This window comes from Eulemur rufifrons, chromosome 7 (genome assembly GCF_041146395.1).
Source record: "Eulemur rufifrons isolate Redbay chromosome 7, OSU_ERuf_1, whole genome shotgun sequence".
NCBI classification, from domain to species: Eukaryota; Metazoa; Chordata; class Mammalia; order Primates; family Lemuridae; genus Eulemur; species Eulemur rufifrons.
In genome coordinates this window covers 79305987-79361401 of record NC_090989.1, presented here as the reverse complement: position 1 = coordinate 79361401, position 55415 = coordinate 79305987, and the positions used below count along the sequence as shown (strand labels likewise).

General features: G+C 41.5%; 2 protein-coding genes and 1 non-coding gene across 7 annotated transcripts; all 3 read right to left on the bottom strand.

The window, feature by feature from the left end:
- Window positions 1-773: 773 nt before the first annotated feature.
- MAP6D1 (MAP6 domain containing 1) lies at window positions 774-6944 on the bottom strand. The gene is made up of 3 exons (XM_069472864.1): window positions 6565-6944; window positions 1449-1566; window positions 774-907 (listed from the first exon to the last, which is right to left on the bottom strand). Exons 1-3 carry the CDS (start codon window positions 6942-6944, stop codon window positions 827-829), a joined length of 579 nt encoding a protein of 192 aa, XP_069328965.1. The 3' UTR covers window positions 774-826.
- A 4153-nt stretch (window positions 6945-11097) lies between these two features.
- LOC138388930 (U7 small nuclear RNA) lies at window positions 11098-11159 on the bottom strand. Its single transcript, XR_011234385.1, has one exon. It is a non-coding gene; the product is annotated as a U7 small nuclear RNA (small nuclear RNA).
- Window positions 11160-11266: 107 nt separating this feature from the next.
- PARL (presenilin associated rhomboid like) lies at window positions 11267-54703 on the bottom strand. 5 transcript variants are annotated; one of them, XM_069472858.1, is made up of 10 exons: window positions 54546-54703; window positions 44960-45155; window positions 44332-44472; window positions 41907-41955; window positions 26113-26208; window positions 24912-25061; window positions 23389-23459; window positions 15702-15803; window positions 15467-15564; window positions 11267-11714 (listed from the first exon to the last, which is right to left on the bottom strand). In XM_069472858.1, the coding sequence occupies exons 1-10, from the start codon at window positions 54668-54670 to the stop codon at window positions 11603-11605; spliced, it is 1140 nt and encodes a 379-aa protein (XP_069328959.1). In that variant the 5' UTR covers window positions 54671-54703; the 3' UTR covers window positions 11267-11602. The 5 variants fall into 5 exon arrangements, with proteins under 5 accessions (XP_069328959.1, XP_069328960.1, XP_069328961.1 ...); XM_069472859.1 differs by lacking the exon at window positions 15702-15803; XM_069472860.1 differs by lacking the exon at window positions 24912-25061.
- Between the last annotated feature and the right edge of the window lie 712 nt (window positions 54704-55415).

Sequence of the window (55415 nt, the reverse complement as noted above, 5' to 3'; positions counted from 1 at the left end):
GGGCCATTTGTAGGAAGATCCAAGGATATCATCTTGGATTACCATAGGTTATAAAATTAACAAAATTATGGCCGGGCGCGGTGGCTCACGCCTGTAATCCTAGCACTCTGGGAGGCCGAGGCGGGTGGATCGCTCAAGGTCAGGAGTTCAAGACCAGCCTGAGCGAGACCCCGTCTCTACTAAAAATAGAAAGACATTATATGGACAACTAAAAATCTATATAGAAAAAATTAGCCGGGCATAGTGGCGCATGCCTGTAGTCCCAGCTACTCGGGAGGCTGAGGCAGTAGGATCGCTTAAGCCGAGGAGTCTGAGGTTGCTGTGAGCTAAGCTGACGCCACGGCACTCACTCTAGCCTGGGCAACAAAGTGAGACTCTGTCTCAACAAAAAAAAAAAAAAAAAAACAAAATTATCATGCATCCTGGGGAAAACCACCCAAAGTGGGCATTACTGGTTCTTTCAAGGACCTGACGGGTCCACATTCCTCAGCCCCCAGAAACCAATTCCATTCACAATCGAATTGATCCTTAAGTTCCTCAGACTTAAAAACTCAAGGATGGCCGGGTGGCAGTTAAAAACAGATGTGAAGCCTTCCACAAACTTCTTGAGGAAGAAGAGCATGGTTGAGGCCAAGCCAGGCTGGATGGTGACAGGTCCATCTGCGCCTCTGTTCTACAGCCCTGGTGACAGCAGCTTTGAGAGGGGTCATGCCCTTCCCCCAGGAGGGGACCATGCCCTGCTCTCAGCCCAGCCGCGGTGGCAGTGGGTCCTGAGCCTGCCTCTCAGCACTTTGTCTCAGCAGCCGTGGCACCATGGCGCAGGCAGTCATACATTGAGAATCCGGGGTGCTGAAGCCTGAAAGATGGCTGAAGGGTTAGGAGTGAACTTCTTCCTCACCTCAGGGACCTAAAAAATGAAATGTGGCCACATATCAGTGGGCTTTTTCCGTAACTACCCCTCGCCCCAGCTCCAGGAAAACATTTCCTCCTCGCTGTCCTCCAGGAGTTAAGACTACTAACCTGAAGGGTGCGTGGGGGAGAATTATAGTGAGCAGTTGTCACTGCATCAGCAGGTCATTGGCATGGAGACCTCCCATTCTGCTTCCGGAAGCCACCTTTGTGTGGAATTGGGAAGCCAAACAGCCCCCACCTCCCCTCCATCTTCTCTTCACTTACACAAATGCTTGGGCATTTGGAATGGCCAAGGGTAAGACTGGGATTTAGGAGGCAGAGAGATATCCTGCTCACCAAAGAAACCAAGCTTAGAAGAGCACCCACCTGGCTAATGACAAGAAGTACCTTGGTTTTCTGTTTGTTGGGGACGATTGGTTGGGCACTGCTGTTGCTGGCCATAATGCCAGTTTACACCATCAAAATCTGACTCCTAATCCCTAGCCTGGGTAAAGGCCTCTGTAAGCACACCCCCTGCGGCACCAGCTTCAGCTGACCTGGAAGCTGGCCCCAGGGCTGCCGTCCCATCCGGAAGTGTGGGTAGTGATGACTCTCCCTGGTTTTGCCTTTGTGGATCTTGAGGGTTTCACTGCAGTCCAAGCCTGGAACTCTTGCCTGGAATAGAGAACACAAGTCACAGCCTGGCACAGGGTCAGCCATCCCCTCCCCTGACCCCTCAGGGGCCACTGCTCTGCCCTTGCTTTTTGGAATGTCATGACCCTGTCACTGCTGAGCTGCTTCAGCTTCCGGTGGTCCTGTATCCCCCTCACAGAGAACCAAGCACAGGTGCACTCCTCAGACGGCCCGGCTCGGGGAGCATGCGGTCTGCGGCGGCCCTGCCCTTCGCCTCCGAGTGCTCCACCGGGGAGTCTGGGCTCACTGTCTCCCAAGGCAGTCGGAGAGGAAACTTACTCAGGGCAGAGCTCAGCACCTGGGTCTCATTACTCCAGAAACCGCCATCACCTGGTTCTATGTGGGTCTCGGAGCCAACGCGACCCAGCACGCTCTGTACTGTCCCCAGGACCCCCTGAAATTCCTCTGCAGCTGCCTGCCCAGAAGCCAGGCCATTTGGGGTGGGGGGGAGGGGGGCAGAGGCCCAGAAGCAGCAAACGTCTGTTGCATCCAGCCCAGGTCCCTAGTGGCCACTTACGTCCAGAGGAGGTGCTGAGTTGGACAGCACCTGGCGCAGCTAAGGCCCTCTGTACTTGGTAATGACGGAAAAGAAAACTAAAGTTCAGCATTCTGTTAGTTTTTTTGTACTTTATCATCTTAACTCATGCCAAAGAGAGGATGAATTGTAGTGACCATCTGAAACACCTATTATAAAAGATGGTCTGGCTTTTGCACAGCTCTGCGTGCTGGAGAGAGCGGATCCCAGCTCTGGCGTGAGCATGCGGGGAGGGAGGGTGGGCTGATGGGGCAAGCTGGCCCCCTGGGGGGAAATGACAAGGCTGGCACAACCTAGCTCCATGCCCCAGGAGTAGCTTTCTCAGCGAAAAGACTGACTTCCTCTATTTCTCTGACAAGAGAGACCTCTTTTGTCTACCAACTCCCCTGCTAGATGGTGGGTTCAGGAAGGCAGGGACCCCTGTGTCCACAGGAGCACCTGGCCGAGGTGACGTGGAAAAGCATCCGCTGGCCAGGGCCCAAACCTGCACGTGCCGTGGGTTGCTCTTTGTTGCTTTAGCCCTGAGGTCAACAAAGCCGCCTTTTCTTCTCGGCACCAAGCAGCACAGCTGGGGCGCCAGTGGGCAGAGAGCGGCCGTGTCTGTCCGTGGTCAGCACTTTGGGATGCTTAGGGTGCCAGGAGGAGAGCTGAGCCAGGGCCCTATCAGGTGATTTTTGCTTCTGAAGCTGCAAGGTTCTAAAGACCAGCTGCCCAAACCATCTGCTGCTCTGTTTCTCCTGGGGAAGCAGGTCCTCCCCTGGGTGTGCCCTTCTGTCCCCAAACCACATCTCATGGCTGAGCTGAGCCTTGGGCCTGGCAGCCTGAGCCTGCTCCCCTGAGGTGGCTGTAGGGGTCCCAGGACAGGAAGTGACCAGAGCCACCTGCTAGAGCAATTGCTGTGGCTGCCGGAGGAGGGACCCAGGTCGGAGGGGGCTGCAGGGGCAATAGAGAAGGGACATCAAAGATGGAATCAGCAGGGCCTGGTGACTGCCCAGGAGAGGAGGAAGGCAGACTAATGGCTCAGGCCAAGATTAGTAAAACATACAGGCCTCGCTGTGCCTCCCTTGGCAGTGTTCCACCCTCGGGCCTCAGCTGCGCCCTGAGGGCTGCAGTCCCTCCCACTGAGGGGCAGGGGCTACCTGGCGTAACGCAGGGAGCCCTGGATGGAGGACCAGGAGGCCTGGGTTCTCAGCCCAACATGGCTTCAGACAAATTGTTTCACTTCTTGGAGCCTCACTTGCTTCTGAAAAGTGGGCTGCTGAACTGCGTGCATGAAGTTATTGTGGGGAAAAAGTCTTGTGGAACTTGGGTTAGCCCTTTAACTGACCTTCCTGGGAAGGAAGGCGGGAAATGACCAAGGGGCTAGGGACTTGTCCTCCAGAAGCAGGTGGGGCTAGAACCTGGGCCAAAGGTGCTGAACAGCCCAGAGAGCAGAATTCCGGAGGGGAGGCTCTGGGAGGAACTGGTCAGGTGGAGGGGCCCAGGCTGGCCATGGGCAGAACCGACTGTCCACCTGGCCAGGTGAGCAAGGCAGGGCAGTCATCATGTGGAGACCTGAAGCCGGGCGAGGCAGGATCTGCTGGGGTGGGGAGGTTGAGGCCTAAGGGGTCTCTGGAACTCAAGGACCCTGGGTCAGGAGTGGCCACACATCTACTCTGATATCTTTGGGGTTCCTGGATCTGTGCATTCTCTTGGCTTTCTGAATTTAAGGTTTTCTTAGATGATGTGCATCTTGCAAAATGGAAGGCAGGGTGGGGTTGCTCATGCCAAGTCCCAGAGCTAGAGGTGAGGGTCCCAGAGGCCAGCTGGCGTGGCACTCGGGGGAGCCAAATTCAATGGTGATCCTGTGTTTTTGTCCATGTTGGGGGGGTGGAGGCAGGGGTCTGGGCAGCCAAGCTCCTGCTATTCCTGCTTTACAGATGAGGACAGGGTCGGTGAGGCTGATACCCCTACCCCAAGTTTATACACCAGGGCTCCTCTGAGCCCCAGCTCCCGTCACTGCTTTTCCACCGCTGGCATCAGAACACAGTTCAAGAAACTAAGTGATTCTGAGGAGGCAGTCCTTACGGGATGATACCCTGTGGGGGCTTCAGATTTGGTCTCTGAGCCAGGCAGACTTGGGTTCCACCCCCTTGTCTGCCATTCGGAGCAGCGCCAGCCACTCACAGCGATCGCTGAACACGCCTCAGGGGGCTAATCCACCGACATGCCGAGCCTGGTACCAGGGACGTGCTAAAGCAGAGAAAGCAACAACTAGCACCTTTACTTTCACCGGAGCTGTGAGGACCCGGCAGGATGTTCGAACTCGCCACATGCTCCACACAGGTGAGGGACCGCTCCTGAAAGCTCAGCCTTTGCCAGCACATCCCAGCGAGGAGCTCAGCGCACACGAGGCAGCTCGCTCCACGGTCAGGGAGCTCTAATTGGTAAAAAGTGCTTCCTTCCCGAAGCTGAAGCTTCCTCCCTGCAAGCTCGACCCCTTGTCCTGTTCTGGCATCTCGACATCAGCCATTGGAAGGTGTAGCACGCCCAGAACCTCTGGCCTTCCAGCCCTCCCGCCATTCAGGGCCCTCCAGCTGGTTCAGGTCCCCATCACTGGCAATCAGACCTGGCCGTGGCCTGCGCGCTGTGCCCGTGTCTGCTCTGCCAGCTGCAGGCCCACTCGAGTTTCAGCTGCTCCGCTTCAGCACGTGTCAGTGCGTGCGAGACCCACCCTGCAACCACTGCCCCGCCAAGCTCGGTAAGAAGTGCGCGCCTGTGGAGGAAGCTCCTCGGGAGATGGAATTCTCTGCATCTTAATAATGGCAGCCCAGGTGGATACATTTGTCAGAAGTCATGAGCTGTACACACTATTTATAATGGGTGAATTCTACAGTATGGAAAGTATGCCTTGATGCAGTTGGTTTTTTAAAAAAATAAATTGGGAGTTCATACCTTTTGGCTCTGTACTTCCACAGGTAGGAATTTATCCATAGGAAATTATGGTATGAACAAAGATTTAGCTACAAGGATGCTTACCACTGAAGTTATTTTCTTCTTTAAAAAAAATTTTTTTAAAGGGTAATACATGTTAAAAAATAAAAAAAAAAAATTAAAAAAGCAATGGTTCAAAAGAGTGAAATGAGAAGTCTTCCACCCCTGCCAGCCCCCATTGCTCCCCAGGTTCCTCTCTCCAAAGCTTCCCTCTTCTGTATCCATCGGAGATACCCTGTGCTTAGTTGAGCATGTGTGTATGTTAATGTCCTTTCTAAAACACAAGTAGCATACATGCTCTTCTGCACCTGCTTTTTTGACATGTACATACTAGACCTTCTGTTATCAGTGCCTACAGGGCTTGAGTGTCCCATCCCATGGCAGTGCTATAATTAACCAGTCCTACACCAGCAGGGCGGCAGGGCTGTGTAAGGTTGTACTGTGTTTTGATGTACTTTACACCTTGAGCTCCCACCCACTTCTAGGATACCTGTAAGGAAAATTCCTAGAAGGGAAACAGCTGCATCAAAAGAATAGTAGCGCTTTCAATAGCCCCAAATTAGAAACACCCTACAAGTCAATGATGAGGGAGTAGATAATATTTGAAGATATAGATGTATATTCGTAGGATAAAAATACTGCACATTTATTAAAATTCATGATGTAGAAGAACATCTAGTAACAGACATCCACAATAGATGAAAAACAATGTTTACAGTAAAAATCTAACCACGTAAAAACACATAAATGCATATGTACTCAAGTGCACATTAAGGATTAGAAAGAATGGCCAGTTTGGGGAAGGATCAAGGGGATATTTGCTTGCTTTGTTGTAATTTCTACAATTACCTATTTTCTACAGTGAGTATGAACTGCTTTTGTAATAAGGGGAAAAAGGGAGAAGCCCTCAGTTGCCCAGGAGCAGAGCTGGGGCCGGCGGCGGGGAGGACCCGCACACCTGTCCTCCGTGCAAGCCCAGTCGGCAGCCCTCAGTCGCTCAGTGGGACCCTGAAGGGCCACCCACGCGGGACTGGGCGCTCGGTCCTCACCACCAGCGCCCCCACAGAGGGCAGTGACCAGAGGGAGCTGGGGGTTTGGCCCGCGTGCACCCCTCCTAAGGCCAGGCCCACCGGGCGGAAGTTAAAGGGAAGCGGATTTCAACACAGTTGAAGGCAGGCGGTTCTGACAAGGCTGCCCGAGAAGGGAGCAGGCTGTGAGCGAGGGAGTGAGCTCCCCGTCAGTGGAGGTGCTCGTTCACTCAGAGTTCGGGCAGGAGCAGCGAAAGCGGCGCCTGCAGTGCCCAGGCACCAAAGGGGGTGACCTCTGAAGTCGCCTGCAGCTCTCGAGGTTGTGTAGGATCCGGGCTCCGGGCCCCCCCGTCTTCCACCCTCCTCCGTCCTCCCAGCTCCGGGCCTCAGTGTCCTCCCACCACGGGGTCTGGACACCATGCATTCGCCAGCCCAGTCCAGTACCTGTACGATGTGGTCGCTGCTGCAGCCGCGTCCGCGTCGCCGACGGGCAGCACGTAGACCCCGCGGGCAGGGGGCGCGGAGGGCTTGCTCCTGCGGCCGCCCGCCCCGGGCCTGCGCCCCTGCGGCGCATCCCTGGGCACCGCGGGCGCCGTCCACACGCCGAAGTCCCTCTGGTACTGAGTGAGTGGCACGTCCCGGCCGGGGGCCCGGTCGCCTGCGGGGGACTGGCCCCTGCGCAAGGCGGCGCCCCCCGGGCTCGGTTCCTCGTTCTCGAGGTCCGAGTAGCCGTGCAGGGTCAGCGGCACAGCCACGTCGGAGCGGTCCAGCTGGTTCCAGCGCCGCGCCAGGCAGCACAGCCGGCTGATGCAGGGCCACGCCATGCCGGCCCCGGCGCGCGCCGTACCCGCAGCCCGGCTCCCCGCGCTCCCGGCCGCACCGCCCCCGCCCGGTGTCCCCGCCCCCGCGGCCCTCCCCGCGCCGCCGCAGCGCCGCCCCTGGCTTGGGAGTGAGGGGACATCCCAAGAGCCGCGGACTCGCCGGCAGTACCGCGTAGCCGAGGTCGGCTGCGCGCGGCTGGAGCGGGACAGCCGCCGGAAAGCGGGGACAGAGGAAAGATTGCACAGTCACCTGAAACCGCCTGCAGCCATTTACAAATGTTTCCAACTTGAAGGATGTCTCATTAGGAATTCCAAGTTCCCTAAATGTTTTTTATATATCCACCTGGCTTCGCAGAGGCCGAGGGCCAGATGGCGACAATGCCTAGCTAATCGCCCTGGGCCAGCAGCCAGACGCAATCAGCCGGCGGCGTCCAGGAGGGTCTCTGCTTGGTCGCCGTGGGCGACTGGTGCATTTGTGCTAGGGCTGTACTGCGGGGACCCAGCGGGCACGAAGGGAGGTGCAGCTGAGGAGGCTATCACTGGGAAGACCGGGCCATGTTTCCCAAAGAACACGTGTTTGAATCAGCCTGTTAGTCACCGCCTATTTGCCTTTCCGATGCTAGTCGTGACGACTAGTCGTGATGCTACTTGTGACAACCAATCCAGTTTTCATTAAGAATTGGCGTTAGCAACCAACTGGCCTTTCCCTGGGTTCTAAAATCCATAACTTTAAAGCATGGTCCCGAAAGGCTTAAGTTTTATAAAGCTGTCACAAAACTTTGGCCACTGTGCTATAAAGTTCCTTTCTCTTCTGTGCATGCATTATTTTTAATGCAGAGCTACATTTGAATAGTCCTCCAGCTTAGTCAGTCTGTTTAATGCAGGACAGGGCATCAGAAACAACTCCCTGACCACCCTCGAAAGGCTCTGAGTATTTGACACGTGCCCTCAATATGCACGGCAGACCAGTTACTAACACTATTGTAATGGCATTGATTACCCAGAGCTCCGTCTCCAGGCTACCCTTGGACTGTATCGAGTCAGCACCTCAGAGGAAAGGACTGCAGTACAGCCCTGGCCAGCGAGAAAACAAACTCATCTCCCAAAACATTGCTGGTCTTAGCTTAAAGTCATAGCAAAGTATTGGCAGCAGGTCAGCTGAGCAGGCCAGGTGCTGGCCTGGCAGGCGGCAGGAGGGACACCATGTGCATGGCGAAGACACTGGAAGGTGACACCCCAGCGCTCCCCGTCCAGAACAAGCTGCCTTTGTCTGTAAACTGTGTGTGCCAGGGCCCTGGGTTCGCCAGCCTGGCCGATGATGCTTGGTGACTAAAATACTCTGCTTTGCAGGAAAAAAAGAGCAGCTCTCTTATTACATCTTCCGTCAAACTATGTGTGAGGAATAACGCTGGGTGCCTTCAGGAGGTTTAGTGTGGTGGCGACAGACATGGAAAAACGTGTAATAGGACTGATAAAGCTAGGACAGTGTAAGGAGGGACAAGGGACAGGGAAGGCTGGACGTGCCAGCTGTCATGAGGGAAGCGGTGGGACCGGTGGGAATGCAGGGCACAGGGATGAGGGTTCCGCCAGAGGTAGCAGAGACCAGACCATGGAGGGCCTTGGTGGCCACACTACAGAGCTTAAACATTTTTCATAAGTGACAACATGGAATGACATGTGTTCTTAGCACACTGGCAGCCACGTGAAGAAGCACAAGGACACCTTAGAGACCAGCTGGAAGAACAGTCCTAACAGTCCAGGGACTGGGGAGATGCGGGACGACACCGATGCCCCGGCACTGGGTGCGGAGAGGAGGGGCTGGATTCTGGAAGAGGCCAGATAGGGAAATCTAGAACAGCTCCCCGGTTTCTGGCTTCAGTGATTGGTGACATCACTCCTTAAGCCAAGAGTGATATTTGAGGTACCTGTGGAGTGGGGTCCCAGCACCTGGAACCACATGCGTGTTGCAGTAGATACATTTACTAAATTACAGTCCAGAGATATTCAGCGGGTCTGGAGCGGAGAAAGCACCCTAACACGACAACTGAAGCCACAGCAGGTGCACTCACTTGAGAAGTGCATGAATGAGGTGAGACAATGGCCCAGGGTGCATTCCTGGGGACCCCACACTTAAGAAGCCAGCGGAGGAGGCAGCACCACCCAAGAAGCCCCGAGCCAGGGAGAGATGGCCTTGGTGGCAGTGGTCAAGTGTCAGCAGAGAAGCCAAGATGAGAAAATAGAATACTCTGGTGGGCATCTAGGCGAGTGGGCCCATTGCAAAGCTGTGGATAGCAAGGCAAGGCTCGTGCAGCCAGAGCGAGGCTCTGATCTCCCAAGGCCACTCCCGGTGAAAATGGTACTTGGCAGGACAGAGGCTCCAGCACTGAGGGATTTTATAGACAGAGAAGTGCTTCAGGGGCTTCTAAACACTCCTTCTCTGTCACTAAGCAGGGACAGAAGAAATGTCTTCATTGCCTCTTCCCCTGCTCTGCCCAAAGCAAGATGTGAATTTAATTTTGGACCCTATGGTGAATGTTCGTGTGAACTGGGCCTCCAATCCCGTCTCTGGAAAACAAATCTTGCCTCATCTCTACGTCACAGGGTTGTTGGCATGACGCATTCAGAAATGCTAGAGCAGCCGGGCGTGGTGGCTCCCACCTGTAATCCCAGCACTTTGGGAGGCTGAGGAGGGAGGATCACTTGAACCCAGGAGTTGGAGGTTACAGCGAGCTATGAGCACTCCACTCCACTCCAGCCTGGGCAACAGAGTGGGACCCTGCCTGTCTCAAAAAAAAAAAAAGAAAAATGTCAGGGTCTCTCCTTGCAGCGTCTGCGCAAGAGCAGAGTATGAGCTGTGGTGGTGGAAGTCATGGCAGGACAAGCATTTAGAAAGTTTCTTCTGCTTTTTGACTGAGTATTGGTCAGAAGAAATGTAGCCGAAACTGTAACCAAAGGAGGCATTATGCTTCCAGAAAAATCTCAAGTATTGCAAGCAACAGTAGTAGCTGCTGGATCAGGCTCTAAAGGAAAGGGTGGAGAGAGTCAACCAGTTAGTGTGAAAGTTGGAGATAATGTTCTTCTCCCAGAATGTGGAGGCACCAAAGTCGTTCTAGATGACAAGGTATTTCTTAGAGACGGTGACATTCTTAGAAAGTATGCGGACTGAAATAAATCACTATTGAAATGGCATCGACATGAAGCTGCCCATTCCACTGAAGTTCTGAAATCTCTCATCATGTAAATTTCCATGTCTCTTTTATAATAAACCGATATCTTAAACTGCTGACATCCAATGTCTAAAATCTAGTTTCACTGTAGTGATACAAACACTTCCAAATAAAAATATGTAAATAAAAAAGAAAAATGTCAGAGCAAAGCAGTGTGACCTTGGGCAGCGCCCCATCACCACACCTCCCCTGTTTCCTTGCTGGCAAAATGAGGCTGGATTAAGAAAATTCTCTCTCCTAGAAGTGATACTAGTTTAGAATAGAATCCTGTGCCCGGTAAGAATAACTGGAACTTCTCAGTAGAGACGAGTCCAGCTGGGTGGAAAAGGGTATACAGACCTGGGCGTGTGCTGGCATCCGGTTCTCCACCTGGGGAGGTGGGCGCGACGCCCACGCCGTTTCACAAGCCCAGCGCCCAGATGGCCAGCGGTGTGCAACCCGAGGTGAATTAAGCAGACAAGGCTGACGTCTGGCCTTCACTCCCCGTCAGTGCAAAGATGCAAGATGTGGTGTAACATTTGCTGACCACCAGGAGACTGAAAACTCTCCTGTAAATCCCGTCAAGAAAAACAAACTCTCGAATTGCATTTCTACACATAATTCTCAATCGTGAGGACATTGAGTTCTACTATAGAGAGGCTATGATGACCATGGTGTGCTATTTCAGTAAGATTTTTCAATTAGAAGGTACATTTTCAGACATAAGATGCAATTTGGCTCAGATTCACATCTGAATTTATCCAAGTCACTTCCTTCTACTAATTATCTACGATTTTAACCTAGAAAGCAAAACTTAAAAATAATTTTTTGTATATGCCACTCACTGCCAGAAATCATTACCTTTCTTGGGAAAATTTAGAAAATACTGCAGCTGTTATTTCAGACCATGCCAGAGAGAAGATACTGTGACTTTTTTGGGGGGTTGGGGGGGCGGTCTTCCAGTGAGGACTAGAAAACCTGCTAGACAGATTCTCAAAGAGCTGTAACACTGTGATACTGTGACTTCTGACTGTCAGCCAAGCCAGGGAAGGGGTAGGTGAGAGTGAACGCTCTAAACAGAGGTGCCAGAGAGCCCGTGGACAAACGCCAGCACCTCAGTGTTTTGATTAGGCTTGTCAACACGCCCTCTCCCCAGGTCCCCGGCTCAAACTATGTCAATGGCAACCACCAAAAGCAAGATGCCAGAGAAGCATCCGTGCTCTTAAAGAGAAAACACACACCCTCTGCTTACAAACTAGAGATATAAACCTTTATTTCCAACTTTGTCATAATTCACTTTATAGTAAGACATGGACTGGGGGACACAGTTTAAATCGCTGAGAGGCTGATGCCGGTGTCTTCCAAGCAGGAGCACAGACATCACTCCAGGGCCAGGTGCTCCTGGGGCTCCCGGGCAGCATGGCCCAGATGCACCAGTACTGTCCAACCCCGGTCTTACTTAGAGCCACCTCCTTTTTTGGGGCCATTAGTCCTCATTTCATGCCAGATTTTCACTAGAGGCTCCCTGTTCTTCCAAATGAGTTCATGACCATAAGTAACATACCATCTGGAGAAAAAAACAAACCAGGTCCGACATTTTAACATACAAATGGTAAATACTATTATGACATCAAGTTGACATTTTTAAAATCGAATGCCACTGTCATTTACTATGTAGCTTATTAAAACAACCAATTTATTTTATGTAGTTAAATGATTTAGCTTTAATATATAGAGTTTGTAAAAGTTCTAAGTAGGATAGGACGATGGCTGATGCTCTGAAATGTGTAAGTACTCATATACTGTACACACAGTATACTGTCTTCACCACTACCCTGCAAGCATCACTTTTCCCATCATACGCATGAGGAAACCAAGTCTGAAAGAAAGTAATCTGCCCAAGGACTCACCTGCAGGCCAGCCTGACTCGATGCTCTGAAATGTCAGACAGGACTTACTAATGATGGCTAACAGCTTACATGCCTCCTGACAGCTTCCACCAAGCTACACAAAGCGTGGGCTGCTCGTCTAAGTTCTGCCCACCCTTTTAAGATAAACAGTTCCAATCCCCCTTCTCCTGTTCAAAACTGCCTAAAAGCAGCCTGAAGCGATGAGCCAAGACAGCAGAAGTGCTTAGGTTTAGTAAATTCACTGGCTCGGTCTCCACAACTAGGAATCACTAGACTGAAACTAGAACCCAAAACTGACTCCGAAGCTGTGCTCTGACCCCTGTGCACTGAGGGGGCATCTCCTGTGAGCCGAGACGGAGAGGGCCTGTCTGTGAGATGCTCAGCTCCCTACCCCAGGGCAGCACAGGCTGCAAGTGTAACTTGGGCGGCACCTACCTCCCTTCAAGGACAGGGTGGAGGCTGGAAAGGCTTCCCAGAGGACAGGGGGTTGATTTGGAAAGGCAGTTAATGAAAGCTTTTATTATTGAAACCTTTCTTTTTGTCCTGGTTTCCCCAAACAGATTTCACGTTCCCAGAGACAGAGACTAGATTTTGTTGATCTTGCATCTCCCAGAGCATTAAAAAATGCTCTCTTTGACTTAGATTATATTACAATAGCAGTTAAATATTTTAACATTTTTTAAATGTTCTAAACATGTATTTTTTTTTTATTATGAAGGGGTTTAGGGCAGGCACAATGGCTCACACCTTTAATCCTAGCACTTTGGGAGGCCGAGGTGGGAGGATTGCTTAAGGCCAGCCTGGGCAACATAGCGAGACCTCATCTCTACCAAAAATGTATTTGTACCTGAAACTTAATATTCACTAAATATAATTAAAATCTGATTGTGATAATACATAGTTACCATTAAAATCTTGAAAAATAAAGAAAATCCCAAAGAAAATATTCAGTAAATTTATAGAAAAAGGCATTTTTTAAAAAAAATGCAAATTAATTAATAGGCCTGTAAGAAAATTCTTTGTGCTTATAGTAAAATTTTCTGGTGAATTTTGAACAAGATAGAAAGGATCACTCAGATTCAAATGCAATTGTAAAAATTCTCACAAGAAATAAATCACTAGTCAGGAACTCTCCCATAATAAACTGTCTTCCCCAACTTTTTTTTTTTTAGACAGAGTCTCGGTTGCCCCAGGTAGACTGCAGTGGCGTCATCACAGTTCACTGCAACCTCAAACTCCTGGGCTCAAGAGACCCTCCTGCCTCAGCCTCCTGAGTAGCTGGGACTACATGTGTGCGCTGTGACACCCAGCTAATTTTTCTATTTTTAGTAAAGATGGGGTCTTGCTCTTGCTCAGGCTGGTCTCAAACTCCCCATATCTAGTGACCCTCCAGCCTCGGCCTCCCAGAGTGCTAGGATTACCTGCGTGAGCCACCGCATCCAGCCCTTCCCAAATCTTTTAAACGTACTTATTTCAAGCAAAGAGTTAAACAGTTTAATCTTACAGATACACTGTTCGGATTATACTTGTAAATCCAAATGTAATTGGTTGTTTGACTAAACTAAAATTAGGAAATACTGTCAGAGGAACCCTTTTTTGCAACAGCAGCAGCCTAACAATCTAGTGCTGAGTCTGAAATTCCAGCTCTGCAATTATTAACTGTGTGACCTTGGACAAGTTCTTTCTTTAGGCAGTTTCCTTATCTGTAAAATGGAATACTTCAGAGGATTAGCCCTTCCCTCATGGAATTCTAGAGAATCAAACTCCTTAGCTTAGGCACACAGCAAATATGCAATATATGTTAGCTGTTATAATTGCAACAGTACAATACAAAGGCTGTAAGATTTGGTCAGAAACATAAAGTCAGGGAAATGTGCAAGTGGATACTGAAGGAATCTTTACCATCAACAAAATCAGGGCACTTTAACTAAAAAAAGAAAAAAAAAGATTTTAGATTTCTAAATCTAGATTAAAGATGTTAGAAAAGATGAATTCTGGATATGACTGAGATCTAGGAAATGAAAAGGAGTTGAAATTAGAAACAGCAAAGAGAAAGGATTCCTCTGCCTTTCAGATCCTGGACTTTAAAATGCATTTGGTCCAATTATTTTCAGAATGGAAAAAGGTCATCTAATTATAGTTCAGAAGAATAAAAACCTGCTGGGGAGAAGACCCTTGAAGTATACATGGAAGGATCTAGATGAATTTAGAACTCATAAAACAGAACCCCTTTTCGTAAGTCTTTGTGTTTCTCATATTGTAATACCAGGTCAGTTTCTACTATTTATAACGTGCTGCTGTTAAAGCTAGAACTCACATATGCTATTCTTTAATCATCACTGAAAATTATAAATGGCATAATGGCATTTAGTCCTGCCGCCTACTGGGCAAAACTCCTTCACTTAGAATAAATTTTTCTATTTTTTTAAATTAAAAAACCTAAGTTTTTCACTGTCATGAAACAAAGTAAAAACCAAGTAAGGTCAAAAGGCAACATTTATGCAAGAAAAATAGGCCATGAGGGGATCCAGCACACCAGACAGACAATAGCTCTGCTGAAGGGCCATGGTGAGAATGGGCTCCAAGAGTCCTGAGGATGTTTCCACCATAGAGTTGCTACTAAAATACTAGGTTTTAAGCCAAATCCTGTTGTCTGAAGCACAAATAGAAGCTCTTGTAGCCACAATACCAGTTGTATTCAATATGGTGTGATGGGGGTGGGAAGGGCTCTGGGTTTGGCTTTAAATCTCTGCTATTTAAGAGCTGTTTGGTGTGGGGAAGATCACTTCTGAGCCTCAGTTTCTCATCAGTAAAATGGGAGTAGTAACAGTATAATGCAAGGTAACTAGCTTGGTGCCTGCCTATAACACATGCTCAGCAAGTGGTCCATGTTGGCTCATGTCCCTGGCCTCTATTCCAGTCACGCAGCCGTCTCCCACACACTCACTGCAGGCAGAGAAATGGTGTCACCAACTCAGCATGCCTGCATGGCACTAGTGAGACAGAGGTCAGTGGCAGCAGGGTGGGACACCAGGCAAGAACGCCTGAGCCGGGGGAAAGGAGCTGACAAGACAGACTGGGGGCCATGCAGCAGTCTCTACAAAGGGCTAGGAATGATGACAGGTCAGGAACTGGGGTGACTTAAGCTTAAGGGTAAGCAAGACACAGACTCTCCTCCTGCAAATGACCAAGGCAGGGGCAGGGCTGACAGTCTCACATCCCACCTCCCCTGGTGAAACCAGGTAAGGCCAAAAGTGAACCATGTTGAGGTTTCTTCGCCCCCCCAACCTTACCTGTTCCTGCTTCCATTACACAGCTAAGTGTCTCTCATTCTGCCTTCCAGAGTGGGGAGGAGGGGTGGGGGGCGACCCAAGGAAGCATGTTAGCAATCAATTATGCTCAAACTTACATTCCAAAGAGAGCTCCCCCAAGATGTGCTGCATGATCAAAAAATTTCCATCCCAGGATCATCCCCACTGTATCCATGGCAATAATGGCTTTTAGGGCCTGAAAGACAGCAAGAACAGAAGTGGTACAACTTTGATTTCTCACTACTATTGACAATTCTAACGTAAGGGCAAGAATTCGGCCAACGTAAAAACATCACCACTGTTTCTAGAACTTCATTTCATAAAAATACTTACATTCCCTGCTGTGAAGGTGAACATCGGAAGGAAGATAATGGCGAGCCTCCCTTCTGGGATCTTAGTGCAGACGGCTGCCAGGATGGTCATGATTGCACCAGACTGCAAAGTAACACAGAGCGGACAACAGAAAACTCAATGTGCAACTGCCTAGTGGCTACAATGTCTAAAGGAGTGGCACTTTTTCTGAAACGTTTGTATGCCACATGTTTCTAGGTGAGCACAAAGCTTAAAAGCTTTCGGTTACACAATATCAAGCAAAGGGGCTCCAGGTCCTTCACACAGTAATTGTTTGGAAGACTGAACTTTCATTACAGGCCAGTAAGATGTATAACAACCAGCATGTGAGTCCAGCTTCCTAAACTTCAAGGATAGCTAAGTGCATCACATGCATCATTTCATATATTGTCTAAGAAAGAACTTCTCAAACTTCTCCAACAAAGCTCCCCCAACCGGAGAGAGTGAGCATGAATTTGCCCAAAGAAACCCACATACATGAATTTCATTCATTCAAATAGTTGCATCCTACATAGTGTCGTAGGCACTATGCTAGATGCTAGGGATACAGAGAAACAAGACCTACAGTCTCTGCCTTCATGGAGCTTATTGCACAGAAAGAGAGACATAAGTAAGTAAAAACAACAAAATATGGTAGGTTATGATGAGGAAGTACACCATGCTGCGACAGTACATGGGAGAGCTAATGTCAGCACAAGGTAAATAAGTGACAGCAGGCTTTGCATGGCAGGGTGACCAGGTGTTGGCCAGGTAAAGGAAGAAGAGATGGGAAGAGTGTTCTAAGCAAAAGAACAGCATAAACCAAGGCTGGAGGTCAATGAGCACAGCATGGTGGAGAAGCGCAAAGAGGCGAGTGTGGCTTGAGTGTGGAGTGTGGTTGATGAACAAGGAGAGAGCGAAGGGAGGCAGGCGCTCTAACTTTGTTTGTTTTCTACCCAATTTTGTAGCAGAGCAAATCTTAGTCATCTATTAAAAATAATAAAACTCCCATGAGGGACATTCTACAAAATAGCTTCCTGCCATTCTTCAAAATTATCAAAGTCGTGAAAGACGAGGAAAGACTGAGAAACTGTCACAGATTGGAGAAGACTAAAAAGGCAGGATAATTAAAGGCAATGTAGCATACTGGGATATAAAAGGATGTGGGAAGACTGGGGAAATCCTAATATAGTCTGTAGTTAATGGTACTAATTCCATGTTAATTTCCTAGATTTCACAGGTGTGGTGGGTCACACCCCATAATTCCAGCACTTTGGAAGGCTGAGGCAGGAAGATGGCTTGAGGCCAGGAGTTCGAGACCTGCCTGGGCAACATAGCAAAACCCATCTCTACAAAAAATAGAAAAATTAGTCAGGCATGGTGGCATGCCTGTAGTCCCAGCTACTCAGGAGGCTAAAGCAGGAGGATCACTTGAGTCCAGGAGTTTGAATCTGCAGCGAGCTATGATCATGCCACTACACCCCAGTGTGGGCAGAACAGTGAGACCTTGTCTCTAAAAAAAAAATTCCTAGATTTGATAAGTGAGCCATGGTTATGGAAGATGTTAACATTAGGGAAAGCTAGTAAGATGTAATTACACCCTTCACCTTTGCAACACCCATCATAGTAAAAATCAATTCAAACTAGAACAATCAATGGATGCTATTTCAAGGTAGGTGGGGGAAAGCTGGTGAACAGGGTGGTTGCATAATTTCAAAGTATCTTCTCATAATTAATTAATTTACAAAGGAAAAATACATTTATAGCAGAGAAGCTGGACAACACTTTAACCATTCACCAAAGTTATCCCCACCAGTCAGGGGCAAATGGACATTGTGTGCCTCTAGTTGTGATATCTGAGGACAAAACATCAGTTACATAACATTCCAACCAAACACACATAATTTGAATCTAATCATGAGGAAATAGACAAATTCAGCTGACAAACATTTTATAAAATAACTGGCCTGCATTGTTTAAACTGTTGATGGCATAAAAAACAAAGAAAGACTGTGGAAATGTTCTAGCTTTTTTTAGGAGACCAAAGAGACATGTCAACTAAATGCAATGTATGATCTTAGGGGAGACGGTAACTATAATATAGGACATTATTGGGACCACTGACAAAATTGGAGTACAGTCTGCAGATTAAATGAAAATATATCAATGTTAAATTTCTTAAGTATGATAACTTCACTATGGGATATATAAGGATGTTCATGTTCTTAGGAAATACATACTGAAGTATTCAGGGGCAAAAGGGCATAATATGTGCAACCTATTTTCAAATGATTCAGAAAAAGAAGTATGGATATAGAAAGAAAATAATAAATGAAATGTGGCATATGTTACAAATCAGTGAATCTGGGTCAAGAATATTTTGGAGTTCTTTTAAAGTGAAACATAGACCTAAGTGTAAAACCTAAAATAAAAAACCTTCTAGATAAAAACATGGAAATAGCCAGGCATGGTGGGAGGATGGCTTGAGCTTAGGAGTTTGAGACCAGCCTGGGCAGCACAGCAAGACCTCGCCTCTTAACAACCACCACCCACACCCCCAGCCCATCAAAAAAAAAATCTTTGTGACCTTAGGTTAGGCAAAAAGTCTCGAAGTATGACACGAAAAGCATTATCCAAGACTGGACTTCATACAAATTAAAACCTTACACTGTTAAGAGAAAAGACAACACACAGGCTGAGAGAAAATATTTTCATGTCAGAAAGTCTGATAAAGGACTTATGTCCAGAATACATAAAGAACACTATAAACATATTATAAGAAAACAATTCTTCAAAAAAATGGGCAAAACATTTGAAGAGACACTTCAAAGAAGATATATGGGTAGCAAATAAGGACATGGAAATATGATCAATATCATTAGTCATCAGGAAAATAAAAATTAAAACCACAATGAGATAGCACTATATACCTACTAGAAGTTTAAGACTGACCATACCAAGTGTTGGTGAAGATGTGAAGAAACTGGAATTCTCACACACTGCTGGTGGGAAAGAATCATAAAATACTATAACCACTTTGGAAAACAGTTTGGCAGTTCCTTAAAAGTTTAACATATCTACCATATGCTCCAGCTATTCCGCTCATAGGTGTTCACCCAAGAGAAATGAAAATGCGCTCTCATAATATAGAATAAAAAAAAGCTGGGGGAGGAAATGAAAGCATATGGCCCATACAAAGAGTTGTACACAAATGTTCATGGATGAGTTTTTTTGTAATAACCAAAAAACTGGAAACAACCCAAATGTCTAGGATCAAGTGAATGGATAAACACAATATAACATATCCATATAATGGAATATTATTCCTTAGTATAAAGGAATAAATTACCAATCTACATAACATGGAAGAATCTCAAAATAATTATACAGAATAAATGAAGCCGGAACAACAACAACGAAAAGGAGCTCATGCTGTATGATTCCATTTGCAAACTTATTTACCTTTACAGAAAGTATGGAAGTTGTGGCCTGGGGATGAGGAGAGGCAGGAAGAGTTGACTACAAAGGTGCATCAGCAACTGGGATGATGAGTATGTTCATGATCTTGAGTGTGGTGGTTTCATGACATGTGTCTACATGTCACAACTTACCAAATTATATACTTTAAATCTGTGCAGCTTTCAAAATGTTAATGAGTAAACCCGAGTTACTTGCTTTAAAAAAAAAAAAAAGAATGTATGGGAGTTGTCCTTTGTATCATTTCCTGCAACTTTTCTTTAAGTTTTATTTACAAATGGTATGTTAAAAAAGATACCTAAGGCCGGGTGTGGTGGCTCATGCCTGTAATCCTAGCACTCTGGGAGGCCGAGGCGGGTGGATCGCTCAAGGTCAGGAGTTTGAGACCAGCCTGAGCAAGAGCGAGACCCCGTCTCTACTAAAAATAGAAAGAAATTATCTGGCCAACTAAAAATATATATAGAAAAAATTAGCCGGGCATGGTGGCACATGCCTGTAGTCCCAGCTACTCGGGAGGCTGAGACGGTAGGATCGCTTAAGCCCAGGAGTTTGAGGTTGCTGTGAGCTAGGCTGACGCCATGGCACTCACTCTAGCCCGGGCAACAGAGCGAGACTCTGTCTCAAAAAAAAAAAAAAGATACCTAAGAGCAAAATGACTTTTAAAAGGAGCCCTTACAACTGAAGAGTCCTATCTTTTCATATTTAAAAAGTATATTTTTGAAAAATAGCATCTACCTCTCTTAATCACAGTTTTCTTTTTTCTCCTTTGAGACGAGGTCTGTCTATGTTGCTCAGGCTAGTCGCGCAAACTCCTGGCCTCAAGTGTTTCTCCTGCCTCAGCCTCTGAGTGGCTGGAACTACAGGTACATGCCACCACGCCTGGCCCACAACTTGTTTTTTTGACAAATATTGGTGCTTACTCCCATTGAAATAAAAACACTCAACGGAGGGGCTCAAAAGCAGAATGGAAAGGACAGAGAAAAGAATCAGTGAACCTGAAGACAGAAAAAAAAAAATTACCCAATCTAAAAAGAGAAAGAAAATGCTTAAAAAATTTGCAGAGCCTCAGGGAACTGTGTGACTATAACAAACGATCTAACATCATATCATCAGAGTCCCAGAAGGGGAGAAGAGGCAGAGCTGAAAAAACTATTCAAAAAAATAATGGCTAATTTCACAAAAGACATAAATTTACATATTCTAGAAGCTGAGTGAACTCCAAACAGGATAAATGCAAAGACATTAATGACAAGACAAACCATAGTCAAACTTCTGAAACTAAAGACAAAGAAAAAAGTCTTGAAAGCAGTGAGAGAAATGACACCTTACTTACAGGGGACTATTTGAACGATAAAGGATTTCTCATCAGACACCATGGATGCCAAAAGGAAGTGGCACATTATTTTTCAAGTACTGAAAAAATTAACTATAAGCCCAAAATTTTATATCCAGTGAAAATATCCTTCAGAAATGAAGGAGAAAGCACGATATTCTTAGATGAAAGAAAAGTTACCTACCTAAAAGAATGGCTAAAGAAACAGAAAGAAAATGAAACATCAGGAAGAACGAACAACGGAGAAGGTAAAAATATGCATAAATACAGTAGACTTTCCTTCTCCCTTTGAATTTTCTAAATTATGCTTAATGGTTGAAGCAAAAATTATAACAGTGACTGATACTGTATTAATATAGTAAATATTTAAAAGAATTATCATTTGGGGAAGGCATAGGAACGTGAAGGGAGGAAAGGTTTCTATACTTACACTGGTAAAATGACACAATCAGTAGATAGTGAGAAGTGATGTATATATAATACCTAGTGCAGTCACTAAAAAAGCCATGCAAAGAGATAGACTACTCCAAAGCACTACAGATAAAATAGAATAACAAATGAATCTGCTCTAGTGATCATTTTATTTTACTTTAACCTTGTAAGGAAAAGACTAAAGACACTTTCCTAATTTAGCAAGAGAATTCAGTTTATGTACAGGTTAGGTCAATTACAATTAAATCAAAGAAGTCATAGCAAACAAGTCATTGTAATGTTGGTGAGCAAATTCAGCCTATGAGAAATCATTTACAGCTTCAAGTAAAAAGATTTTCTCTAACAAACATTTTAACAAATGCTATTTCCTACAACAAACATTTGATAATCTTTGCCATTTTGAGATTAAGGGTTATAATTCACAAAAAATTAATTTTTGCTCAGGCTGGTCTTGAACTCCTGTTCTCAGGCAATCCTCCCACCTCGGCCTCCCAAAATGCTAGCATCACAGGCGTGAGCCACCGCATCCAGCAAAAAATAAATTTTTGAAAAGCAGAATATTAGAGAAAAGCTTCCTGCCAGTAACTAGTAAGAAACTAATTTTTTGATGAGATTCAGAACATGCATAGCTCTAACTAAACAAAACCCTTATTACCAAAACTAGTCAGTATTCTTGATCCTTAATGCCAATATAGCAACTGACATCTTCATCATCTTACAACATTTTATTAAGCCAATAAGATCAATACTTTATATTTCATAATACAATTTTGTCAATAGTATTTCTTCCAGATTTCTCATTAAAATGCCATTACAGCTGGTGATTTAATTTTAATCAAGGATGAATTAAAGTATTTGGGGATAATAATTTTGTCCTGCCATGGCTCTATAGGATTTTGGTGACTGAGTAAAACTACCACCTCCGTATTTCTTACTATGTGCTCCTTACTGTGCTAAGCACTCTAAACATAGTTGCATTACAAATCAGAAACATACAGATGGTGTTACCCATTTTATAGGGGGAAATTGTGGTTCAGAGAAGTGCAGTAATATATCCTGGAAATCACAGGTAAGTGGCAGAGCTGGGATTCAACCCCACTCTAATTCTAAATACCACACTGCCACGCTCTATTAATTTGGGACTTCAGTTTCTTATCTGTAAAATAAGAATAACAGTAGTCCATCAAAATGCCCTCCCAGATCCTTTCAGCTAATAAGAAAAGTCTCCCCACCCTCAGAGCACCCAAAGTTCTCAAGACAATTCTTCCCTTCAGTGTATATTAGATGTGTGTATAACATTTTCTCCCCAACTAAACTAAACTTGAAGTCTGAGTTCAGTTTTGATTCATCCTAGTGATCTTCATTGCCTTCATATAACAGGTGCTTAGTTATAGAATAAGTTAGAAACAATTATACTGTAACCATGTTTTATATAAAATTCTATGAAGAAAAAAGGGAGGCTTAAGAAAGTACGTCAGTCATAAACAAGATAGACACCTCATTAGGAAAACTAAGTACAAACAGATCTGAGGAACACACAAATTAGGGGATGATTATTTTACATAAGGATTCTTTTGCAAAATTGAGCCTTTTTAGAGTTCCTTTAGATACTAAATCCCCTATTTGAATGCATTTAAGTACATTAGTATTTAAATATGTACAAATTGAATGAGTAGTCTTTAGAGAAATACTATATAAAGATTTCTATGTGCCTAGAAATCCTCTATTAAACTCAAAAGAAAACATATTAAAAAAAATTTGTTTTGCTTTTAAATTGGAGACAGGGTCTCGCTATGTTGCCCAAGGCTAGTCACAAACTCCTGGGCTTAAGGGACCCTCCTGCCTCAGCCTCCCGAGTAGCTGGGGCTACAGGCGTGTGCCACCATGCCCAGCCTAAAAAAAATTTTTTAAAGCATCTGGAATGTAAATTCCTGAGGGCAGGAATCTTGATCATCTTGTTCACTGATGTATCCCCAGGCTCTAGCACAGTGCCCAGTCATCTAGTCTATTCAGAAGACATTCAATACACTGACTAAAAAGGAGGATATAGTATCAGATTCAAATCTATAATTAGAATTTTCCAATGCTAGATTAGGCTCTCTGGTTTATGGGGATTGGATACTCACTGTTCTGACTTAACCCTCCTGATACGTACTCTATTCATAAAGTACATATAAATGACCAACAGTTAAAAGCTATAGCCTGATATTTACAATGATTTACAAATTTACAAATTCTAAATTAGATGTAGATTAGTCAAGAGTATTGTTTCAATTTAATTTCTTGGTTTTGATAACTGTGCTGTGGTTCTGTTCGATGTCAGTTGACAGTAGAATGAAAGGTAAATGAGAACTCTTTATATTAATTTTGCAACTTTCTTGTAAGTCAAGTTATTTCAAAATAAACTTAAAAGTTAAAATGTTAAAAATTTAAATTAGAAATACTTACCGCACCAAGTGATGGTCCATATCTTCCTGTGACAACTTTACACACGTAACTGACAAAATTGGAAATAACACCTGAGAAATAAGTCACATTTCAATAATTTAAGTGAGGTATAAAAATGGTTTCCATTTCTGCTGTTCACTCTACCCAGATTAAGTGTCAGGTTTCTATTTGGATCACTATAAGGACACATGCATGAATACTTATCCTGCTTATTGCTTCAGCTATTTACAGGGAAAGAAAGTCTGACCCACTCTATGACTTGCTGAATGACACAGGGTCATTCACTTTCCCTCTCAGTTATTTTCCTCAACTGTAACATAAAGAAAGGAGACTAGCTCCCAAACTCACCAACTATCTCCGAATCCTCTGGGCTGTACTCCAGACACACTAAATCAGAATCTCTGGGGTGGGATACTAGGCTAGATGATCCTTTAGGTCCCTTTGGCTCCAATGTCATTGAGTTAATGTGGCTCATTTTAAAAAACAACTTTCTATGGAGCAGGAAGTAATGGCATCTGAAACAGACCCTCTGTACCTACAATGACAAAACTAGTGCTTGGGGAAAGAACTATATGCTTATCTTACAAGCCAAAGGTATCGCTCAGCATCTACTTTTGACAAACTAGATACACATGAGTATTCAATTAACACTGATTAAGCATCTACTCTGGGCCTTGTGGTAGATGAGAGATAAGTGCTTTTCTGCACTACAGCATACTGCCAGATATACTATTTTTTAATGTAGAGATTTTAGAAATAAATTTTTATATTTTATTGTTTTAATGAAGTAAATTTGGTATAGAGGCAAGTAAAATTTGATCAATTGTCAACTTAGCAGCATCTAGGGACCTGGAATCGTGCACTGTAATTTCCTAATTGAAATAAGAAAATGATGCCACCTCCAAGGCCATGACTAGGAAATAGTTCCACGCCAATATACATTCTTGCAAAATAGATGGAACAAACTCATTCTTGACAATCACAGTCTACGGCCATACCACCCTGAACACACCCAATCTCGTCTGATCTCAGAAGCTAAGCAGGGTCGGGCCTGGTTAGTACTTGGATGGGAGACGTTCATATTGGAAAGCTCTGATTTAAAACCTCTGGAAACTGAACACACAGAGGGAAATGAGTTTGCTTAAGGTTATTTAACAAAGATCCAGATACTTGAGACAGCCAGGAAGTTGGGAACCACTATCTATAAAATGGTGGGCCTGAGCTAAAGAAATCAAGGTCTAGTGGGATTAAAATGACATGCTTAAATTCTACACTAGCTCTTAAATCCTGTTTATCCTAATTTAAAATTAAGCATACCAAAATAATTCATATAAAAGGCAATCAGCAAAATGAGAAGAAAGACAACAGCTCCCCCAGTCTGTGGTTCCCTTCTCTACATACAACTTGAGAAACAAGTCCTGAGCACTTCCTGTGTAGAATATGGAGGTAAACGTTCTCTGTCCCTTCTGCAGATACATGAGAGTGCTTATGCCCTCAAAGGCCCTGAGATTAAAGCTTATTACCTGCAGACAGGTACACTGCCATGAATTGCTCTTGACCCAGAATGTTCACTATGCTGGAGGAGAAGCTCCACAAAACATACATATTTGCTGCCATGTGAAGTAAGGAGAAATGGCTGAATGTTGAGAGCAACATTGGAGAACAAAGGACCTCTACAAGAGAGAAAAGCAGAGTCTAGTAATCATGGAGTATATAGCCAGTAAAAATTATCTATTTTAAACTTTTATTCACGCTTGAAGCTCTGATTGGGGGGGGGGAGGCAGGGCAATATATGTAACCTAAACTTTTGTATCCCCATAATATGCTGAAATAAAAAAAATAAAAATAAATAAATAAATAAACTTTTATTATTGGCTGGGCGAGTGGCCTGTAATCCTAGCACTCTGGGAGGCCGAGGCGGGAAGATCACTTGAGCTAAGGAGTTTGAGATCAGCCTGAGCAAGAGTAAGACCCCGTCTCTACTATAAAAAAATGAGCCGGGTTTAGTGGCACGCGCCCAAAGTCTCAGCTATTCGGAAGCTGAGGCAGAAGGATCCCTTGAACCCAGGAGTTTGAGGTTGCTGTGAGCTAGGCTGATGCCACAGCACTCTATCCTGGGCAACAAAGTGAGACTCTGTCAAAAAAAAAAAAAAAAACCCCACCAAAAAACGTAGACTTTTATTATTATTACAAAACAAATCAAACATGGGAAACAAAATTAGAACCAGCTAAAAGCTTAAATAAGACAGTTTAAGACAGCATTTTTCAAAGGGGTAAAAAGCTTTCTCAGTAAGTCTCTTTTCTACTTAGTAAGCAACCAATAAAAATTTTCAGTTCAATGAAAGCAGCTGTCCTTAGGGCAAAAGTTAGTTAAGGGAAAGAATGAGTAAGTTATTTTAATTTTAAGTTGTATATATTAATATATTCTCCTCAAAGAATAAACTTGTAGTGATCACAGACCTTAATTCATTAAAAAATATTTAGATACTAATATGTACCTTAGTATGTGTACCTTACTATGTACAAGGTACATATTAGACACCTGGGATATAGGACTAAGAGAGATGAGCTTTCTGTCCACAAGGAGTTTACAGCCCATCCCCCAGATTTTGCTTGTGATTACTGACAAATAATTCATCTGTTTTATAGCTTTTCGATGAACATCAAGCATATTTCTTTCATATTATCTCTACCTCAAAATAAAATCACACAAGTTAGACTTACTTGAAGCTGGATTGGATGTGAAATATCTTATCATTGTCCTCTGTAGAGAAGGGACTCTCCATAAACAGAATACAAAGACATTTGCAGCTATGATACCTATAAAATAAACATTTATAATTTGGGGAGAGTAAAAAGAAAAGCAAAGACAGTTTGATCTAAAGTCCCCCTGAATAAGATTTTCTACCACAATTGTGTAAAAGGACTATATACTTGCGGGATGGGAGGGGAGCTAAGAAAAGTGAAATCAATACTTTTAAAGTACCAAAACTGTAAAGTCACAGAATTCCTGGAAAATTGCAAATGCTCTAGGACCTAATTTCCTTCACCTAGATCCATATTTTACTTCTTCAGAACAGTTCAGTCTTCTCAATAATAATCATATCTATAATTATTTGATAATAGTCACGCCAAAGATAGAAGTAATATACAGAATTAAGTTCTCTGGCCAAGACTAGAAAAGCTAACATCACTTTTTTTACTTCAGGGAATGGTACACTTCTTAAACTCATTGCTGGCTCTTGGAAACATCTGTGGATCATCTGTGTAGGTGAAGGTCAACATGTTTGAGAAAAATACTCATTTGATAAGAATTCAGGGATAATCTGGAAGAATTTTGCAACTGCTTTTGAAGTATGTTTATATGTGGGAGTTGGGTGACGGTTTCATTTTTCTGCAAGTGCCTGATGTTGCTAGTACTACAAGTAAATTAAGTTTATTTCATAACAGAATTAACTAGTCACATTTTAGGGAAGAAATTAAGTTATTCCTGAAAAGCACATGCTGGAAAAAATACATTAATTTTATGAATTGCCACAACTCCTTGCACACAGCAGGTATTCATCTGCTTACTGAATTAAAGGAATTTAAACATTTAGTCCTCCAATCTCTTTAAGCAACAGGCAAGTAGCACTTTCAACTTCTTCAATGACAACAGGACTGATTTCAGCAACATTCTGGTAGGAGGATTTATTTCAGAAGATATTCTTTGTATAATAGTTCCTGCCAGCCACTAAACCTTGGAGTTAGCTTTGCCTTCCATATTTGCTCATTCTGTAAGGCTCTCAGCTATCTCCTGGCATTTCAAGTCTGTCCAATTTTTGCTCTCCCACTTGAGAGTCAGGTAGGAAAAGAAGCTACCATTTTTCATAGATTCTAAGACATTTTTCCCATTTTAGTATCTGAAATCAGGATGCATCTTAAGATTAGTGCTGTGTCACAGCTTAATTGGTAGCATTTTCTCCTTTCTCCATAGTGTATTAAATGGAGTTTTATTGCATTTTACTAATTTCATCAGTTGTATCAGCTCTCTCACTAGTAGAGACTGTGCCAGCTGTCATACCATCTTTGATAAATACCTAGAACTCTTTCAAAGATGGCGAGAGGGACAGTGTTTATAGGGATCATAGGCAAGGCAATTAAGAGCACTGTGTGTACCTCCCAATGAGAAGCCTGGAACCCTAAGGGGAGGCTGGCAGAGGAAAGGCAGAGACTCCACAGAACCTCGGGAGGTTTATCCTACAGGAACACAGCAGTAATTAGTGTTGCCTAGGGTTCTTTAGTTTTCTTTAGAAGAGTTATAAACATCTTTACTATCTAGAGCACCCCCTTAGGTCTAGGTTGTTGTACGTACTGATTGATATCTTAGGGTAAAGAAAACCTGAGAATAGTTTTTGGACATCATCATAAAGATCAGGTTTCCATGATCATAAAGATAATCAGTCAGGGCTTTGGTGTTTACTTTACTTGTGGTTCAATGCAAAGAGAGCAAGAAGGGGTCCCTTATCCTACCCGCTAGGCTGAAAAATGGCAACAACCACCCTGCCTACGCTTGCAGTTCCACAGGCTGCTTCCTCAAACCAGTGACATACAGCACACACAACTTCTGGAAACCACAGGTACCACAGCACTGTAGAGAAGTAGGATGTATCTCTGGTTAAAGGGATTACAACTAGGGAAAAGACTTGAAAAAGGGAACGATAACCAAAAACATCAAGGTTAACAGGAGACAAAGAGTAACCACTGCCAAGTTTTCAATCCAAATGCAAGAAGCCTTTCCGGTAAATTATGAGAGTACTGGCACTGGAACAGACTAGGCAAAATTCCTCACTTCATAGGTCAGTGGTCACCAAACTTCTTTGATTAGGCACCCCATTAGTGAACAACTGAACAGACATACTCAATATGTGTACACTTATTGACAAATTATACACATGAACCACTGTAGTTCATTACAAAACACACTAACAAGCAAAAAGATATGAGGAAAATAAAATGCAGGTATTTTCTTCCTTGCAAATCCCATTTTGAAGGCCAGTTATAGATGAGAAAACTGAGGCTCTAGAAGGTACAAATTGTCAGAGAGGCAAACTTCAGTGGCCAACCCAGAATTCCTAATCTAGTGCTCTACTATATATCAAGACAGGGGGCGCCTGGAGAATTTATTTTGACCTTGGTCATTCTAGGACTTCAGACACCAGACAAAGGGCTCCCTAGCTGAGAAATAGCACAGGCCGGTCCCCAGAAGCAGGTGGGCAGGAGAGGATGTGCAGTAATCCTAGGCCTGCTGAGGCAGCACCGTACGTTGCCTGAAAGTATGGCGAAGGAATCCAGCAGAACTGACTCTGTCCTACTTACATTATAACCTGGGTAAGAGGCCTAACCTCTCAGCCTCAGTTCCCTTTTCTATAAAATGAGGATAAGAAAATCTACCTAAAAGAGTTGAGTGATGATGAAATGAGAAAACACAATTAAATGTAGCAGTCACACAGTAATGGACCAATAAATGAAATTATGGTGGAAAGAGAATGGCCTTTTCAGGTCTGAATCCTAGATATGCCACTTAGAATTTTATCCCTTTCACTTTAGTTTCCTCATCTGTAAAATGAGGATAATAATTCCTTCCTCAAAAGCTTTAGTGAGGCTTAAGTAAGTACATGCACCTGGCATGCAGATGATTAAAGAACGATTTCCTCCCCGCTCTTTCTCCCTCGAGAAACGCAACAGCTTAAGGTCTCTGGATCTCCATTTAACACAGGTGTTACGTGATTCCTCCCAACTCAGTGACTTCCTGGACAAGCTTGGCACTACTGATTCGGGAAGGCTGCTGTCCCCATGCCAACTTCTACCAAGTGTGATACACTGAATTACATCAGTGAAAATAACAAAATAAGAATCTCTGAAAACTCTCTCCTTCATAAAAGCAATGAAAAAACTTACAAAAATTATCAGAATCAACTTTTTAGAACTCTGGAAACTAACCAAAGGCTGCAGCAAATGAGAGAACATTTATTTAAAATAACTTGGTGAATCTCAGAACAGCTAGCTTTGTAGCATTTTATCTTGCCCTAGTCTCATCCCCTGCTCTCCAGCTCCAAAGTAACCTTGAAAACAGTCCACATTCCCAGTGCAGCCTGACAACCACCAGAAGGAGCTGGAAGAATTGTGCTGGAGCTCTTTCAAAGCCTCATTCCCTAAGAATTGTCATTATTTGACCTGGCTGTTGCTTCCCCAAAAGATTCCACTTGCAAGGCTGTATTTAACCTGACTGGGTCATTTTGCCAGAGGGCATTTACCAAAAACAATTACAGGTTAAATGCTTTAAGTTGGCGGCTGCCTGAGAGGTGGACAACACCTGGGGTAAATAAGAGTCTAACCAAAATCTTAAAAGGAAAAACAGGGAGATAAGATTTCCATGCGGGCTTGGAAGGGTCTGTGGCATACTACCCTGAATGTGCCCGATCTTGTCTGATCTCAGAAACTATGCAGTGTCAGGTCTGGTCAGTACTTTAATGGGAGACCACCTGGGAATACTGGGTGCTGTAGGTTTTTTTAAAAAAAAGGATTTCCATAGAAGGTTTGAAAACCTCCAACATATTACTAGCATCTAGAAGGTCATGTGCATAACAAGACAAAATAGACTTTAAGACATAATATGTTACTAAGGACAAAGAAGGATATTAAATAATTAAAAGGTCAATCCATCAATTAGATATAACAATTAAAAACATATGCACCTAACAACAGAATCCCAAAATACATGAAGAAAAATGGACAGAACTGAAGGAAGAAATAAACAATTCAACAATAATAGCTGGAGAATTCAATACACCATTTGCAGTAATAGAATAATTGGATGATCAGCAAGGAAGCAGAAGACTTGAAAAACACTATAAAACAACTCAGCCTAACAGACATCTATAGAACGTACCACCCAGCAACAGAATACACATACCTCAAATGCACATGGGATATATTCTAGGATATGTTCCGCCACAAAATAAGTCTAAATAAATTTAAACACTGAACTTATACAAAGTATGTTCTCTGATCACACGGAATGAAATTACACGTCAATAACAAAAATAAATTTGGAAATACATGAAAATTAACACACTCCTAAATAATTAATGGGTCAAAGAAATCACAGGGAAATTTAGTACTTTGAGATGAATGAAAATAAAAACATAACAAACTAAAACTTACAGGATGCAGTAAAAGCAGTACAATGAGTGCCTACGTTAAAAAGGAAGAAAGATCTCAAATCAATAACCTAACTTTCCACCTTAAGATTCTGTAAAAAGAAGAGCAAACTAAACCTGAAGTAATGAAGACCATGGATAAATGACATAAAGGACAGAACAGAGAAAAATCAATGAATCTAAAAGTTGAATCTTTGAAATGTCAACAAAATTGACAAACTTTTAGCTAGAGGGACAAAGGGGGGAAAAAAGACTCAAATTAGGCCGGGCGCGGTGGCTCACGCCTGTAATCCTAGCACTCTGGGAGGCCGAGGTGGGCGGATCGTTTGAGCTCAGGAGTTCGAGACCAGCCTGAGCAAGAGCGAGACCCCACCTCTACTAAAAATAGAAAGAAATTATATGGACAGCTAAAAATATATATAGAAAAAATTAGCCGGGCATGGTGGTGCATGCCTGTAGTCCCAGCTACTCGGGAGGCTGAGACAGGAGGATCGCTTGAACTCAGGAGTTTGAGGTTGCTGTGAGCTAGGCTGACGCCACGGCACTCACTCTAGCCTGGGCAACAGAGTGAGACTCTGTCTCAAAAAAAAAAAAAAAAAAAAAAAGACTCAAATTACTAAAATCAGGTATGAAAGCAGAATACTACTACTGACATTATAGAAATAAGGATTATAATTAAATACTATGAACAATGATATACAAACAAATGAGAATAATTAAGATGAAATTTTAAAAGTCCTAGAAAGACACAGACTACCAAAACTGACTCAAAAGAAATATAAAACCCGACTACACCAAGAAAAAGTAAAGAGATTGAATTAGGAATCAAAAAGACTTACCACAAAGAAAAGCCCAGAACCAGAAGGCTTCACTGGCGTTTTTGTTTCCTAAGGCTGCTGTAACAAATTACCACAAACTTGGTGGCTTAAAACAACAGATATAATGCAGTAACACAACCAATTAAAAAAAAAAAACAACAACAGAAATTTATTCTTTTACAGTTCTGGAGGGTAAAAGTCCAAAATCAAGGTGTCAAGGTATCAGCAGGGCCATGTCTCCTTCTGAAGGCTCTAGGGAAAACTCCTTCCTTCTCTCTTCCTACATTCTGGTGGCTCCCAACAATTCTTGGCATTGCTTGGCTGGTAGATGTACCACTCCAATCTATCTCTGCCACCATCTCTTTACATACTCTTCTTTTTTATGTGTCTCTTTTTGTCCTCTCCTCTTCTAAGGACATGAGTCACTGGATTTAGGGCCCACCCTAAGGTAATATGATCTCATTGTAACTAGTTACATCTGCAAAGACCTTATTTCAAGTAAGGTAACATTCTGTGGTTCTGAGGGAACACTATTCAACTTACAACTGATGAATTCTACCAATTGTAAAAGAGATTTAACATCAATCTTTCTCAAACTCTCCCAAAGAACAGAAAAGAATGGAACATTTTCCAACTCATTCTATGTAGCCAATATACCTTGATATTAAAACCAAAGATATCACAAGAAAACTATCAATATCCCTTTATGAATATAAATGCAAAATCCTCAAGAAAATATTAGCAAACCAAACCCAGCAGCATATGAAAAGAACTATAAATCATAGTTAAGTGGAATTTGTCACAGGAATGCTAGGTTGGTTCAACATATGAAAATCAATGTAATACGTCATATTAACAAAGCTGGAGGACTCACAATTCCTAGTTTCAAAACTTAAAACATAAAGCTACAGTAATCAAGACCGTGTGGTACTGGCATCAGGGCAGATACATAGATCAGTGGATAAAATTGAGAGTCCAGAAATACAATACACCAATACAATTATGATCAATTGGTTTTTGACTAAGGTTCCAAGACAATTCAATGGGGAAAGAATAGTCTTTTCAATAAATGGTGCTGGGACAAATGGATACCCACAAGCAAAAGAATGACTTAGGACCTCTACCTCACACCAAATAAACACATTAACTCAAAAAGAATCAAAGGCTTAAACCACAGTTTTAGTCAGAGCTAAAACTTTAAAGAAGTTTTCTTTAAGAAGTTTTCTTTCTTCAAAGAAAACATAGGTATATAAATCTTTGTGACTTTGAATTAGGACACAGTTTCCTTGATGTGATACTTAAAGCACAAGTAATAAAAGAAAAAACAGATAAAATGGACTTGAGCAAAATGAAAATGTGCTTCAAAGAACACAGTTATGAGAGCGATAAGACAACCCATAAAATGGGGAAAACATTTTTAAATCATATATCCAATAAGGGTCTAGTATCCAGACTATATAAAGAACTTTTATAACTCAACAAAAAGATAAATATTTAAAATTTTTAATATTTAAAAATGGGCAAAGGATTTGGAGAAACAGACATCTGATTTGGAAATGCAAATCAAAACCACAATGAGATACCACTCACACCCACTAGGATGGTTATAATCAATAAGAAAAGCAATAGAATGGGAAAGAATATATGCAAATCATCTGATTTCAAATACATCTGATAAGGGATTAACAACTAGAATATATCAAAAACTCAACGACAAAACAACCCTTTGCCATTTAAAAAATGGGCAAAGGAATTGAATAGACAGCTCTCCAAAGAAGATACACAAATAAGCAATAAGCACATGAAAAAATGTTCAGCACTACTAGTCATTAGGGAAATGCAAATCAAAACCACAATGAGGTACCACTGCGTACCCATTAGGATGACTATTATCAAATTAAAAAAAAGAAAAATAAGTATTGGCAAGGATGTGGAGCTATTGGGACCTCCGTATATTATAGCATTATTCACAACCACCAAGAGGTGGAAATAACCCAAATCTGCCACGACAGGTGAATGGATAAACAAAATGTGGTTATATACATACAATGGAATATTATTCAGCCTTAAAAAGGAAGGAAATTCTGATACATGCTACAATATGGATGAACCATGAAAACATATGCTAAGCATAAGAAGCCTAATACAAACAAACCCAAATATTTTATGATTCCATTTATATGGGGTACCTAGAATAGGCAAATCATAGACACAAACTAGAATGATGGTTACTAGGGCTGAGGGAGAAGAAATGGGGAGCTACTGTTTAATGGATAGAGAGAGCTTCTGTTTGGGATAATGAAAAGGCTCTGGAAATGATTGTACATTGTGAATGTCCTTAATGCCACTAAGCTGCATACTAAAAAATGTCCATAATGGTAAATTTTACGTTTTATATATATATTTACAATTAAAAAATGCAAAAACATTAATCGTTGTTGCTGATATAGTGGGGGGAAAAGGCAATAACAAATGGAATCCTCCTACACTGCCTGAGAGAATATAAAATGGTATGGCCACTTTGGAAAACAATTAGGCAATTCTTCAAAGGAAAAACTGGATATCCACATGCAAAAGAGTTCAGGTGGATTTTTATTTTACACCATATACGAAAATCAACTTAAAGTGGATTAAAGACCTAAACGTAAGACCTAAAATTATAAAACTCCTAGAAGAAACATAGGAAAAAATCTTCATGACATTGGACTTGGCAATGATTTCTTGGATATGACACCAAAAGCACAGGCAACAAAAGCAAAAACAGACAAATGGGATTACATCAAACTTAAAAACTTTTGTATATCAAAGGACATAATCAGAGTAAAAAGGCAAAAATGAATCACAGAAAAGAGTAAATATTTGTAAATAATCTATCTGGATAAGGAATGCTGGCCAGGCATGGTGGCTCATGCCTGTAATCCTAGCACTCTGGGAGGCTGAGGCAAGACGACTGCCTGAGGTCAGGAGTTCAAAACCACCCTGAGCAAGAGTGAGACTCCATCTCTACTAAAAATAGAAAAATTAGTAAAGCACGCTGGTACGCACCTATAGTCCCAGCTACTTGGGAGGCTGAGGCAGGAGGATCGCGTGAGCCCAAAAGTTTGAGGTTGCAGTGAGCTATGACAACACCACTGCACTCTACCCGGGGACAGAGCAAGGCTCTGTCTCCAAAAAAAAAAGAATGCCTACAACTCAACAACAATGACAAAAAAATCAAATATCTGAGAACTTGAAGAGACATTCTTCCAAAGATGATAAGCAAATGGCCAATAAACATATGAAAAGATGCTCAATATCACTAATCATCAGAGAAATGAAAATCAAAATCACAATGAGGTTTTGAGCTCACATCCATTAGGATGGCTACTGTCAAAAATAAAAACATAGAAAATAATAATTGTTAGTACGGGTGTGGAGAAAATGGAACACTTCTGCACTGCTGGTAGGATTGTAAAATGGTGACACCACCATGGAAAACAGTACAAGTATTTCTCAAAAAATTAAAAATACAACTATTATATGATACAGTAATCCCACATGTGGATATATAACCAAAAGACTGAATGCATGGTCTGTCTCAAAGAGATATTTGCACACACATGTTCACAGTAGCATTATTCGCAACAGCCAGAGGTGGAAACAACCCCAATGTCCATCAACAGATGAATGGATAAACAAAATGTGATATATACACACAATGGAATATTATTCAGCCCTAAAAATGAAAGACTCTTATCATGTGCTATTATAACATGAATGAACCTGGAAGACATTATGTTCAGTGAAATAAGACAGTTATAAAAAAAATCCAAATATTTTATGATTCCACTTATATGAAGTACCTAAAGTAATCAAATTCATAGAAACAGAAAGTATTAATAGAATGCTGGTTATCAGGGTAGTTGGGGAAAAGAAAAAGGGAGTTATTGTTTAATGGGTATAGAGCTTCAGATCTACAAGGTGAAAATTTTCTGGAAATCTGTTTCACTACAATGTAAATATACTGAACACTACTCAATCATACACTTAAAGATGGTTAAGATATATATTTCATATAGGTTTTAAGCCAGAATTAAGAAAAAAAAAAGTTAAACATAGAGTTACCATATGACCCAGCAATACCACCCCTAGGTATATACCAAGAGAAATGGAAATATGTGTCCATGTGAAAACATGCACACAAAAGTTCATAGCAACATTATTCATGGTACCCAAAGGATAAAAACTCAAATGTCCATCAACAGATGAACAGATAAATAAAATGTGATATATCCATACAATAGAATTTTTTGTTTGTTTGTTTATTTTTGAGACAGAGTCTCACTCTGTCACCCTGGGTAGAGTGCAGTGGTGTCAGCCTAGCTCACAGAAACCTCAAACTCCTGGGCTCAAGCAATCCTCCTGCCTCAGCCTCCCAGATAGCTGGAACTACAGGCGCGTGCCACCATGCCCAGCTAATTTTTTCCTATTTTTAGTAGAGACAGGGTCCCACTCTTGCTCAGGCTGGTCTCCAACTCCTGATCTCAAGTGAGCCTCCTGCCTCGGCCTCCCGGAGTGCTAGGATTACAGGTGTGAGCCACCACGCCCAGCCCATACAATAGAATTATTATTTGACCATGAACAGAATTGAAGTACTGACACATACTACAGCATAAGTGAATCTTAAAAACATTATGCTAAGTGAAAGAAGCAAACACAAAAGTCTAAATATTATATGATTCTATTTACATTAAATATCCAAATAGGCAAATCTATAGAAAAAGAAAGTAGATTAGAGGTTGCCTAGAACTAAGAGGAGAGAGGGAATGAGGGGGTGACTGCTAATTGGAATGGAGTTTCTTTTTGGAATGATGAAAATGTTCTGCGATTAGATGATGACAGTTGTACAATCTTGTGAATATAATAAAAAAACACTGAATTTTATACCTTTAGTGAATTTTATATGTGAATTATATCCCAACTTTTTTAAAAAAAGAGTGATGCACTGATTTGGGAAGCACTACTTGGTTTAGTAACTTCAGTCTATTTTCCTCCTTAAGCCAAGAAAGATAGTATAACCTCTTTTCCTAAAAAAAAGGACTCACTATCCCACTTGGAGTTCAGTAGCTAAGCATGAGATCCCTGTTTCTGGGGTGGGTTAATCCACCCCTCCACAGTTCCTCTCTCTGAGGAAGCTGCCACACTCACTAGACATGGCCAGCACAGACACTGACAAGTACATACATCCACAGCAGCCAAAGAACTGAGCTCAAGCACCCCCTACCTCAGGTTCCCTGGAATCAGGAAGGTGCAGGCATCAACCTGTTGGCCTTACACAGTGGCTATTACTTCTCTTCCTAGGTAGTAGCCACCAAAGTAGTTAAGGAGTAGACCCACAGCTACCTATAAGCAAGAAAAAATCCAGAAAAACTATCCATTTTCCATCCTCCCACTGGGATAGAGACAGAAGTTTGAAACTAATCTGGGTGAACAGAAAGAATGGGGCAAATTAGAAAATAAGAAAAGCAAAGACCCTTACAATACTGGCTAACCACAAAAATGCATTATTTCTCTGTACTCTCCCTGCAGATAAGAATATCTAACCTTCCCTATAGGCAGCTTTTAGAAAAATCAACATGACCTGCCAATTTATTCTCTGCATTATACATCTGACATATGCACATTCCTCTATGTATATTATACGTCAGTAAAATATTAAAAAGAATGTAATAGACCTATTCATATTGATACAGACTGTCCTTTAAAATATTAAGTTAAAAAAAATCAAGATATAAAAGAATATGTATTGCATGCTACCATTTGTGTTTTAAACCACAGATCGATATAAGTGCCTACATATAAATAGATGCTTTGGAAGAACATATAAGCAACTAAAGATGTAATGGTTAATATGGGAAAGAAAACTGCAGAAATGTAAGTTCAAGGTGAGAGAAAGATTTCTTCTTCACTTTTTGTATCCTTTACCACTATTTTATTCTCTTACCATGCACATTTACTCAATTTACAATGACTAAATCTAACCTAGGTAGTCAAAAAAGGCTCCCTTTCTTCTCTGGGTGCCAGCCTGCTGCCTTGGAATAATTTGCTACAATTTAGGCTGTGAATCAGCACTCAGATACCTGGGATGAGGGGAGGCATTGTGGTTTATCAGAAAGGTAAACAGTGGTGGTTTGCTATAGTACAAACTGAAAGGATGTGATTAAAAGCGTATTATTTGAACTATGAAGTGGGTTAGATTTTCATATCCACCGCTTCTAACTGTATGATCTCAGACAGTTATTTAACCTCTCTTTGCCCCATATGAAAAATGAGGATACCACTAACAGGGCTCTTATGATGATTAATAACAATAATATAAATGAAGCACCTAGCATGATACTTGAAGCCTAGTTGGCACTCAAGCATTACTTTTGCCATTCTTTCCCCAGAAATAACTTGTCTAAAGACTGGGAAGCCAGGAGTTACAGAAGAATAGTGACTAATTAAAATATCAAGATGAGCTAGAAGATGAAGGGAAACGCTGCCTTATCAGCAACTTCATGAATAGGGAAGAAGACCTTAGTCTGGGAGGACAGCTCAAAACCTTGGGAAGGTATAAGGAGAGAGAAAATTGTAACTAAAAAAAAAAATAAGCCTGGTAGAAACAGAAGAGCAAAGAAAAAAAAATAGATTTTGGAAGTTGGGGTAGAGGGGTTAAGGGACTGGGGTGTATCGCTGCCTAATTTTGGGGCTGACAAGAGATATGGACTAGTAGAGGAACTGGGGTACAGTTTTCTTGAGATTTCTCTCCCCATCTTTCTCCTCCCTGATCAGAAACAATTTAGCTGGCTCTTTCCTCTCAGCTGCACCTGAATCCTAATATGGTAAAGTCCGCATTCTGTTGAACTAACAGGAAAACCTGGTGAGCACCTCAAAGATACCCCTAAAAGCTAGACAGGTAGGAGAAAATACTCTCTTTAGGGGTTGCTGGGAACCGCCAGGACAGGCTTAAAAGACAGATCAAGACAATAGAATAAGAAACTAGCTGAAATATAAAAGCACCACAAACAAGTCTAACGTTGAAGAATGCTACCTTATGCTCCCCGCTCATTCCACAAATACCAAGGGAGCTTATAAAACCTCTTTTTTCCACAGGAGGCTGAGGCAGGAGGATCGCCTGAGCCCAAGAGTTTGAGGCTGCAGTGAGCTATGATTGTGCCATTGCACTCTAGCCTGGGCAACAGAGAGATCCTGTCTCTACTTTTTTTTTTTTTCCAGAGGAATATGAAGTTTGGGAAATATTTCTGTGTAACAAGATTAAAACCAAAAAATCCCCAAATCAAACAAACAGAATTAAAACCAGTTCTCTAACACATCTTTAGGAAGTGATTCTGGGACAGGTTGAGATAGTAGTCAAAAATCTGGGACTCCAAACCTGGCATCAACTATAAGGAAGGGAGGTTTTTCACCTCATCACTGGACTCTACCTTAACAATAATATATAAAGTATAAAAAATAAATATATATTTAATATATAAAATAACTTATAGGTATCCTTTACAATTTGAACTGTTCTTATCTAAACCTAGGAACCAAAGAGATATGGACAAATTTAATATACCCCTCACTATCTGAAACTCAGGAATCAAATACATTTAGATGACACTTTGCTGTCTGAATTTCCTATATCCAAAATCTTGCCACCCAAATTCAGGAACCCAGTAGATTCAGATAGCAAGGAATCCTTATGTGAAGCACTTGGTGTAACAGTGAGAACTCTTTAACCTACTAGAGCTTTCATGTTGTCTAGGTATGAATACCACAAAGCAGAGAAGCACACTGGTCTCACAAAGCTTTTAAACTCTCTAGGTCAAAACTTGTCAAATTCTTTCAAAAGAAACAATAACAACAAATAATAGTAATACTGAGAACAATTATGATGTAAGGAAAGAAAGTGGGACAGAATGAATCTGTCACCCTATAAATCTATTGTTAATTAAAACCAAGAACTGGCCGGGCGCGGTGGCTCACGCCTGTAATCCTAGCACTTTGGGAGGCCGAGGTGGGCGGATCGTTTGAGCTCAGGAGTTCGAGACCAGCCTGAGCAAGAGCGAGACCCCATCTCTACTAAAAATAGAAATTATATGGACAGCTAAAAATATATATAGAAAAAATTAGCCGGGCATGGTGGTGCATGACTGTAGTCCCAGCTACTCGGGAGGCTGAGGCAGGAGGATCGCTTGAGCTCAGGAGTTTGAGGTTGCTGTGAGCTAGGCTGATGCCACGGCACTCACTCTAGCCTGGGCAACAGAGTGAGACTCTGTCTCAAAAAAAAAAAAAAAAAAAAACCAAGAACTGAGCCAACCTCACTTAGGTTCAGTCTATAAAAAGCAATCAGGAGAGCTAGGCAAGGCAAGCTGGACTAACTGGCACCTCTGAAAGAAGACAAGACGTAACTAAAGCACCAGTTTATCCTTGAGAATCTCAATAGACAGTTAAGTGATTATTAAGCTTCACTACAAAGCTAGAAACAGTGCTACTAGAATAATTATCTTCTACAAGAGAAGTCTAAGGTGACACAGAACAGCCCAAAGAGCATTTCTTCAGCTTTTAAAAATCACTTGGATAAACCTAACAATGAAGATTTAAGAGCCAGGCATGGTGGCCCATGCCGGGCGTGGTGGCATATGTCTGTAGTCCCAGCTACGTGGAAGGCTGAAACGGGATTACTTGAGCCAGCCTGGGCAACAAAGCAAGACTCTGTCTCTAAAAAACAATTAAAATAAATAAAATACATAAATAAGGATTTAAGACCTTTGGCATCTTTAGCATAACCATTCACATTTATGTTGTTCAAAGCACTTTACATTCAAGTTGCTAGATAGATCCCAAGTATCTCTTTACTGCTATGCCCTTCATGCTAAATGACTGATTAAAAGAAGAAAAAGGCCAGAGGAAAGAATTCTGATTTTTAATTACCTCTGAATACCAGGTTCTTTGCATAAACTATTTACTGGCATGAGAAAAGGTTTTAAATTCTGATCCCAGATTTCTTCATATACTTAAATGGCATAAAATCTTTACTACCTTCAAAGAATATGAGGTACCAATTAATTGTGAAATGCTTTGAAAATAATGAATGAAACCAAAACCTTGCTACCCTAAGGAATGCTATTAATTTTCGTTACTTTCAGAAAACAAGCAAATAAAGAAAACACATTAATCTCAGTGAAAACAGATGTGTTACTATAGAGCTATCTTTGAAGTAATCACATTAAGACCTCATTGACTAATCAATTCTACAGTCTAAGATATGGCAACATACTTTGAAAAATCTCAATCCTGTGCTTCAAGATCCCATTCAACATTCATTCACTCAACAGATTTTAACTGAGTACCTTACTTTACCATGTCCATGATATGTGCTAGGTGCTAGAACAAAATAAAAAATGTCATCACTGTCCTCAAGATGCCTACATTGCTCTCAAAGATGCTACATGTACAATTATATAAGGCAGGTTGTATTATAAATGATGAAAACTGCAATGAGTTCAGAAAAAAGAAAGCACTTCCTGAAGGAAACGTCTGAACTATAAGACTGAATGCCAGATCAGGTTCCAGTAACATCAGAAAAAACAAGCCTTCTAGACACAAGAAACAGTTTGAATAAAGAAAGATAAACACCTTTTCTCCACTTACACAGGTATAGAAAATTAAAAGTACCGGTAAGTCTAATCATATTTGAGAAAAAGCAATATTTCACAATTCTCTAGAAATAATTTTTTCTTATTTACACAATTGCTAAAGAACTTACAAATCCATTTTCCCAAGTTTCTCAAATAACTAAGTCCATAAAATATTGCACAAGTGTTACCTGGAAGAGCTAGATCTGTTTTTCCATAAAAATTTACAAAGAACAAAAAAATTATCATGGTGACATGCATGGCATGCTTACATTTAAAGAGAGTTTTATAAATAGCATAGACGAGTAGAGAGAAAATTGGTTTTAGAATGAGACAGATCCAGGTTTTGAAACTCAGCTCTACTACTTACTAGCAGTTTGACCTTCGAAAAGTTCCTTCTCTGAAAGTCAGTTTCCTTATCTGTAAAAAGGGAGACAACTACTCTGTAAGCAACTCTGTGAGGTAGGGAGAGAATGTGTATTAAAGCATCCTCTGTATAGAAAGTACTTAATCAAGGTCTTCTTCAGTTTTTTTAATAAGGGAAGTAATAATTACTCATAAGCTAATTCACAAGCTGGGATTCTACAACAAATTGATCATTTGATCAGTATCACACTAGATCAAAATTAGAAAATATAATAACTGACCCAGAGCATCATGTGAACCTTCATGCCACATTATTTTTTATACTATTACATTAGCCTACAGGTACAGAGACTCTCTGTCTTCTAAACCACTGGTGAGCACAGTACAAAAGCCATTGCCTGTGACATACTGTACCTTTTGGTTTGATTTCTCTTCCCTTGAATGGCTAAAACGTGTAAGCTAACACAAACCTGTCACAGTCCGCTGGCCATCACTAAGGTTATTCCACAACTTGTTAATCTAAAATAGAAGGAAAATTGCATATCACCATATGTGAGTAGAGTTTCAGGCTAGAAAATGAAAATCCAGAAAGGAAGTGCCTTGCACATAAAAGGAGAATTGTTCATCTGTAAAAGTCACTGGTGATCACAGACATAATAAATATGTGGTAGAGGCATGCGTTTATAGTCAGCTTAACATTCTCTACATAAAACCACTGATTAGCTCTGAGGCCTCACACAAATTACTTCTAAACTTCAGTTTCCTGATATATAAAATGAGACAATAACAAATATCTAGCAGTGTTGTCATGAGGAGCAACAATAATGTAAAGCCCTTAGCACACTATCAGATTCAGCCAAGTACCAAGTAAGTTATTAGTCATACCAAGGTCTCATGTAGTTTTATAGCTCTAACCAAGAACATTTTCTACTAAATTGCTATTTTTTTTAGATATAATAATAGTATATGAAGTTTAGAAAGAGAGGAGAATCCTAATTTTTCAGGGATACATGTTGAAAATTCTATGGATGAAATATGCCTAGGATTCGCTTTACAATAATACAGCAGTGGGGAGGGAGGGGAATGAAAGGGAAATAGATGAAAAATAAAATGGGCCATGTGCTGGTGACCACTAAAGCTGGATGACAGTGGTTCATCATACTATTTTCTCTACTTTTGTATCTGTTTGAAATTTCCCATGATTAAAGTTTTTATATAAAAAATGTGTTCTAACTATGATATTGAACCAGACTTTGTTATGAAAAGAAATCCAGGATAAAAGAAATTACAGATCAGTATATATACGATTCTATTACTTTAATTAAAATTAACTTGTAAGTTCCCAGACTTTATTAACTGCATATATAATGGTATGAAAGGGGTTCCCAGGACTTTCATTTTCCATGTTATATTTATATATTATTTCAATCTTCTTTAATGGGTATGGATTATATATATTATAACCTATGACTTATTTAATTCTATTATAAACAATCCATCTTTGGATGAAGATTATATACATAGTTTGTCACTTTGCACCATTCTCAAGAACCATTTGGGTACATTTGGATATCAAAACTTCATAGTGCAAAGATGTGCTGGAAACCTGTAGCTTTCTAAGGGATCCAGGATAATTCCCTAGGAATTAGGTCAGTTTTACTATCTTCTCAAATATACTGTACTTAATAAAAATCTGCTAGTTATTGTCACTTCCACCTGCAAATATTATCCATCATTACTCTGGCATAAAGCCTCTGTAAACAGATAGGGCTCATGCTTCTTGAATGTGTATACAGGGAAACAAGGAGGAACAACTCCTTTTCCCTCTTTAGAGGAACTTCAAACTATCATTAGTAAAAAGAAAACCCAAGGCTTCCTTCTCAGCCTCTTGCTGGCCAGCATCACGCTGTTCCTAGGAAGGGGAAAAATAAGGAGGACATCCACCCACTGTCCAAACCAGAGGGCAGTGTATCTTAGGAAACAAAGGTGCCTGAAACCAAATAGAGCTGGAACCACATATTAACCTAAAGCCTCAGTGCTCAATAAGTATTGGCAAGTTAAAGAAATAAAATATTCATGTTTTATCTAAAAGGAAACATTTAAAAAAATTATTTCAGAGGAAGAAGGGCCATCAACTTGCATGTAAAGTAAATGACAAGCTCTGAAAGCTCTGTATTTTACCTTTTTCTTGCATCCCATCTCCTTGAGCACAGTTAGAAACACCCAGAGGGTATTTACCAGAGGTATGTAAACATCATACCACTGAGAAACTTTCTAAAACCTACTTGGTAGCTCTACCCCTAAGGCATGTATATTTTGAAAAACTCCCTGTCATTCTGATATGTACTCTACAGTAATACAGTAAGGTAATACACCAGTGGCCCTTAAACTTCAGTGGAGTTAAGATGGGCCCTCAAAACATTAATTTTTTAAAACTATCTGTGGTGATTTTTGATGCACGTGGGCAGAGGGACAAAATTCTTAGAACACCGTCAAGTACAACACTGCCAGACACACAAAACATTAACAAATACTGTGATAAAAGGACTCTAAAAGAATGTTAAGTGAACTGACTTGACAGCTATTAACCTAATGTTGCCATTAACTAAAAACACTTCATAAATAGCCAGACTTCAAAGATTGGGATTATCACTAGAGTAACTATAGTAAACAACAGTCTACTGTTTATTTCAAAATAGCTAGTACAGAATAATTTGAATGTTCCCAGCATAAAGATAAATGTTTAAGGTGATGGATATTATAATTACCCTGATTTGATTATAACACATTATATGAATGTATCAAAATATCACTTGTATTCTGAAAATATGTACATACATTATGTATCAATAAAAAATTTGTGATTAACTAGAAGAAAGCAATGTTTATCTTTACCTCCTTTCTGAAGTCTCCTTCTTTCTGTGGTCTTATGCTATCCAACCAATCAGCTTTAATACCATCAAAATAACTCTGGACCCTGGATTTTAGTGATTCATACTGCCAAATAGCAGCGGATCCAAATGCACAGCCTGTAAACTATATAAAAATATATTACAAAATAAATTTAAAAGGGAAATCGATCTGTACATATCAAGGACAGAACTTCATTTTCATTGCTTTCTACAAACCAACAAAAGGAACACCTGGCACAGTGAAACCTAACAGGTAAAAAGGACATTTTATTATTTTCCATTTTATTACTTCACAGTACCCTGGAGCCTGTTTCCATCAACAAATCTTCAAATAAAATTCAAGCTGCCAACTTAGTATCCACCGAAATGCTGTACCAAATGTGAGACTCGTAAGTTTCTTCTCTAGGGCTTATATAACTGGGCCAGTTTCTAAAAGCAATTATTAAATTCACATTCTGTAGTCAGAATTCATGAGCCCAGCTACCCAGATCCTTTTGATCCCCCACCCCCACCCACCTGTCCTTACTTTAAGGGAACCCAAACAAGACAAACAGAACTTTAACACTGCACGTGCAGCAAGGCAGGTAATGCCTAGTAATGTGAGCTCTTACCCCAATAGTAAAAAATAAAGGTTTTACAAGAGTCCTTATTGGATACGGAGAAGGATAAAAGGCTGTTTCTTCCACAGGAGGAATCAAAACACTTCTTTTGTATGCTGTACCACTTGTCCCTGTGTCTGATCTTCGAGGTTCAATCTTCCTGGGTGCTTTTCTGAATCCACATTTTTGCTGAATAAAGAAGTTAAACCTACAGGGAAAAATAGCTGATTAGAAACACAATGGCATCTTGCAAACATCAACATCTGTGATTCTCCGTGGACTGCATCATCACCATTTCAGTTTATTCTCCTCTACAGTCCAAAAAGAACCAGGACCCCTAACTCCTAGGTAGAATTCAAAGTCACAACAGACACAGAAACCACAGCAACTTCAGAAGGTATGTTTGGGCTATTACTTTGTATCAATCAACACAATAACTTGTATCCGTCCTCCACACAGAAAGAATCTGCAGGCCTATAAAAAGCTGCAGAATTCTTGTCGGTTTCCATCAGCACAGAATAGCGTTATCTTGTAAATTTGGCCACTTCACAGGACAAACTTTAAATGTACTGTCCTTCATTAGAAACTAAGAAGGGGCTGGGTGCAGTGGCTCACACCTGTAATCCTAGCACTCTGGGAGGCCGAGGCGGGAGGATCGCTCAAAGTCAGGAGTTCAAGACCAGCCTGAGAAAGAGTGAGACCCTGTCTCTACTAAAAATAGAAAGAAATGATCTGGACAGCTAAAAATATATATATAGAAAAAATTAGCCGGGCATGGTGGCACATGCCTATAGTCCTAGCTACTCGGGAGGCTGAGGCAGGATTGCTTGAGCCCAGGAGTTTGAGGTTGCTGTGAGCTAGGCTGACGCCACGGCACTCTAGCCAGGGTGACAGAGCGGGACTCTGCCTCAAAAAAAAAAAAAAGAAAAGAAAAGAAAAGAAACTAAGAAGGGGTGAGAGTAAAAGGCAGGGTGAGGGATAAAAAAATTACCTATCTGGTAAAATGTACACTATTCTGGTGACCAGTACACTAAAAGCCCTGACTGCAGCATTATACAATTCATCCACGTAACAAGACACTTGTACCCCCTAAATCTATTGAAATTTTTTTAAAAAAAAAATGTCCTCGAAGCCATTCCAAACTCAAATAATTATTTCCTTTTATAAGTAGTGATTGATGGATTCCTCTCACTTCTCCCCTTATTTATCTCACTGTTTGGGGGGCATCCACCAAATATATTTATAAAGGGTTTTGAGTCCTTATAGCTTGACCTCCTTAAAAACATCTGACACTAATTATGCCTCCCAGTTTTAGCTGCTGCACTCCCTACTCTTAAAATTCATCTTCAAGTCCTAATAGCTTCCCCTTTTCTTCTATACTAGTTCTTTTACTCCATTCAAACTCAACCCATATAAATTCTTGAAACCTTCTTCTTCTTTTATAAAACTGTAACTTCTCCAGGTTGATAAAGTAGAGATCTCTTCCTGTTTGTTCTCACTGTACCATGAACACATTATCCTTATACTAGATCCAAAGTTCCTCAAAAACACGTCTCTCATCTTTGTAATCCAGCCTCTGACACAAGATGCTCACATCTGATTGACTGGAAGAAAAAATTCATTTTTGTGGCTTGAATCACTTCTAAGCAGGTAAATGATTCAAGTATATTTCTATAGTCCTAACTTCAATTTTCTAGACCTGTATTTCTAACTATATATCGAATACCAATACTTGGATATGCTCCCCATTACTTTAAAACCAATATATTAAAAATGAAACTAACTCATTCTCCTGTACAAACACCTCCATTTTCTGACTTCCTTATTGTGTTAGTGGGACCACAGTTCTCAGTTACTGAGGTTAAAAATCTAGGCCAGGCATGGTGCCTCATGCCTGTAATCCCAGCCTTTGGGAGGCTGAGGTGGGAGGATCACTTGAGGTCAGGAGTTTGAGGGTACAGTGAGTTATGCTTGCACCACTGCATTCTAGCCTGGGCAACAGAGCAAGACCCTGTCTCTTAAAAAAATAAAATAATAATTCTAATCAGATTAGAAAGCCAATGAAAAATAAAAAATTCCAGAAGTCACTTTGGAGTTCTCTCTTTCCTTTATTCTTACCATCCAATTAAAAACCAACTCTGTCAAATAAAAATATTTTTTTCATTCCTGGTCTAGTCCCTTACCTCATTCCTGGATCACAGTTAACATTCAAACACTTTAACATGTTGTATGGTCTTCTTTCCTCACATCACTTTTCCTCAAACTTTCAATAGTTCCTCGAATGTCCTCTTATCAGGGCCAAAAAAATCTCTAATTCCAACACAACTCCTTAGCTCATCCCTTCTGACCTGGAATACTCTACCATTTCCTAGCAGACCTCATTGCTTCCAATATTGCCCCACTCCAAATTCAGCCTTCACTTTGTATGTATTAAGCACAAATGTAATATTCCTCTGCTTTAAATCGTACAATAATTTTTCATCACCCCATCAAACTCAGCACATTTCCCTTAGATCTGTCCCCCTCTTCTCTCTCGCCACTTCCTCCCTCTACCACCCCAAATCCTCTCTATACCTGTTATACTCACTTCCCATGATCTGCTCTGCTTTCTCACTTATGACAATGCTACTCTTCCTATGGTACTTATTTCCCTTTGTTAACTTTTTATGCCCTTCAGAATTCAGCTGATATATCTCCTCCTCCAGAAGTCTTCCCTAGCTTTCTCAGGCTGGGTAGGTTTCTCATTTGCAATCCTAGGGTTCTAAAGCTCTCTTCTAATACTTATCTGAATTACTGCCCATGCCCCCACTAGATTACAGTTTTGTATTCATTGTATCTCTACCATCAAGCCTAGTCCTTAATAAAAAGAAGGTAAATATTATGTTAGAATAAAGAAGGGGTCAAAAATGATTGTTAGTTTTATTTTGAATAACTGAAAGGAAGGTGGAACTATTCACTAAAATAAGGAAAACTGGAGGCCTCAAAATGGGAAATTAGAAGATAAAGGATGTACAATTCCATTTGGGGTGCTGTTTAAAATGCTTGCAGTCATGTGGTCATGGCAGCTTTTTTTTTTTTTTTTTTTTTTTTTTAGGAGATAAGGTCTGGCTCTGTTGCCCATGCTGGAGTGCAGCAGTGCGATCATAACTCACTGCAGCCTTGAACTTCTGGACTCAAGCCACCCTCCTGCCTCAGCCTTCAGAGTACCTAGGACTACAGGTGCATGCCAGCATGCCTGGCTAATTTTTTTTATTTTTTAAGAGATGGGGTCTTGCTATGTTGCCTAGGCTAGTCTTAAAGTCCTGGCCCCAAGTGATCCTCCCACCTCAGCCATGCAAGCCTATGGAATTACCAATCTAGCTTTATTCTTCTAGCTAAAACTGAACTTAAATTTCCATCAACAGAAAATGGATAAACTGTTGATATATTCATACAATGGAATATACTATACTTGTCCCCCTCACCAAACAAGGGAAGAAACTAAGAAAGAACTGAGCACACATAATGGATAACTCTTAAAAATATTGTTGAGCAAAAGCAGTCAAACACAAAAGAATACATTACATGTGATTGACTTTCATTTAAGTTGAAGAATAGAAGACACGCTAATCGGTTGTGATAAGTATCAGAACAGTGGTTGCCTGGAGTGGGTGGGGCTTACCTGGAAAGGGACAAAAGGGAACTTACTGGGGTGATGGATATCTTTATCGTGATTTAAGTGACGGTCATACAGGTGTATACATTTACCAGAATTTGCAGTCTATACATTTAATACTCAGACATTTCACTATATGTAAATTATATCTCAGTGAAGTATTTTTACCATTTAAAAAGATGCTTATAGGATATCCAGGTAAAGGTATCTAATCGGCATTATGGAAACCAATGAAACTCAGAAAAATGATATGGCTACTATTACTACTATTACTTGTCTAGAATGTGCTTTCTCTTCAACACTGAGTCTAGTCAGTTCAACTTCTCAGAAATCACAGTGAAGATGGGGAGTAGTGATAAAGTAATTTGACTTGAAATTTCAAATAATCCAGAATTTATACTTCCAAATAAGTGATATTCCTTTCAAAGAAATCTATTTTGGAAAGTTATGAACTTATTCAAACAATGTTAATGATACTATAAATGCCTTCAGAGTGGTTAACAGTTTTATGAATGAATACCCTGTAGCAAACACTGTTGAACAGCTAATCCCAAATCTATTTCTAACCCTTTCCGTTCGCATGCTTTTTCTATAATGGCTAAGAATGATAAATATCTTCACTTTTCTGGCCTCCCCTATGGCCAGTGGCAGCCGTATCACACAGAAATCTACACAAATGAGACGAGCATTTTTCAGGAGCCTCTTGGAAAGATTTCGCTTACCTGATAAAAATGGACACATCACTGATGACAGACACACACCCTTCTTTCTGCCTTGAATAATGATGTAAAGCCTGGAGCTGGGGCAGTCATCTTGAATGTCAAGAGAAAGGCCAAGGAACTTAGAAACTAACCTTGACATTTTTATGCCATTGAGCAAAGGCAGTAGTCACTTACTTCCAATCATCCTATATTAGATAAATAACCCTCCCAACAACCATCAGTTTACTTACAGTCAAATGCATACCTGACATCTTTATTTTTTTATTTTTATATATTTGTGTGTGTGTGTGTGGAGGAGCACAGGAGAACAGGGGTCTGAAAGTGCACCCCTCCCCCCTTCCCCCAACATAATCTTTAAAGTGCCAGATGTGAACCCTTCACTGTTGGGTTTGATTTTTATTAAATATTCCCAAGTAACCTGGAGCTAGCTTTAGTAAATGAAATGGCAAGTAATCAAAACAAGTAATGCTACTTTGGGCCAAAACAAAGGAGTGACAAAGTAATGGGAATATGTTTACTATAAAGATCAAAAATGCTAGAAACCAACAATACTGTGGTTTCTTGCATTTCTCTCTTACTAGACAGACCAAGAAATACAGAAGATGAGAATTCTTTATATTTTCAACAGCTTAATACTATTCAATCAGTTCTAATGAAAGATTACTTCTATATCTCACCAATTCATTTAAAATTTTGAAGCACAACATTTGAAAAGGAACACAAACAGACTAAGTTGGGAATCTGGACTTAAAGCAAAGCCAGATCTTTTGCCTAGAATATTTACCTTGAGAATCTCACTAGAAATAAGTATAGGGCTAAAGACACCAAAAGTATGTTACACAAGCCAGCCCAAGGTTAAGAAAAAAAAATTAGCCGGGCATGATGGCGCATACCTATCTATAGTCCCAGCTACTCGGGAGGCTGAGGCAGAAGGATCGCTTGAGCCCAAGAGTTCAAGGCTGCAGTGAGCTATGATCATGCCACTGCCCTCCAGCCTGGGTGACAGAGCAAGACCCTGTCTGTAAAAAAAGTTTTAAAAATTAAAAAAAATGCCACAGCCACCCCAACCTTCAGCAACCACTACCTAATGAGTTAGCAGCCATCATCAAGGCAAGATCCTCTACCAACAAAAAGATTATGAGTCACTTAAGGCTCAGATGATCATTACCATTTTTTAGCAATAAAGTATTTTTAAATTAAGGTGTGTGGGTTTTTTTTTTTTTTTTAGATATAATGCTATTGTACACTTAATAGACTTACAGTACAGTACAAACATAACTTTTATATGCACTGGGAAGCCAAAAACTTTGTGTGACTCACTTTACCGTTGTGGTCTGGAACCAAATCCACAACATCGTCGAGGTATGTCTCTATTGGGACATAGAGAACTTGCTAGATAGAATTAGATACTCTGTCTTGGCTCACTGAACCTATTACCTAGGGTGCATTCAATAAACCGCAGGGATTAGAAGCCAAAAACTTCCCAGGCCTCCTATAGTTAGGGTTCCAGATGTGATCAGGGTGTGCTAATCAGCTACACTGCCATAATACTTAAATTCAGAACTGAATTTAGTAAAAAGACATGAGGCATCAATTTTGCTAATGAAAATAATGGTGGAGGCTGGGCAGGGTGGCTCACACCTGTAATCCCAGTGCTTAGGGAGGCTGAAGCAGGAGGATCACTTGAGGCCGGAAGTTTAAGACCAGCCTAGGCAACAATGTGAGCCCCATCTCTACAAAAATTTTTAAAAATTAGCTAGGAGTTGTGACATGCACCTGTAGTCCCAGCTACTCAGGAGGCTGAGACAGTAGGATTGCTTGAGCCCAGGAGTTTGAGGTTGCTGTGAGCTAGGCTGATGCCATGGCACTCACTCTAGCCCGGGCAACAGAGTAAGACTCTGTCTCAAAAAAAAAAGAACATGTGACAGAAATCATATGTGGTCATATTTTCTATCTGGCCTTTTACAAAATTATCTTGCCAAACCCCTGTCCTAGATGATGCCCAAATAGCTGGTTCATGAACCACTTTAAATAGCAAGGAGCTAGAACCTGAATTCCCACTCTTCCAACAATACTTCTACTTAAATTAGAACGGTTTGTTAGCTACAGATTTAACCTAACTAGGTAATATAACAAGGAATTCCAGTACAAACGTTTCACTAGGGCCGACTCCAAAATTACTTATCTGAAATACATTAGGAAAATAAAGTGAAGCAGCACAATAAAATGGATAGGAATGGGGGAAGGTCCCTTGAGGCATAAACCAACTCATAAAGACAGGCCTGACCTTTAGCTCTGTTGCTTTGGTCTTGCCAATAACTAGTGATTTGTGGACACAATCTACTGTGCTTGAAGTGGGAAGATCTCATAAATACTTGAATTGCCACTAGCCACATAGCTATGGTTCAGTTTAACATGATGCTATAACTTTAAAAAAAAAAAAAAGTCAATCCATATATTTGTTGGCTTAAGATGAGGTAATACACAGTCTTGTGAATTGTTTTTAAGAGTGTGAGAAGATAATGCAACTTAAATACACAAACAGGTTAGCACTAATATCTATATTACTAAAGATCTGTATGAACAAATTGAGTAGACATGGCCTAATGTTCAAATGGAGACAAATTTGTCTAAACACAAACAACTGATTAGATTCATTCCACTTAAAACAAAACAGGTATATCTGGCAGGGGTAGGGAGATTCTACATGAACTCTTGCAAGCCAAAATCATTTTCTTGAAACCCATCTTAATAGATGGTGAGTTAAACAGGGAAAATAATTTAATACACCTGATTTACTAATTTTTCAAGTATCTTACCTAAAGATATCTTAAGACTATCACCTCAATCTAAAAATTTTAGGCTCTGTGTTAAGTGCTATAATCAACTATTTTGTTCTCTTGGATAGTTTCACACAATTGGCAAATAATGCAGGTTTCTACTTTCAGGCCTAAACCATGTTTTACAGAAGTGCTGCCAGAAGCTTGATAAAAAAGTTTCTGAAGAGCCTAAATAAGATTTTTTGGCTTTTTCTGTAAAAGGCCAGATAGGAAATATTTTAGTCTTTGTGGATTACTAAAATCTGTCACATATATTTTTGTTTTACAACCCTTTTAAAATGTAAACTATTCTTGGCTTGTGGGTTCCTGTGGATCCCTGTTATCACCACTTACAGTGTTTGTAAAATGCAAATTCCTGGCCCCACTTCAGGCCTATTACATGGATTAATTCAGTCATTCCTCTGCCACAGAAAGTCAAAACAGACCTAATAAAGGTTTTATACAAAGTAACTCAAGCTCCCTGTTAACTTGAAGTGTTTATTCCCAGAGGCAATGAAAGCAAATGCTCTATTTCAGGCTTATTTACATAATGCATATTTTTCTATGTAACCATGAAAATGTCATTTTCAGATTTTCCACATAAATGGTAAGCTTTTGGAAAATGAGATACTAATCTTCTTGTTCATTTGTTGTTTCAAATGATCTTCATGCCCAATTTCTATTGGAGGCTCCTCATTAATCAAGTTAGTTTTCTTCTACTTCCCTTTCCTAAAACCAGTACAGTGATGTGTACACAAATCTTAAATATTTAACACACTTATTGCTTCCTAAACATACAGTATTAATTTTTTCTTCCCCGTTAATCCATGCAATCTCAAATGGGATTTGGAGTAAACAATGGAATCAGGACCACTGAACTCCATCACCACTTCCACCTGACCTTCTCATTCTCTATTTTCCACGTGTTTAAGATTAGCTCCTGCCGCTCCATGTTACAGTATATTGTTAAGATACAATGTATGCAAGTTTTTCACAAATCCTTGATAAAATTCACATGGAATGCTTGTAAGAAATAGATTCTACCACTCTTCTCCTGATTCTGATTTGGTAAGACTGGGGGGAGGCCTGGGAAATATATTCTACAAACACTCCAGATGATTCTTAATAGGCAACGGCTCCACCATACTGGAGCCTCACTTATTTACCACTGGCTAGCCCATGTGTTGATAAACACTTCGTGTTCCTTGCTACCATCGATCAAGGTGGATTTGTGGAACCCATCTAAGTAAGTCAGAAACTGAGAGGGTTGAAACTTTGGATGAAAGATGAGGGACAAATTTCAAAGCCAAATACACATCAGATTCTTGGACAGTTAAGAAATTTCTCTCCTTTCTCAACTTAGAATTGAATTATTCTAATGCAAAAATCAGCAAATACTGATAGACCATTATCTTCACACAGCTTTTACTCGGGCAGGCTTGGTAGTTTTGTTTCCAAATCATCTGGAAGTCAAATACTCCATTGTCTCAATTCTTCAACAGAAAAGCCTCTCTGTGCCCAGGGCCCACATAGTAGGAGCAGAAGTTACCCTGTTCCCATCTCATTAGTCTGATTCTTTTTCTGATCACTCACTTCTCCTTTTAGATAGAGTGAGGGCTAAGGTTAGGGTAAGGGTGAAGGTCTGGGTTGGGGTTAGGGTTTGGGTGAGGGTTAGAGTTGAGGTTAGGGTTTATGTTTTCCTCTCCCCAACCCTAAAGAGTGAAGCTTCCTGTCTCCTTTTCTTCTCTCTGTCTTTCCATTACTCAGTCCTTTCTTTTTGTTTGCCATTCCATTTCTCCTCTTTCTCTCTGTCTCTCCCTCTGACACACACACACACACACCCTTATCCCAGTGTTTGCTGCCCTGTGCCTTAGTTGGTCCCTTCCAGACATGCCCACAGCTGCTGGCCTTCTCCGTGGGAGGCAAAGTTGCCTACGACTTTGCAAGAGGCAAAGAGACATCCTTTGACTTCGTCCTCCCTTAACTCTCTGGACGCTAAATAAGATAATTGGTTGCAATGGAACATACGGTTTATAATTAAATTGAAAGGGAATAAAAACCGCAGCTCTGCCATTCTACCAACTATACAACCGCTTTACTTAAAAAAGGGGTTCAATCGTTTCCTCTCAGGATTATGAAATGTGGCATGCGATTAGCCCTCAGGTTCCCCTTCCCGTCACGTCCCTTTCGATGGGCAAGAAGAAAGCGCGGGCTCACGGAAGGCTGGGCCAGGGCCGGGCACTGCGCCCCAGCCCAGGGCAGGTAGGCAAGAAGCGAGGGACAGGTAAGAAGAAGGGAGTGAGCTGGCGGCAGCACAAGAGGCCCGACAGCCTCCGCCCCTGAGGATGCGAGGCTGGAGCTCACGGATCGAGAGGTCAGAAGCCCGGAGCGGCGGCAATTACCTGCGTCCGAGCAGCCGCGGCGGGGCTAGAGCCGCAGTGAGCTCCTCGCAGCTGCGGCCACTCACCAGCGGAGCCCACGCCTGGCCACAACCCCAGCCTCTCTGCGCCCAGCCTCGCCACGCCATCTTCCAACCTCTGCCCCACCATGGCCCGACCTTACCAACCCCAGCCGCCGAACCACTTCCGGGGCGAAGGAAGAACCATAGAGCGCCAAGGAGCAGCCTAGAGCGCCCCCGCGCGGCTGAGCGGCGGCCGCACCAGCCCAAGATGAGGAGACTGGCCAGTCCACCTGTGTACGCCTCTCCTTCCACTGCTAATCCTGCACCTAGGAGAGGCCGGGGACAGTAGCCTGGCCTCCACCTCCTTTGCAGATGAGGAAGATGAGGCCCAGAGGAAAAAGGAACAAAGACTAATGTTTTTTGAGTAATGCCATGTCGCAGGCACTTTACCTACGTTATCGCGTTTGGTCCTCAGAACACCACTTGAGGTGGATATTCTCATCACTGTGTCACAGTGCCTCAGAGGCTGAGAGAGCTGAAATGACTTGCCCAAAGTTACAGAACTGGTCCTAGAGGAGACAACATTGCAAGCCAAGTTTTCTTAAATTACTACTCTTTCTTCTGCATCTCACCATTCCATTTATTCTGTTATGTCACACGTCAGAGGATGTGCCTTGTGTCTTTAACGAAAAAGTCCAAACCTGAAATGAAAATGGGGATTTCTGAATAAAATTCAGATTTCTTCATGATTCAGCCCTTGCCTGCCTGTCAGCTTTATTTCCTGTCTCTGCATCCCTCCGACCCTCTCTGCAGCCATACTGAATCACTGGCTGTTTCTCAAAGACAGTATCCTAGTTCCCACTTCTGTGCA

Excerpts from the sequence above, each read along its gene's own strand:
- MAP6D1 (XM_069472864.1), bottom strand. The coding sequence starts at position 6,944 with ATGGCGTGGCCCTGCATCAGCCGGCTGTGCTGCCTGGCGCGGCGCTGG. Across the intron at positions 1,567-6,564 it reads GCAGCGACCACATCGTACAG|GCAAGAGTTCCAGGCTTGGA; the intron begins GTACTGGACTGG and ends TCTCTATTCCAG. Across the intron at positions 908-1,448 it reads GCCCTGGGGCCAGCTTCCAG|GTCCCTGAGGTGAGGAAGAA; the intron begins GTCAGCTGAAGC and ends TTCATTTTTTAG.
- PARL (XM_069472858.1), bottom strand. The coding sequence starts at position 54,670 with ATGGCGTGGCGAGGCTGGGCGCAGAGAGGCTGGGGTTGTGGCCAGGCG. Across the intron at positions 44,473-44,959 it reads CTTTATTTTTTACTATTGGG|TTTACAGGCTGTGCATTTGG; the intron begins GTAAGAGCTCAC and ends ATTTTTATATAG. Across the intron at positions 23,460-24,911 it reads GGCAGTGTACCTGTCTGCAG|GTGTTATTTCCAATTTTGTC; the intron begins GTAATAAGCTTT and ends CTTATTTCTCAG.